Genomic DNA, 72,089 nt, shown 5'->3' with positions numbered 1-72,089 from the left:
GATGCAATCAGGCACACCCATGAAAGGCCTCCTGCTGAGCTCCTGCCACCTTCCAGAGCTGTGGGGAGGCATGTTTGGCCTGGGCTGGGCCTTCATCCTTCTCCTCATGGTCGCCCATGCAGTGGCCGAGAGGCGAGGGCTTGCCAATCCAGGTTGTTAAGACGTGCTAAGTTCCTGTGGTCTTGAAGTACCACTTGCTCCCAAGAAAATGTCTATTGGAGTGCAATCTTACTTTTTCTACTGGTCCCACTTCTGAACCTTTAACAGCAACCTGACATTCAGAAATTAAAATGGTGAAGCCCTTGATGGCACTGAAAGGACATGTTTTTGCAAGCAATTTCCCAAATGCAATGCATTCTAATGTTATTCCCACCAATATATTCATTTATAGGCACACTTTATCTCAGTATATGCATTTGTGTGCACATTTCTTCACTGAAATACTACACTGCAAAATGTGGTAACATGTGTTTCAGATTGTGTGGTGTTTTGGAAAGTACAAATTATTATTATATTCTTATTTATTAGATTTATATACCACCCTTCATCATAAGATCCCAGTGCCATTCACAGAATAAAATACAAGACAATAACAAGTAAATGATTAAAACGAAACAGCAAAAAAATAACCTTCCCTTCCCACAGACACATTTAAAAGGCTGTAGAATATTAATCAGCCAAAGGTAGGATCTCCTTTAAATGACAACTGAATCAAATTTCTTTCCCATCCTTATTTGTAAGGGATTCAGGACTTGCTTTTCTATTATTTAAATATAACCCTGCATTTCTATTATTTTTTATTTTTTACCCTTTAAGTGATAAAATGTTTAATTTTAAATTAAAAAATGAGCTGGTCTGTGAAATGCCAAATACAGCAAAAGAAATGTTTTCACTGTCTTTTCCACTAATTATTTCTTCTTCTTCTTCTTCTTCTTCTTCTTCTTCTTCTTCTTCTTCTTCGGCGATCACTCATAGCCAAGTAAGATTGTCTTCCATAAACACGGTCTTAACAGTGAGTTTGTAAGTGACTGTGGAGTCCAATTCTGGATCCACATGTCCTTCCACAGTAGGGACATAGGTTTCCGGGCGGGAGTTGATCACGGTGAGGGTTTGCCAAGCGTGCCTTCCTCTTAACACGTTTCTCCCTTTTGTCTAGAGTTCGAGCGTCTTCAAAGTCCACAACACCTTTGGTAAAGACTGTTCTCCAATTGAGCACTCACAGGCCAGTGTTTCCCAATTGCCGGTGTTTATTCTACTTTTTAAAGATTTGGCTTGAGACAGTCTTTAAACCTCTTCTGTTGACCACCAGCATTACGCTTCCCATTTTAAAGTTCAGAATAGAGTAGTTGCTTTGAAAGATGATAATCAGGCATCTGAACAACATGACCAGTTCAATGAAGCTGATGTTGAAGAATCATTCCTTTGGCACTGGTAATCTTTGCTTCTTCCAGTACACTGGCATTAGTTTGCCTCTCTTCATACCCCCGCTGAAAGGTAAGGTATGCCAGATATGCCCTGTAGACTCTTGTGTTTTTCTTTAATGAAAAAAAATCCTAATATTGTTTAAACCAATGCAGGTTTTCCATGGAGAAGTGCTGGGCAGAGTGTGGGTAAATGGACCCTTCGATGTTTACATTGGTACAGGTTTAATTCAAGCACGCTATAATACAGCACAGCCAATGTGTCAGTAGCTAAATGGAAAGGCAGTGGGAAGGAGAGTACACAGGGGAGGTTTCCTAAAACAATCTAGGCTGTAAAAATAGCAGTCGTAAAAATCAGCCTTCAGCTAATGCAAATGTGCTTTCCCAGTGTGGCATGCAGATATATATGCAAAATCAAAGGCCTTTCAGGAGCCTCAGCCCTATAAAACGTCTTACCCTAATATATATAATCTCCTGCTATTAAACCTCTCAGCAGACTCTCACGGTGGCTTATGGGTTGTAAAAGATCTGTTCGCAAGAACGGCTCCATCACTAAGCATTCAAATCCTCCAAGCCTGTGCAAATAAACTGCAGGCATTTGAAGTGTATGAACTGATTCAGCAAGACTTGCCTGGCAAACTCACCCACAAAGCGGGTGTTACCATAGAGAAGACCCTGCTCCACAAAGCCATCCACCTAACCTTTGAATTTCTGGGTTCCACACAAGCTGCCCACCAGGCAGCGGCGTAGCGTGAGTTGTCAGCACCCGGGGCAACGCAAGTAATTTGCGCCCCCTAACCCGGAGCAAGGCAAGTAATTTGCGCCCCCCCAACCCCTAACCTGTGAGTTGCCGCTGGCGCTGCCGCCCAAGCGACGCCGCTTGCCCAGAGGAGGAGGGGGGCAGAGAGGCGAGGAAAATGCAACAGCCCAGCAGTTGCAGCAGCACCGGCGGAGGCGAGGCTGTGAGGAGGGGCTGCCTGGCGCGTCCTCCACGGCGAGCGCTGAGAGCCGTTGCCTGCCGGGCGCCTTCAGCCTGGACGCGCGCACAGCTCGTCGGTTCCGCGAGACATGCGGCTCCGCTACAGCCTGCGCCCGAGGCTCTTCGGCGACTCCGGAGGCAGCGAGCACGCCCCCCCCAGATGTTGCGCCCGGTGCGGCCGGCCCCCCTGGCACCCCCACGCTACGCCACTGCCACCAGGTCTGGCAGTGGGTGGCGTTTGTCTTCCGGTGGGCGGCTTCCCCATCCTCCTGAAGCCACGCTGTTTCACTGGCCATTGCTCTGCTCCCCTGGCCACTGCAGGGCCTGCTGGGTTCCCGCCAAACCCAGATTCAAATTTTGGCCTATCCACGGTGGACTGGGAGGCGGGGCAACCAGAGTGGACTGAGTGAGGGCAGGCTTTGCTCCGCTCCGCTCTGTGCCATAAGCTTAAAAGGGGGTCAGAGCCAACGCTGGTAGGTCAGTCGGCCACAGAGCATCACCCTTACTGCTTACAACACACTCCCAAACTCCAGATAACCCCGCTTAGCAGCTTCATATATATACTAAACAACATGGGAGATAAAACTGAACCCTGAAGGTCCCCACACTGAAGGCCTTAAGGTGCCAAATAATGCTCCGCAAGCATCACCCACTGAAGTTGGCCATCCAAGTAGTGCCAGAACCACTGCACAGCAGTGCCACCCATCCCCATTGCCTCTCCAGGAGGACGTTGTCATTGATTGTATCAAAAGCTGCTGAGAGATCCAGGAGAATGAACAGGAACACATAGCCTGTTTCTGTCCTGATAGAGGTCATCAAATGAGGCAACCAGGGCAGTTTCTGTGCCGAAACCTGAAAAAAAAGACTTTTCCTGAATAATAATAATAATAATAATAATAATAATAATAATAATAATAATAATAATTTATTTATACCCCGCCCATCTGGCTGGGTTTCCCCAGCCACTCTGCTCGGCTTCCAGTAGAATATTAAAATACAGCCTATTCTCAAGTAAATAGGTTTAGGTTTGCTTCCCTAATATTTCAATTTATTATTATTATTAAGAACCATTTTAAGGTACTGCAACAGAGTTTTCTGTGGCTTGTGCTATCAGCGCTGTTCATTATTTCAGTCCGGTTATCTGATTGGCTGTTTTAAGCACTTGTGTTGTTGCCCTTGTTATTAAACTTCATTTTCATGGGTGTTTTGAAATAGATGGGGCAATTATCTTGCAATTGTGTTAAGATAGCTATCCTTTACCATGAATGGCACATGCAACAGAAATGTGTGTCACTTCTAGGCAGGTGCAAGAAGCCCTCACGGTCCTGGCTTTTGCAGAATATTAGGTCAACTGCTTAATACAATGTACAATAAAATAAGGATTCCTATATGCATATTCACCTCCAATTAAGCATGCACACCACTGTTTGTACAGAACACTCATTTCTATATTGGCACCATTCACTTCAGCCTTTTCAATCATTTATCAGTTGATGCAGGAAATAAGCTACCTGAATGTTCCCTGTAACTGGAAGAGACTAAGTGATAAATCTTCAAAGCATGTTAAGATTCTATTCCCTACCTACATTCTGAAGTGGCAGAGTCCCAGGAAGATTGTACCATGAGCTTTTGCTGAACATTTGAATTGGCTCACAAGGGCGTGAGATGAAGAATGTGGATAGCAGGAGAAATAGCTTGCTTGTAAATTTGGCGTGGTGCTCGGGCCAGAGAAAACATAAGAAGGAGAGTGGAAGGAAGTAGAAAATTGAAATAGGAGACATTTTCACAGATATTTTCACAAGTTCACTCAATTCAGGAGGCTCTGGATTTTGCCAGGATAACTGATTGTTTTTGAAGGCTTAGAGACAAAATAAAGAGAAAGGCTACAGAGGAGCTGCCATTACTTATACAAGGAAATTATTAAAAGTGTGAAGGGTCAATTGGAGAAATAGTTGAAAATTGACTAATTTAATGTGGGAATGGCATGAGGTTGTTGGGCACACCTCGTTAGTTCTGTTCCATTAAGCTGTCAAAAATACCTTTGGAGGGAGAAATTTGTACAGCAGAAAAGACGGGAGTGGATCACATCATGTCCCAGATATGGTGTAGCTGTTCTCTGAGCTTTAATTCACAAGGATCTGAGTTATGGACCATTAGCATGGTTTTAAACATGCAGAAATAAATTCTTGCAGAAGTGACAAGTGACAAATGAACTAGATTCGCCTTGGAATTATTGGGTTTCTTCCAGTAGGTGGTTCATTTATGTCACCAGTCACCAAAGCCTATCCCTATAAAATGCAAGCATTGGGTTCTAGTTCCAACAACATAGTTGTCATTGCTATTTCTTAGCAGTGTCTTCTGAGATTCAAGAAGGACCCAGCTGCATATTATTCTTCATTGGTTCTTAGCATTCAAGCAGGTTCCAAGGCGGAAGTGGCATTGGCGGAGGAAGAGGGGGCTGGGGGAAAGTGCACTGCCCCCGGCAGTGCAATTCCAGTGGGCTTCCATAGTGGCTGCCCCTCCCACCCCCGGGAAGTGTGCCAGCCCCGCCCCCTCCTGCTCTCTGCCCTGGAGCATGAAGCTCTGCCACTGGGAAGTGGGCCTCAGCTACAGACAGGCAAATCTCTCTCTTGTGGTTTCTCATTTTTCCAATCTTCAGTTGAGTTCCCCTCATTTCCACATCTGTTTGGGAATATTTCTGATTTTATGTCACCTAATATATACATATCACCTAATATACACATTTTTGCGTGCAGTATTGGCCAAGTTACACATTTTCACAAAGTAACCTAAAGCAGTGCCCTGCTTGCTTTGAATACTGTGTGCACCACAACCACCACTCCCTTTCCTTGCCCCCAAGGAAGATCACCTGCCATTGGTCAGTGGAATGGAGAACTATGAGCAAACTACTATTTGCATACAGTGGTACCTCAGGTTACAGACGCTTCAGGTTACAGACGCTTCAGGTTACAGACTCTGCTAACCCTTGGGTTAAGAACTTTGCTTCAGGATGAGAATAGAAATCGCGTGGCAGCAGCGGGAGGCGCCATTAGCTAAAGTGGTTAAGAACAGTTTCAGGTTAAGAAAGAACCTCCAGAATGAATTAAGTTCTTAACCCGAGGTTAAGGGGTACTGGGGATTCTGAAATGTGTAGTCCCAATCCCATCCCTGATAGGAAAAAAAGGTGTTCTGCCTGGACTTGCAGAATGGTTGTTTCTGCCTTCCTCTGTGCTTGTGGCGAAGGAGGAGGCAAGTAGCAAAGACAGGTCTTTTTGTGAGTGTTCACTTTCCCCACTAACCTGCCTGCCTCACTTTTTCCTAAAGCACCTGGTCCTTGCAGTTAGCATAACTACTAGACCTTTCTCGCTCTGTTGGCTTTGCCTGACCTGTTCTCGGAAAAGAGTCGATGCTTAGGAAGTTCTGATTTTCAATGACAAAATGAACCCTGCATGCTGATTGACAGCATATGTCTGGAAACAAAGTTGCATTTATTGCCAAGAGAAAGAGACTGGGAAAGAGAGAGGTTTCTTCTTCTTCTAACAATGGAAAATATGCGTGAGATATACATTTTGTGGGGCCATACAAAATATTCTTTGTCAATGAGAGTTAATCGTATATGCTCCTGGCCCATGCCAAGCCACTTTCCCTTTTCAAATGTCTAATTACTGCCAGTCCCTTTCCATTACAAATATTCCTACCTAGCCTCCATTTAAGAAACCCACTTCCATTATGTCAAAGTATCAAAGAGAGAATTCTAAGCAGGCTAGAGGAAAGAAAAGCAATATCCTTTTGTTTTTCTATTTTGTTTTCTTTTAATTGAGATTTATAATATTAACAGTAGAATATCTTTAATCTTTTACTCCTCCACGACTTTTGAAATCTGGGTTATTGTTTAATCGGGCTCTGTAGGAACACAAAAGGCATGGCTGAGAATCTGACCTATGGGGTTATTTCCATTATTTCAGACCTAGCTTACTAGTTACTTGGCTGCTGCATCTTCCTCCTACACTCACCCAACTTTCCTCTGGGCTTGGTTTCTTAAATGAACAGTTTGACCCAGGGAAGTATTAAAGCAATCATTTTGTTATGCCCTGGGGCTTTTCAGTCATAATGAGTGCGGCTGAAACAGGCACCACAGAGGAGGCTGAAACGTAAGTGATCTTAACGTACAAGCCTGTACATCTATAATGCAGGAAAATCAAGGAAGAACTGACTGCTAAAATGTGAGAGAAGGAAGGATCGCTGATCCCTTTGGGGTAAGAAAAATGCTGTGAAAAGGGATTGAAAATCTACTCATGTGGAAAGCCTTGTTTCGTAGCCAGAGGTGACTGAGATAAATGATCACTGAGGGTTAATGCTGTCCATTGAATAAACTTTCTGGGAGGAAACTTTATTTATTACATTATTATTCCACCTTCCTACCACAATGAGTTCTCCGGGAGAGAAAAACCCCACCCAAAGTAGGCCATAATCTACCCATCCAGTCTAGTAACAGTGAATTAAGCTTCAGTTTATTGACTCTCATCCAGCCTATTATCAAGGTCAGACATTGGTCTAGCAAACTCTTATCTACAGGCACAAAAAAGATTGGTGTGCAGGTACCCTACCCCTTATCATGGAACTCCTAGACCTGACCCTTTGCAAGTTTCTATCTGTCTGCAGCTGTTGACCAAGCATTACTCTTCCATCTTAACAGCAAGGATGAAGGAAAAGGTGGAGGAACCATGCTAGCCCTTGTTTGGGAGTGAAAGCCTGAAGCTAAGACTGTGGGATGACTTCCCATTTAGTAGAATTGCGATGGCCAATGACATTGGACCTGTCAGCACATTTGCGAACTGGAGACACGGTTGTGATGCCACATACATGCTGCAATGCTCTACTGGTATGCATGTGGTATCATGCATGCTCTCCTACCTGTAACTGCCCCACAACCCCCCACTGCTTTTAAAATGCTTTGTGTTAGCTAATGGAACAGTGGGGAGGCAGGGAGATGAAACCTTATGGGCGCTGAGGGTGTGTTCGTAGATACCCTAATGACACCCATTGCAGTAGAGGGTGGTTTCTTTTTTTGCCTCTATGTTTAGAAGATAAGTAATACTAAAAAGCTAGCAACACAATATAAAGAAGCTTCTAAGCTTCCCAGAACAGAATTTGATGAGCTGGCGGATCTTGGAAACTGTGACTCAGAAACACCTGAAGGAAGATTCCATCCTCTTTCTTCCAGGGATTACAGATTGGGAACAATCAGGGCTGCGCAGTTTGCATTTAAACAAACACAAACCATCCAAATTCAGGTTTAAGGGAAGCCAAACTCTGCAATGTGAATAAAAAATTCAGATTAACCTCCTCTTTGTATACTTCTTTAGCATCACTTCTTTTGTTTCCCTTGCCTGCCACAAGTTTGCACAACTGTAACAAGAGTTTAGGCCCCTTCCTCTTGGGGATCCTTTGTATGAGTCTTATTATATTATTTGAAAGTTTTACTGTTCTTGAGGGAACAGTAGGGACGAGGGAGAAATTAATTAAGATTGAATTTGGGTGCAAACACATCCAATTCACACTTCACGTACCAGTGCGCAAATTGAAACACAGCTCCCCTTTGAAATTTGCATTTCTCTGAATATTGTGATGGCATTTCGCCAGCAAAAATGTGTGCAAAAGAGGGGGAAAGCATATATTAGGAGGAAGTGTGCACAAAAACGCAATAACAATGTCATACATTCTTTCTTTTGAAAAGAAGTTTGCAAATGGATTAAGAAATGGAGTGAACTATATTTAAGACTGGCAAAGTGAGAAACTGAGAGAAAGCAAAACTGACAGATTTATCCAGGGAACAGGGGAGGGGGTCTTTAAATGCTGCTCTCAGGTCCAAGTGAGATGTTCACAGGATACATAGTCTACAGTTACACACCTAGGTTCCCCCTCTGCCGACTTAATTACAGGCAGTAGGGTGTGACCCCCCAGCATGATCAGAAACTTCCCTTGAAGTAGGAACCTTATTTTAAAAGTCCCTGTTATCTCTTAGCCACATGCATGGGGGAGAGTTTCATTTCAATTGTGCTGGGGAGGGAAGAGATAAGCTTCTCCTCTCTCTGTAGTATTTATTTATTTTTCAGTAGTAATTTATAAGAGTATTTAGAAACCAGCTCATGAAAAATATCATGGAAGGGTACAATAAAATAATCAACACAGATTTATAAAAGCCTAAAATACAGAAGACCTGGCCAATATTGAATCAAATTAGTGCACAGCTACAGGCCACATATCTAGCAAGTTGCAGCTGACAATGTGGTACCACTGATATGTATGTTATTGCTCATGAAGTATACAATTAAAAGAGTTTATTTTTTCTCTCTACCACCCCTCCATCCTTCATGCCCAGCTCTGTGGTGATCTAAGGCAGAGAGTCCAGGATGCTTGAGAATTCATGGCGGGAGATGGAGGGAGGAGGGGGGAATGACTTCATCAGCTGGGAACATTTATGCCCGTAAATATCAATTAAAAGGCACAACATTCACATTGTATCCTCTTTTCCCAAATCCAGAACCTCCAGAGCATGTGGGCATAATGTTATGTGGTACGGATGAATGTATTCGCAATTTGATTGTACAGCTTTATATAGTAAGTGCTATAATAATATAGCATTACTATATATTACATAGTGTATGGTCTCAAATGCAGCAGCCCAGAGATCCACCCAGGGTGGAGAATGTGAAACAGATACATTTTCAAGGGAAAGAATGCATGTTGGTGACCTGACGTTTATCAGTGACCCAAACTCTCAAAACCAAATCCTTCCTATCATGTCATCGAATTAGATGGATGGCTTTGTATTTATGGACTGTGAGTGATTTCTACTGAGACATAAAGGAGATTGTGGGACAGCTTTATTTTGTCTTAGGGTTAGAAGTTAATTACATACCATACACACACACACACACACACACACACACACACACACACATTTCTTGTATGTCTTTCTTTCTTTCTCTCTCTCTCTCTCTCTCTCTCTCTCTGAACTTTAGAGCCCTGGTGACAGTAGAAAAGCAAGTCATATTTGTTCAGAAAAGGGGAATGGTGGGGAATAAGTTGGGTTCGTTACTGACTCTTAATTTTCTCTTCTTTCTTTTGACTAACAGCAGGCAAAACATAAACATGTTACAGGCCAGACTAAAAATATAAGATTAATTGAGAGTGTAGCCAAGCCACTGAATGGCAGGAAGACACTAAGAGATATTTGCAGCAGTTGCTTAAAAGCATGGAATCCCCTTGTCTGTGGCAGTTATCGAAGTCCAAGGCTGAGTATTTTTTGGCTGATACCTTGTTTGGTCTTTTTTCTAATGAGGAAGAGTGTTTGGAAATGCAATTGAAATAATTGGCCTGAACATCCCATCCTCTCTGTCTCCTGCTAAAAGGTTAAAAAGGTCCACTACTGGTCTCTGCAAAATCCTGAAGCAAGCTGTTTTTTGTTGGAACCAGCCCTAAATACAACAGTGTGACTTGAGGAAGTTTGATTTGAGAAAGATCCATGTCCCCCCCCAGACCCTAATGTCAGAGTGCATTGAATTTGGTTTGCACAAAGGAAAACTTGTTATGTCAGAACTATTATGTGAAAAAATATGCTTCATTTGTTTGATCATTTCATGAAATATGGAAATGTTCCCTGGGTGATTCTGCAAAACAGTATAGCAGATGTTGAAGTTAGGATTACTAAGTGTCCTGTGCTCTTGTACATTCGGAAACAGCTGCCATACCTGCTCATATTAGACGGATGTGAGAAAAGCTTTCCTAGCATAAAAACACTCCTTATTGATATATGACCTGATCCTATGCAGTGCCACTCTGTGAAATAAGCACATAGGCTGAAGCATGGAGGATTTCATGGCAGACATTACAGTGTTGCAAGGCAATGGCGGATGTTACTTTGTCCTCTTTTGGTTCTGGACATGAGCCACAGTGCAGCGGGGGGGGGGCATCGCAGCACCACGGACAGCTCCTAATGAACAACTGGATCTGACATCATCTGGGACCAGGCTGAAGCCTTTTATGCATCGACATCTGAAACCCATTCTCAGGCTCTGCCCCCTTCCTTGAAAAGTGGCAGTCCTTCAAGGGGCAGGCTTCTAGCCCGGAGCCCAGCACCCCACTGTCCTTCTAGGTGTTTGTGCCAGGCACATTGCCTACCTTGTGTGTGATGCCCTTGGAGGCAAGTATTCTGGCATCTCACCAACGTGGTTTCAGGGGCTACACTCTCTCATTCAGGTTCAGGAGTTGTATCCTAGCCAATGCGATGTTCAGTATCAGGGACAAAACAAATGGTAGCTGCAAGCCATCCTAGAAACGGGGACCAAGATGTTACATTTATGGCACAATATGAACCTTATCTACTCAGAAGTATGCCCTAGCCAGTAGTCGATTCAGTGGGGCTTTCTTCCTGGTAAGTACAGCCTGGATGGCAGCCTTAGTTCCAAATGATTTCTGTACTTAAGAACACTTGAATCCTGACTCTCCATGACACGTCCATCAATGAAAAGGAGTCTACTTTTAAGTTTCAAAATAATGGTGGGAATAAATGGGGCTTATGTCCTCTTATTTTACTTTTGCATTATCCCCTTTGCTATGCCCTGCTCACAGAGTTTGCTTCAAGTCTTCAGACTGTTTGTATAAGCACCTTGTTAAAACATGATAAAGTTGGCTCCCAGTCAGCCATTTCTGAACAATTTGTTTTCAATCGGTTATGATGACAGGGAAATCAAAATATTTCCTGACCAGGAGGGTGGTTAGTTTATCATACCACCAAAACATTACATTTCAAAGTAAGATCAACTGCATTCCTAATTAATCTGAATGCCCTTTCCTCAAACAGTCTGCAGTGTTGTTTGCTCTCTGGTTTAAGGAAGCTGGCGACTGGGTCATTATTGGATTACCCTCTTACGTTCACTTTTAATTAACATTTGGAGGAAATCTGATAACAGTGGAAGAGAAAGCTGCCATTATATGAGCCACTGAACTGCTTAGTTTCTTATCTATAATAGCTGTGTTTGGGTTGTTTGGGTTCTCTCTCTCTCTCTCTCTCTCTATATATATATATATATATATATATATATTCCAGATTTCCCCCACTATGGTAAAATAGAGGAAAAGGGAATTTGTCCTTTGATTAAATGTAGGCCGTTTCATTGCCGACAAAAACATTGTTTTGTGATTTATTTTTTTAAAAGTATCTAATTTATATTCATTCACAGTATTTTACAGCCCATTCAAAAGCAAAGAAAAATAATGAAATAAGAAAGCTTGTGCTAAGTGAACCACTTTACCTCTAAGGTAACTTAGCCTGGTGGAAGCCAACTTGCTAGGGAAGTACTTGAAGGACTGAGGGTAACACTATTCAATTTTTGAAGGCCAGACTTTTTTCATTGTTGTTAAAAATAAAATAGACTATCATGGTGTGAGCCCTTTGTGCAACATAAGGAAAGGTTCAACAGATATGAAACTTGGTCAGAGCTGCAATTGAAGGTTTCATGTGCCCATGGACGTATAATGCTATGCTATGCTATGGCACATAGAGCTCTGGGACAGAATCACATAGTTGCCTGCAGACTTGTACCACTTGATTGCAGCCTTTGGCCACAAACCAGATTGGAGCATATGTGCAGAGTCCTTTTTTGTATGTCCTCCTCAACAGCTAGCCCCATTTCCACTAAGGTAGTTGCCTGGGTCAAATCTGGCCATTTGAGAGGTACTCCTTTCCATTAGCAGCCCCTTTAAAAATTGTATTGGGAGTGACATCTGTGGACCTGCAGAACCCTCCTCAAATGACTTTCTGACAGAACTAATTGTCAGTCAGGAAACTACCTTGAGTGTCACCTCCCCCTCCATAGTAAAGGTAAAGGTAAAGGTAAACATAAACATAAACGTAAACGTAAAGGTACCCCTGACCATTAGGTCCAGTTGTGACCGACTCTGGGGTTGCGGTGCTCATCTCGCTTTATTGGCCGTGGGAGCCAGTGTACAGCTTCTGGGTCATGTGGCCAGCATGACTAAGCTGCTTCTGGCAAACCAGTGCAGCACACGGAAACGCCGTTTACCTTCCCGCCAGAGTGGTACCTATTTATCTACTTGCACTTTGACGTGTTTTCGAACTGCTAGGTTGGCAGGAGCAGGGACCGAGCAACGGGAGCTCACCCCATTGCGGGGATTCGAACCACGACCTTCAGATCGGCAAGTCCTACGCTCTGTGGTTTAACCCACAGCACCACCCGCGCCCCCCCATAGCATGCTATAAAAACAACTCTTGCACCAGGCATTTCAACTTCGTTTTATATTCTGGAGAGAACTTCTGATAGATAAGCAGTCTCAATTTACTCTATGCCTTGAGATTGTATCCAAAATCCCCAAGGATTGTGCCTGCCAAGAAAGATGCTGGGTTCCTGATGAAAGATGTGCCTAGGGAGCTATCTGAAGCTCCCACAGTGTAGAAAGAAATAGGAAGGGGCCTCCATGTTCACTCTGCTTTTCTCCTTCAAGAATTAAACTTGGATAACAACATCCTGAAGCTGAGACTCCAATACTTTGGCCGCCTCATGAGAAGAGAAGACTCCCTGGAAAAGACCCTGATGTTGGGAAAGATGGAGGGCACAAGGAGAAGGGGATGACAGAGGACGAGATGGTTGGACAGTGTTCTCGAAGCTACCAGCATGAGTTTGACCAAACTGCGGGAGCCAGTGGAAGACAGGAGTGCCTGGCGTGCTCTGGTCCATGGGGTCACGAAGAGTCGGACACGACTAAACGACTAAACAGCAGCAACAACAAGATCCTGTGACTGGATCTCCAAACACGACATCATCCCACTGCCAAAAATGGGGAGATGAGTGAGACCCTGCCAGCCAATTTGTTACCAGGCCATGTAATAAATCAGTGTTTTAGTGTGGCAGCGCCTGCATTTTGGAACTCCCTGACTCTTGACACCAGGCAGGAGGAGTCTCCGCTGTACTTTCTTCAGGGCCTGCTTAAAACATTTTTGTTTTGGCAAGTCTATTCAGGCACCTAGATATTGGTGTGTTTTAATCTCTTTTTAGTCTACTGTTGATTTTAATTACCATATTTACACGAATGTGAGGCACACATATGTTGGGTAAATTGCTTTGTGAAAATTAGGGTGCACATTAGATTTGATGGCGCATTTACATTCACCAGCAAATACTTATTTGGTTTCAAGGTTTTGAAAATTGAGGTGCTCATTAGATTGGATGGGACATAAGATTCACGTAAATACGGTAACTTTTGTTTATAATTACTTGCTTTTAACTGTTTTTATTGATAATTTTACTATTTCTTGTAAACTACTTAGAGGTTTTCTTGTAGTCAAGTGGTATATAAATATTGTTAAATAAGTGAATTAAGAAGAGAATGGCTGAAATCAAAACAGGTGGGGCTTTTTTTATATATAAAAAGCTGACTTGTCCTGGTAGACTTTGAAGACCCAGTATCACTGTAGAGAGGGAGCCCTGCTCCCATGGACAGAGGGAGTGCAAGGGGCAACATCCAAGGCATATTCTTCTGCCACCCAGCTCTCTTGGCATATTGGCTGCTCATTTGTATATGAGTTGCATCTTTTTTTATCTGAGCAGGATAACGTTTGTCATGTCCTCATTTGCCAGGTGCCATCCCAAGGCAAAGTGAACCGCAAAAAATTCAACACGGGATGAATAAAGCCTTTTGTTTCCTCAAAGGATTTTCAAAAAGTGACCTTTACTCTCAGATGTGGACAGCTCTTGTCATTTCAATTCCAGCAATTACGTTAATGTGCCAAGGGAAGCTGAGTCTCAACGTGAAACAAACATTCTCCAGTACACATGAATAGCCTGTTAAGTCACACTTCCGTTCCGCCACCGGTGACTCAAACAGAACACACAATATTGCATATTTGTTATTGTCTAAGTGAAACGAGATTGTGGGCATCCTCTTCAGTGAAATCCATCAAACATTTATTGTTGCAATAAAACAGAGAGCAGGGGGGGGGGAGAGAGAGAGAGAGAGAGAGAGAGAGAGAGAGGAAGAAGGGATTAATGGTCCATATGCACCAACAAATTCTTCCTCTCCTGAATTCTTAATCTATGTTATACTGCACATGTTTATGTCGTATTAATGTCACTGTGTCTTGTCAACTTCATAACGCACACGGCTGCCACATTTATGCTGGTTCTCTGTTCACCATGCATGGTTTTGCATGAATTGTCCACACACATGAGAAATAGCCACCATTTTGTATATTACTGTAAAAAATCTCAGTATGGGTTCAGCAGTGAGGTGCAGTACTTTAGTTTCTCCCCAAGGCAAATGAATCAGATAACCTGTTTGTTACGAAGGAGTAAAAGGCTATTGGCTGTCCAAATGACTATTAAACAGTCTGAGAGATGTTCATTAGATCTTTTACAATATCATGCAGGAAGTAGATACACCTTCTGGACAGCAGAGTGCTGCTTCTGTGCCCCCAGAAAGGGATGCCCTGCTTGGCAGTGCCATCACCCTATGAAGTCTGAGGAACAGCAGCACACTTTCTCTAATCAGATTAATTTCCTCGCTTTGTAGTGCCTTTTGTTTTGTTAAAGCAAAGTAACATTGCTTTTTAAAAACACATATGAAGTTTTCAACTACAGTCATGCCTATGGATCTCAAACGCCTTGGCTCCCAAACAAATCAGCTCCTGAATGATCAAAACCTGGAAGTGAGTGTTGCAGTTTCTGATTTTCAGAAGCCAAATGTCTGGTGTGGCTTCCGCGGCTTCTGATTGGCTGAAGGATGCTCCAGCAGCCAATTGGAAGCTGCTCCTTGGTTTTTGAACAGTTCTGGGAGTCAAACGGACTCCCAGAATGCATTCTGTTTGAGAAGCAAGGTACCACTGTATTTTAAAAATCTTCCCTTGCTATGTTTTAACAACAACAACAACAACAACAACAACAACAACAACAACAACAAAACATCCTGATCTCTGCAGACAGCATTTGAGACAGCTTCACTTCTTGGAAAGTCCATTGGGCTAGAGAAACACAGAGATACAGGAAAGGTAGACCTGTGTTGGTACAGAATCAATAGATCAACAGAGTGACACAAAGCTTTTGTGGACCTATGATCTAACTTGAGGAGCGGGGGAGATTCTTGCATTTGGAATTGGCAGAAGGGAAAGCACACTGAAGTGTCCCAATTTGCCTTAGTATTTGGCTCCCACAAAAAGCCAATGCACACCCCATGTAATTATTAGTATAAATGAATGAATCCACATGCTTTTAGGTGTCCATTTGAAAAAAGAAAAAAACAATTATGTGTATGCCTTAAAAAGTAATAATATGCGAAGCGATTTTCAGTGCACCAGTGCAGACTTTAAAGATTGCATCTGTTCAAAGGACCCAGAAATGTGCATCCAACAAATCATTAAAATGCAATGAGTATTAAATCTCTTTGGAGAGAAAATGACAGAGCTTTCCCATTTGGAGATCTTCCTGGGAGGCAATATAATTTCCCCATTCCTTTTGAAATGGGAGAAAGGTTCCTTTCTGGGCCCTGGTATGATCTTCCTTCATCTCCAAATGCCTGGTGTGATTGGAAAAAAGTGTAAAGCATGCATAACTTTCAAATGATGCATATGAATGAAGTGCTAAAGCAGGCTTCTGCTTTACTCTGGCTACTCATTCCCTAACAGGTGCCAAAAAGAGCTGGGGAGCTCATATTTGAGTAAGCTGGAAAAAAAAATCTCATCCAAGACAAGTAGACCTCACTTTGTATTTATTATTTCCCTACACTAGTCCACCTCTTTAGTCAACATGTAATAGCCAAGTCTAACAGTCTGCATTTTGACATATTTACAGAGAAGATTGGCAGCCAAATCAACCTTGCTATCTCCCCATCCCAAGATGGAATGACAAAAAGCTCACCGAACAGAGGCATTTAGTTTTATCTGGGAATGGAGAAGGCCAGGATCTTACACGTTTTGCAAATATAGTCAGCTCCGGTTTATAAGTAATTCCCGACAAGCAAGCAACACATAATTTGCCTGAATTATGTCCTTGTATACGGTGGGTGACTAAACTAAATTCTCATATAAATCTATGCTGTCTTTTCTAAAACCTTTTCAGTAAATGCAATGTCCTTGCTAGGAGTGGCCAAATTCATCAAAGCTGAGCCCAAAATCCATGTAGTTTTTATTAGCAGGCTTCCGAGCAGTTTTATGTCCCATGTATTTCAATGGGAAAGACTTCAGCACATCCTTAACTCTCCTGTTGAAATTAATGGGGCTTAGAAGTGTGCAGCTCGTGGCCTATGTGATCACAGGCCAAAGAAGGACAGCGCCTGCCATTCGTCTCCCTCCCTCTGCTGGCACCGTTCCCACCTTCAACCACACTCGCTGTTGCCACTTCTTGCTCTCTGCCTCCAGCCAGGCCTCTGATACACTACAGGGATTACATCTGGTCACTGAAAGCCAACAGGAAATTTATTAGCACTGCCAGGAAGTCTGCTGGCTGGCCCGAAAATGATTTGTTTTCAGAAATTCTACAAAATGTTCCTTTTGTAACTTTTTTTTTTTTGCTGTTGAATATTCTTCAGATATTGTTTCTGTGCCCAGATAGTCGCTGACATATTGCTTTACTGTCCCTAGGTAGAAATAAGCTTCAGAGAGAGAGTGCTTATCTAGACTGGGTTCCTTTCAGCCAGAAGGGTCACTGGAGAGCTGCAGCAGTTTTTCATGCTTGGATTTACTGTATTCAAAAATATGGAAGGTAAGCATGGCAGAGGCACATAGCACTCCTGTCCACAACAAATCCTGCCAAAATCAGACCCCCCCAAATCAGAAGTCCTTTCCCAAGCTCTAAGCTGGCCCTCTGCTCTTTCTTAATTCACACATTAAGTAGGAGAAACACATTACAAAATTCAGAGAGGTCTGAATTTTAAAGGATTGGGGCACTTTTTCAGGAAGGGTGAATTTGGCAAATCTGCATAAAAATACAAGGTAAATTAATTTCCATGCCTTCCTTATGCCTTCAGCAAAAAAAGAAGAAGAAAAAGGGGTCTGGCCTCCCACAGGTGTTTCATTTCCTAGCCATTGCCTGTAATGTGCATGGAAAACTACCTTGTCTGATATACTCTCTTGGCTAAACTTCCAAACTTTTAAAAGTCTGGTGGCCTGAAAGTTCTTTCTTATTTACAGCTACAGGGCAGAATGAAGTGTAAACATTTTAAAACAATAACTTAAAGAAGCATTATTTAAATTGAGCATATTTCCTTAGCTTCAGCATCGTCTAGTTATTTAAGAACTGCTTAAGGTTTAATTTCTTCTGCAGCATGCTTTCTTTTTCCATCTCACTGTTCATCATGGGTCAAAGTCTAAGTGCACATTTCAGCTGGACTGCACAGTTTAGGGGAAGCCTCACCTTCATGCCATCTCTGGCAATTTCCAGGTGCTCTGGTGGGCTCTGATGTGGCTCTGTTTGAACCTGAAGGCTTGTGGCTTTGGGCACCTTGATGACAACATCTCTAAGCATTAGACTGCCAAATGCTCAGAGCGAAGGACGGAAATTGGAACATTCTGGGTTTTTTTATTACATGCTTCCTCTCAGCAACCAGTATTCTCAGTTTTGGATGACAGGATTTTGGTTGACCCAATCAAGTTGATATTATATTCCTATGTAAAGACTTGGGCCCTAATCTGTGTTACCTTAGAAGTTTCTAGTAAGCTTGGGAAATCAGGAAGAAACGTCAGTCTCATAAAGGATAGGACTGCACATGAGCTTCTTGTACTGCCAGTTTGATTCTTTCATGCATTAGTGTGCATTCAGAAGTGGTGGGAGCCATTCTCATTGGCTCCAGCCATACTCTAATGACTACGACATACTTTCCTCTGTTGTGGAACCAGCCTGAAAATGGGGGATGATTCTCTACCATGAGTAGAAGCTGAATGTTGCATGCAACTGCAGGAGAAAGTTGGACAAGCCCAATGTCATCATTTCCTGCCATAAGCAAAGAGAACAAAATGGCGCACACAGCCAGAGTAGTAGTGCACACTAGCCATTAGAGCTCCATTGTTTGGGAAGATGGAAGTCTTTGTGCTGACACTGCTAAAAATCAAATGCCAGAATAGTTTTGGTCTGCAATTGGGTTTACCCTTTAATATCTGCATCAGCTGATATTTAATATACCGAATATACAAAATTATACAAATATATTATATAATAATAATAATAATAATAATAATAATAATAATAATAATAATACAATCCCATTCATTTTTACTTAGAATGAAAGCTTAAGGTATTAAATTGGGCTTACTCCCAATAAATGTGTTCAGGACTGCAGCCTGAATGGTGCAGCAAGATCTTTTAAAGCATTTTCCGTAGCAGGGAATTAGCATTTGGTTTCTGCTTCAGGCATGTGTGTGTGTTTGACTGTGTACAATGTAAGATCCATTTCCGGAAGCAAAAAGCTGAAACTATTATTATTATTATTATTATTATTATTATTATTATTATTATTATTACTATTACTATTAAATTTTGCATACCACCCTATACCTGCAGGTCTCAGGACGATTCACAGGACAAAAGCACAATATAAGAACACAAAATACATAATAAAAACAAAAACAAAAACAACCCAGTAAACCCCACCAAACACATTTTGAAAGGGCATTGAATCAAAAACACATCTTTTTTATTATTTATTTTTAGGTTAATCCTCCTGTCTCACTATCTTCTCTTTCTTCTGTTGCACTTGCATTGGGTGCAATGTTAGTCACATTCAGAGTTTACCCACTGAAATTAATGACTATAACTAACTAAGGTCCATTAATTTCAATGGGTCTACTTCTGAGTAGAAGCTAATTGGAGTCAACCCGTTGTGAGTCTAAGAGGTACTGAAATGGAAGGACTGAGCTCCATAATTAGAGCTGTGTGACAATTACTTTGAACATTTTAGGAAGTCCCACCAACCCTATGCAAACTGGCAGGAAGTGACATGTACACCCCTCCTGGCCCAACTGGCTGGCAGTGCTTCCAGTCATGTCAAAAACCACTTTGGCTGTACCCTAAATCTGTAGTCAATGGGAACAGATCTACCAACTTTCGATTACAATGGTGCTGGAAATGAACAGGTAGCTCTACCCAGTATTAAAAAAAACCGGTTTGCTTATATTACTGCATAATCTCCCCTAATCTCCACTTGAAGAAAGGAAAAAGAACACATCAGCAAACAGTATAATACAATTCTAAATGATTAATTTCTGATTCTGAGCTGTAACAGGAAGGAAGTTGAAGAGGACTGTGGCTGTGTGTGAGTGGGTGGGCAAATATTATCTAGCACCTGCTCATGGAATGACCTTGCAGTCAAACAGCATTAATCCTTGCTGTCCTGATTATAATATAGTTTGAAAAAATAACAGTAGTGTTGGAGGGTCATCTTTGATAGTAGAATGAATAATGGTCGGCTTCAGCTGTACACCTGCAGCTGGTCGTTTCCTTTCAAATGTCAGAGTTCCTCTTCTTTCATGGGTGTCATAATGTGAAAGGTTCCAACAGCAGTGCTTTAACACATTGCAGTGCTTTGTAATGGACATTAGACTGACATTGTTTCCCCCCTCCAAATATTATAAATAATCAAATGCCAGAATCATTCATTTTTATAGATGCAATGTCATTTTTTTAATGATTGGCATGACGTAGGTTTTCTGGAATTATCCTTTGGGGCAGATCATGCAAAGTCATTAAAATTGGCTGTGTGTACAACTCCTTGGCCTTACTCGGTACTCTGCTAAAAGATCACACTAATTAATGGCTCCCCCTAAGCCATTGGGTTACTGTATTCTGGCAGACATGTGCATGAAACCGCACAGACCAACAGAAGCCTAGGCAGGCAAAGTGATTAATTAAACACTTCATTGCAGGGATCACCAACCTATTTAGGCCGGTGGATGTTTTTGGATTTTTGAGGAAGTGCTGCTGGTCACTTCTATTCCTCATAGAGAGACAGAAAGAGTGCACTCACAGATTTAACTTTTCTAAAGGACCTTTATCAAAAGTGGTTATAGTAGAATTAATCAAAGTCTTGAGAAGCACATAGAGCTGGAAGAGGAAATAGTAATCCAAGTTACAGATAAATTCTTGTGGTTGTTATTACTATTACTACTACCCCAATCACTGCTACCACTACTGTTATATTTATTTAATAAATTAATATAAATATGTTATGTTGGTCACATCTTCTAAAACACATCATCATCATGCCTTTCCCACAGATAAAACAGAACAAGCTAAAAACATAGAAAAGGTGTAATTAAACACTAATAGAATTAAAATAGTATAAAAAATCCATTAAACACAGGCAAAGCAAGCCCTTCAACCACCTTTGGCAGACTTATTGAAGCTCAGGCCTATTAACACACAGATAGTGTAATGTTAATTGGAGTGTGATGGACGGACCTTGGGTCTACCTCCTGAAGACCCAGAAGCAATCAGACCCAGGTGGTCTGTCATCCATTCTAGAGGCAGTTAAAAGTTAGAGCCCGACAGTTAAACTGTCAGATGGAGCTTAGAAAGTGCCTAGGCAGGGCAAACCAGATGACTACCCTGAGGGGAAAGTAAGGACCCTGGAAGGGACTGGGAGTGCTTTACTGACTTAGTAGAACAAAATAGCCATTCTAGGAGGCAACAGTTTATTCAGAAGCAGGTTAAAGTGAGAGATTTAAGTAAAGTTTTTAATTATCTCTGTGAAAAGTTTTGACTGAAACACAATGTTGTTCCTTATCAGAGTCATCATTAAGCTGGAACCCTCAATGAGTGTGTTTAGATACCTCTCAAGTGTTACTGATAAGGAAATGTCTAAATCTTAAAATGCTCAAATCCAGTCATGTTAACTAGCTCCCTCCTTTCTTGAGGGAGGTTGCCACAAGGAGTTCAAATAGGTAAAGCACACAATATGATGTAACAGAGCTTACAAATTTAACTTTGGTTACTACAGAATTCCTCAGTCACACAATACATAAATTGTATGATTAGCTATCATGTGGTGCAAAGGTGGGTAGCCTCAGGCCCAGTTTGGGTGTCAAATGTGGCCCCCGGCACCTCTCTTTGGCCCTTGTGACTCTTCCCAGGCCATTCCCCTCCCTAGGCCATTCTTCTCCCCAGGCTGCATCCCTCACCAGCACTGCACACCCTCCTTGAGTGCTTTTCTGTGGCAGGACTGTGTCCTTGAACTGTGACCATTTTGTTTATTTATTTCATAACATCTATATGCCACTTGATTGTCAAAGAACCTCAAAGCCTCTTGCTTGCTTCGGAAAATGTTCTTAGAGGGTACGTGGGTGCGTGTAGAAACCTTTAACTTTGTGTGACCAGAATATAGCCTGCTGCACAGAACTAAGAATCACGTTCATTGCTATGCCAACTTTTGCCTTTGGCTCTGCCCACCACAGCCATGTGACCCTTGAAAGGTTTTCCCCCCACATGGGAGCGTGGTCCTTGGGAACTTGTGAGAGTCAGAGGGTGTGAGTCATTTGCATTGTGGCATATGGAGAGGTGAGTTTTAAGGCGGGGTCTTGGTAACTCCTCCTTCCCTGCATGTCAATTAACAGTGGGGGGGGGGCTTCGATTGGTGGAGGAGGCACTAACAGGAACTGCATGCTCCTCTTCTGTCTGGAACGAGTTGCTGCAAATTCAGATGGGGCACAAGCTTCTGCCCTTTCTCTTTTGCTTTTTAAAATTATTATTTTAGAAAGCTATCTCTGTGGTATTACAGCTTAATGTGCTTGACCACACATTTCTTCCTTATCTCTGTCTTTCTCTGACTCATCTCACATATATAGATGGTTTTGTGTTGAATAGCAAAATATTTCAAGGAAGGGGGCGAAAATGTTTAAAATAACTTTCTGTCTACACACACACGCAAAGTATGCTCCTTTTTTAGCCAGCCTTTATATGATTTGCCATTGACTAGATCTTCCCAATTTCCATTTCCATTTCTCCATCAAACATTCATGATGAAAAATTGCTTCCTACTGAGTATCCATTAGTTACTGACGCTGAGGCTAATAAGCAAACTGTGAGTGCACTAGATAGCAAATTGAAATGAGTCACAAAATACACTTAGCATGCCTTTCCTGTTGGTTCTTGGTGCGTCATTGGTAGAATGCTTGTTCCTTAACAACACGCATATAAAGATCAGCAACATGGCCTTTTTAAAAAAAGCACACACACAACGCACAATGGTCAACAGAACCTCCATTAACAAGGCTAACTGATTTGTTTTTTCTCAAATGAATAATCTCAGTACAGGATGAACCATACCAGACATTACTTTTTACCTAAGATGTTTTCAAGGTCTGCCTGCAAATATACAGTAGTTGTGTGAATGCAATGGGTAACATAAAGTTATGGTCACCTGGGAATAAGAATTCATTGTAGTTCTCTGCTGAATGCAGTCCAGATCTACAGTGCTAGCTTTGGTTTTTATGCAATAGCCTTTAGGTTATAATCCTGGGCACACTACTGAGAAGCAAGACTGAATGCATAGTGGATCAATCAAAATGGAGAATGAGGTGAAAAACCAACTTAATATTTAAGACTAGGAATGGGGAAGAAATTTGACTTGGTTCACATTTAAAGAAGAAGAAGAAGAGTTTGGATTTGATATCCCGCCTTTCACTCCCCTTCAGGAGTCTCAAAGCGGCTAACATTCTCCTTTCCCTTCCACCCCCACAACAAACACTCTGTGAGGTGAGTAAGGCTGAGAGACTTCAGAGAAGTGTGACTGGCCCAAGGTCACCCAGCAGCTGCAGGTGGAGGAGCGGAGACGCGAACCCGGTTTCCCAGATTACGAGACTACCGCTCTTAACCACTACACCACGCTTCCCTCATAAAGGGGAAGCTATGCACCTAATTCATAATTTCCATTACAATGCAAGGACTGAAACACAATTATTGGTTGAACTTGAGAGTTCTATGAAGTTTGCAATGCAATTCAGCAAAGTAAAGTACAAAAATGCAGAATAAAACACACACAAAATCTGAAAGTAACTTAGAACAATGTGTTGTACTGTGGAGAAATTGGCTTGCTCAAAATAAAAATAAAAATGGGTATATTGGGCAGAATTGCATGCAAAAGTGTACATTAGAAGAAAATCCATGCAAAAATGCTGGTTAAGTTTCATGATACTTAAAAAATAAAATAAAATGCAAACTCATGTGGAAATGTGAAGAACTGAACTTCTCCACTGGAAAAATGAGAAATGGAGAGGTAGAAAAATTGTCCTATTTGCCAATCCCTGCTTTGGGTAAATGTGTTGCAGACTTGGCTGTAATTTATTACTTGGAAACTTAGTGATGGTTGGAGTCATTTAACCCTAACCATCCCCATCCTAAATACATTTGTCCAGATGTTTGTGGTATTCCCACTGTCACTGAACAGATGATTGTCAAGAAGGAAAAGGGGATTCTGCCGGGAACCTCTGACCCCTCTGGACAACATGCTTTAGGCCAGCGGTGTCAGGTAGAGGGGAAGGAGGGGGCTTCAGCTCCCCCAATATTTTTGGGCAGGAGGCAGCACCCCCCATATTGAGGGGGCCGCCCACCCCCTGCTGGGCACCCTCTGCATGCCCCAGCCCCAACCTCCGCCCAGGAGCCAGGCAGTGGCTGGGATGAGCGCAGGAGATATTTGCTTTGCTCGTTCCAGCCACAGCCCAGCAGCCCGGCAGCCCGGTGGGGGCTGGGACGAGCCTCCGCGCATCCCACCCTTGCCCACCACATGCTGGGTGGCATCATATGATGCATCACGTGACACATCACATGATCACGCCCCCTCAAGGGGCAAGTTTAGGCTACCTCATATTACACCCTGCACATTTCTGCAAAGCAACTTCTTACGTCTATAGTCATGGCAATCCACTTCAGGAAAGCCTTTTGCCCCATTCAAATTACTATTCACTTGACTGTGGTGCTCAGATGCAGTCTCAAGAATGTTTTGTATAACTATGCCCCTTTTTAACTTGAATTCAAGTCCTATAGATTTTCTCTGGATGCAAGCATACCCATCTTCCCATTATATCAACATAACACCCCATATATGGCTGTAATATGGACTGCATTGACTTCTTCTTCAGGCTTCAATGTGTTTAGACTGCAATCTTAATAAACTTCTTTTTCTCTTATCTATGTATCATTAAGAAGCAATGACACCTTTATTGCTTTTTGCAACTCAGAAGCATTATGATTTATCATAGTTCAGTGCTGGGCTTTGTGATGTTTGCTCTTTAGTTTCTTACACCATGCTAATTGCAGGGGGAACTGGAGCAAAGCACATTTGCCTTCTTTTATAGCGGCAGTGGCTAGGTAGAGCCTATTAATATTCAACAAGGAACAGATGGGTGAAGCAAAATATACTGATTAGTATCTCATGGAAAAGAAAATCCGTGTGCATGCAAACAATGCCTCTGTGTGCCATCTGTATGATCTAAATTTGTGGGAAGTCATGAGTGCTAAGAAAATGAAGCATTTTTCCTTGAATAGAACCTGGATTGAGATTTGAATATGCATCAAGGAGAAAATGTATAATTTCCAACATCTATTGTAATCAACCAAAAAAGCATGCTGCAATGTCTTTGAATGTACTTTTTACCCCTGTGACCTGAACTGCCTACCCTGTAAAAGAATTGGTTTTCTTTTTCCAACTGGAATTGTAGATTGTAGGAGATGTAGAAAATCTCCACTCCCACCCCATAGCACCTTAAGAGTATTTATTTTATTTAAAAGCAACTATAAGCATTTTAATGAGGGTGAAAGAGGAGAGCGCAAAATATGGTCTGAAGCTCAACATCAAAAAAACGAAGATCATGGCCACTGGGCCCATCACCTCCTGGCAAATAAAAGGAGAAGAAATGGAGGTAGTGAGAGATTTTACTTTCTTGGGCTCCATGAACACTGCAGATGGTGACAGCAGTCACGAAATTAAAAGACGCCTGCCTAGCAATTACAAACCTAGACAGCATCTTAAAAAGCAGAGACATCACCTTGCCAACAAAGGTCTGTATAGTTAAAGCTATGGTTTTCCCAGTAGTGATGTATGGAAGTGAGAGCTGGACCATAAAGAAGACTGATCGCCGAAGAATTGATGCTTTTGAATTATGGTGCTGGAGGAGACTCTTGAGAGTCCCATGGACTGCAAGAAGAACAAACCTATCCATTCTTAAGGAAGTCAGCCCTGAGTGCTCACTGGAAGGACAGATCATGAAGCTGAGGCACCAATACTTTGGCCACCTCATGAGAAGAGAAGACTCCTTAGAAAAGACCCTGATGTTGGGAAAGATTGAGGGCACAAGCAGAAGGGGACGACAGAGGACAAGATGGTTGGACAGTGTTCTCGCAGCTACCAGCATGAGTTTGACCAAACTGCGGGAGGCAGTGGAAGACAGGAGTGCCTGGCATGCTCTGGTCCATGGGGTCACGAAGAGTCGGACATGACTAAATGACTAAACAACAAGAACAACATAACCATTTCAATATCTCTAAGCTGTAGTAGTGGCGCAGTGGTGGAACTCTGAGAATCTCTTTGCTCAGAATCGTTCTACTAACCTTTCTACATCAGTGGTAGCAGCTTAGAGCCATGTGGAATTGGTTGCATGCCTGTGTGAATGGTATATTTAACGCTTCTGTCCCACAGGATCTAACAAGTGCCCCTTACCACCACTATATTTTAATCAGTGGACCACTTAAATGAAGCTTTGATTGATTAATAGGTGGGTACAAATTTCAATCCATGAGTTAAGGGAACACTTTGAGGCTACTTTAGTTTTCATGTGTCATTGGGTACATTTGGGCATCACAGTATACCATAAACCATGGCTTACTGTGAATGAGCAGGGTGTGGCATATGATGTCCAATAGCCAGCATGGTGTAGTGGTTAAGAGCGGTGGACTCATAATCTGGTGAACTGGGTTCGCTTCCCCGCTCCTCCACATGCAGCTGCTGGGTGGCTTTGGGCTAGTCACACTTCTCTGAAGTATCTCAGCCTCACTCACCTCACAGAGTGTCTGTTGTGGGGGAGGAAGGGAAAGGAGATTGTTAGCCGCTTTGAGACTCCTTGGGTGTGTGTGTGTGAAAAGTGGGATATCAAGTCCAAACTCCTCCTCCTCCTCTTCTTCTCTTCTTCTTCTTCTAGCTCCCATTGGCTCCCACAACCCTTGGCTTGCCATGATGTCCAAAGCAGCACTTGTGGTTTGTTTCACTCGACCCACAATCAAGAAGCCAAGAACAAACCTTGTTTGGAGAGAACCAAATCCATTAGCACCTTGTGCTATGGTATGTTGTGGTATGTTGCTCCCACTCATGCTAGTGAAGAAGCACTGTTGAGTAATCAGGCTGCATGCACTTGAACACTGCTGATACACAGTAAACCAAGGACTATATGATCTGAAAACAGAGATAATGTATGTGCTTTTGTAACCCATGAATTATTATTATTTAAATAACAGCTTGTCATGCCATCCAAACTTGACAAATGGTGGTTAATATTAACTCTGGTTCATTTGAAGCAAGCCAACTTCAAACTTTGGCTTATGAAGTTGGCATGCTTCAATGAACTATAGTTAAGATGAACCACAATTAAGGGTTCATATTTAATGCTTACCTGTGATTAATCAAAATCAGAATGAGAAGCTTCCACACTCTTCCTTGTGGCCATCCCTGAAGGAGGAGAGGGGAGAACAAGGCTCACCTTGGCTCATTTTCTTCATGCTAAACTATCATTTAACAAGGTGTTGAAATGCACGTATAGTAACTAACTTAAGAACAATGGATGAGCTTCAAATGGGAGTATTAGCCTCATTCTCCATTGTTGAAACTTAACATTTCATGCACTATAGCAAAATGGCTTTCATTGGGGTTATTATTTTTTAAAAGTTTATGGCAAGTAACAATACTCCTGAACTCCTTGCCTCTGCTTATGGTAATATTGGGCAGCCAGTTTTATGTATTTTAAATAGGATATACATGTCCTGTATATGTTTAAGTACTGGTGCTTGTTGTTGTTGTTACATAGGATCATATTATTATTATTTTGGGTCATACGTGGATACAGAAATGCTAAGAAATGTGAAAACGAAAGAAAAATGCTCCACAAACAGTTTTTGCTCTCATGAACGTTAATGTACGTTGTTCTAAATGAAGAATCTGGTTTGTTCTAATTTTAGTTAACATTTCGTTAACATCTGAAGCATTTTTAACATTTGTTCACCTCTCCCAGAGGGCCACATGATATGCTTACAGCTCTTTGCCAGGAAATTTCATGAGAGACTAGGTCTGCAGCGGAGCCCATTTCTAGCCCACATTTATATACTTCTGTTTCCAACTCATGTGTCCGGCCAGGTCATTGGACAGGAAGATGATGTTGGCTGGAGGTTTCTGGGAGGCATCCTGCTACTATTTTCATAATAACCCACAACCCTTGCAGCACTGCCAGTGGAGTTCCCAGCTGTAAGCAGCTGCAGAATTGGAACAATGTAGGTAACTATGCTGAAAACTAATATATATTTAGCAATTGCACTGGTGATGTTGAAGCTGTGGCCCTTCGGATATTGCCGATACACAGCTCTCATTATTCCTGACCGTTGGCTAGGGTGTAATGGGAGTTGAAGTCAAACAATATCTAGAGGGCCACAGAGTCCCCATCCATGGGTTACACTGAATTGAGTGACAAAACACTTTGGTTTAGCTGTTCGTGAGCTGCTGAAATGCCTTTAGCAGTTCTGAAGGGCAGCAACCAAGAAATCTCTCTGCAGCAGTCTGAATTTGACAAAGGTAAGCATAAGATGGTGCTCTTGATTGACTTTTTAGAAATTGTAATGGGACATAGGAGTGAAATCTGTCTCTCAACAGGGGCCATTTGGGGTTATAGCCAGCACCTTTATTTAAACCTTGGTGATATAGCAGGTATATTTTTGATGTAGATGAATTATGCATCTGGTGATCTGCCACAATATCCATTCACAAGTGGATATTCACAAGATTACAAATGCATAATGAACAGTACCCACAAAATATGCTGATCTCTAGTGATAACGGAAGGCCATTTTTCTCTGTCTCTCACAAGTTTTGCAAACCACCATTTGTTTCAAAGTGCCAAGTCACTAAACAAGGTAAGGTTTGGGACCACAGGGTAAAGGGTGACTAACAATTTGTAACAACAACAACAACAACAACAACAACAACAACAACAACAACAACACCCTGGGTAAGCTCTAGAGTCTAAGGCATCAGGATAGGGGTCAGATGGAAGAACTGGGTGTTGCCAGTATACAGTACAGGCAAATGGCAAGTATCCATGCTATCTAGCCCAGTGGCCTCAATGAATGAATATGGGATGGAATGAAGACCTTGATGACCTCAGCAGAGGGATTAATGAGCAACTGACTCATCAATATTTTGAGGGGTGTTGCTTGCAGCTAGAAATAGGAGAACAGTTACCTGGACACCTGCCAGATCTTGTAATAATGTCATCAGTGCATGTGGCACCTTCATCGTGTAGTTTCTGTCATATGCTGAAGATGTGTCTCTTCGCTGTGTTGACAACTAAGACACATGTTTTCAGGACCTACCCATTTCCTGTGACTGTAAATTGTTTTTTTTAAATAGATTTTACATTGTTGTAACTTGTCCTGGGACCTGATGGTGAAGGACAGGTAATAAATTGAATAATAATAATAATAATAATAATAATAATAATAATAATACAGTGTGATAATACAGTGTGTAGACCCAATAATATGTGTGTTGACCCAATTTTGGGATTGGTAATAGTGAAACTATTCACATCAATGAACTGTAGCAGGGATGCAGAACAATATTAGCAGAGTCTGAAGCAGTGGGAAAGTTTGCACAAGAATTTCCAGTGCTCTGGGGAATATTTTAACAAGTCACATGAATTGACTAGACTAGAGGGAAAATCAAGGTTGGAAGAGAACACAGCATTTTAGGATAATGAACTTGTGCTACCAAGACCTCTTGTCCTTACATATGATTTGGGAAAGTGTGATGTCTTGAAGATGACTCACGGAATATGGATTTTGAATAATCTTTAAGTAGTTTCTCACAGACGTAAAATACATTTTCATCAGGAAAAGGGACACAGAGGCAGATGTAATCATCATGATTAGGAGCTGCTGCTTCTTCTTCTTCTTCTTCTTCTTCTTCTTCTTCTTCTTCTTCTTCTCACCACCAAGTTCTACTAGAGCTCATTAAACTGTGATGAGCAGACCAACAAGGATGTCGCTGCAGCAGAAGAATAATGCTCTGCTTGTTAAAGGGGGGGGGACATGGCAGTTAATAAACCCACATTAAAAAGCAAGTTTTGTTCCAATGGCTCTCAACATTCAGTCAAGTATATTTTGTTAAAAAAATCAACTGCTGATTCCTGTTGGAAAAAATATATACAAATGCTGCTTTGAAGAGAGGATTATGCAGGATTCAACTTGTTTTGTTAATTAATTTTCCCTACGTAACAGCAGAAAATCACTGGTAGGGAACTTTTAGTAAACTAAGAGCACAGACCATTAAGATTGGATTAAATTTAGATTTTAAACCCACATGATTCTCGGTCTGCCTCCCTCCTCTTCTGCATCATGTTGACTCACAATTTTTTTTAAAAAAATCCCTTCCAGGAGTGAATAGCCAAGAACAAAAGCAACATCCCCCCCTTTTCTTGGTTCCTTGTTCTTTACAATGAAACGTATAAATTGACAAGATGGACATGATGTACATATAAAATGGCAGTAGGTCATTTAGTGCCATTGCACATATTTCAAACTATGACCTTGTAATTAATAAAACCGGCTTGCACCTGATTTTGAGCTGCTGTTATTTGGATTAATTAAGAAAATGAAAACAAACCTTTGGACCAGAAAATGGCATCCTACTGAAAGATTAGGAGCATTCACTGAAGATTAATATGGGATGGAAAGCGAAGTTCCTACAGAGAACAAAAATGAGGATATTTTCAATCAAAATTCTCCCATAAACCAGATAGTCTTTGTGAATGTACTAACAATGCCATCTTATTACTTGTCTCACTAGCAAATCAGTGGTTCATGAGCTACAGCAACACCAGTGATTCTTTCCCATTATGGTGGTGTGCCTGGGTGGTGTCAGGCCGCTGTAATAATAATAAAATTTTATTTATATCCCGCCCTCCCCAGCCAAAGCCAGGCTTAGAGCGGCTAACAACAGTAAAAGTAACACAGTTTACATAAGAAACTTGCATGGCTGCTTGCCAAGAACATACAAAGACAAGGAAAAGTTTCTTACCATCCGCTTTTTATTCAATATTTACAGAGAGAGGCTTGGCCATTCCTCTGATTTAGAAGTTTTTTGTTTGTTTGTTTCATTTGCTTAACAAACAAAACAAAACAAAACAAAACAAAACAAAACAAAACAAAACAATACCCCAACTAGTTTTCAATGAACGGCTTACAATAAAAAACACATAGCAATAATTCATTTACAAGACAACAATATAAACAATTTCAGTGCAGCAGACAAGAAAATGATAAAAAAACTCTATATGTAAAAATTATATGAAATAAAATGTTTATATGTAAAATATGTAATAAAATGAAATAAATAAATGAAACGCACAATAAAATTGCATGAACTTTTTCCCCATGGAGAGAGCAGGATTATACCCTTCTGACAACAATGGACCTGCTAGCAATGCCTTGTGGTAGCCATGGATTCAGCCTCAATGTGAAAGGCGGGCTATGTGTGATGTAAACAGAGTACAAATGGCAGCATGTATGGGTGTGCAAGAGTCCACAGTCATCAACACCACATATGGAGAGGACATATTGTGGCTAGTGTGTGAACGGGCCTTAAAATCCAACAATGACAGATCATATGGCAGGCAATCTATGCCACTGTACTGTCCAGACAAGAATATTTTGTGTCTGTTATTTGGGCTGGAAATTGCTAGAAACTCACAAAGTTGCATAATTCCTCGGAAATGGTTTTTTTTTTCATATTTAAATTCTCAAATATGTATGTGCGGCAGCCTCCTTGCAAAGCTAGACAGGAAGTCTGGGGAAGCCCAACATACTGCTCCACACCTATTAGCTGCTCATCTGAGGTATCAGTCCCCTAATAAAAAGACCAGTGTCTGCTCAACTTTTCAAAATTGTATTTATCCAGACAAATATTGATTCTGTGTTTTGACAGGCCTACCTGGAAGGGCGGAAATGAAGTAATCTGCAAATCCGAGTTGACCTGAGAATGTTTGATTGCTCGATTAACAGACGTCTCAAAGGCATTCAAGCAAAGTTAAAGTTATCACCAGTATTCCTGCATGCACTCGACGACATTTTTCCAAAGCAGAACTTTATAAGATGCCAAATGTAAAGCTATGACTCAAATCCTAAAATACGAATAGCTGCTCTCATACACATCAAAGAAAACATATAACCCAGGAAACCTTTGGCTTCCCAAACATTTTCTGTAATTTCAGACACAAATATGACATTTATAGTTTGGCCAAACAAGTATTTCCTAATTAGTAAAGTCAATTACCATTACATATTCCCCACCCCGCCACCCCTCCTGCAAAACCTGGCATTACTGCAAAAAGAAAGGCCGTGTGCAACAGTTATTCCATATCCTGAAACTTCCTGGCACCATGCACATTTCTTTATATGGGGCTGTTGACTGTTTGCTACATGGCAATGGTATTAGTCACCATCACAAGGTTCCATTTTCAGAAGTGGTCTAGAGTTAAAGAATTCATTCCGCTTCCTAAAGAAAACCCCTCACTGACCTAAATCTGTGTGTTGCTATCACCCTGCAACATTAGCCCAAGTTTACTGACAACTGTGGCATTTTCCTTTGAGATGTCATACTGTATATACCTACCTACAGCCAAGTAGAGCTCGGGTGAAAAAGTTATAAGAGAGCATGTGTGTTTATTCAGCTGGTGGGAAACTGAAAGCAGGACTCAATGATTAATCATATAAAGATTGGAATGATGGGTGGCTGGATAAAAAGGTAGTTTGAAACAAATGGTTTGAAATCACACAGAAGAATAATTGGTTTCTCTGCCTGCTATTACCAGTGCCTGTAGGTGGAGAAAAACAATCTGGCAAAGGCTGTTCGTTGATAGAAATCTAAAATTTCTATTATAAGTCAAGCATAAAGCAAGCAAAGAATTTATTGCGTATGGCTTGGGTCCAGATTCGCCATGTGTGGAACTCTGTTGATGGGACTAGGGCTGGTGTTGAGGCTCAGTATCGTTGCCCAACCCGCAGTCGGGAACCCGCTGAGAAGAACTCCTTTGACTTGCCCCTCCTCTTCCCCACTGCATTATGCTTGTTCACCTGGCTCTTGCTCTGGGCTGTAGTGGAAAGATAAAACTGCCACTGCCTGTGCTCCCATTGACTCTATCTGAGAAGTAAGCAGGTGGTAGCAACACTGAGGCCAATGAACAGCAGCAGCTGCCAACAATGGCAGCAAGGAAGTAGCCTCACTGCCAACTCTTGGCAGACGATGGGGAAAGTGATTTTCACCAATTTCTCTTTTCCTCCATACTTCCCCAAATCTGAAGCTCTGGAGGTGGAATGGAGGACTGCGGAGGGAAGAGGAGATTGGTGAATATCCCCTTTCTTCTTCCTTCTCCAATGCAGCTGCATAGCGTGGGTTGCCAGTGCCCGGGGATGCATGGAGGGAGGGAAACAGAAAGAGTATGCATGCACATTCAACTGCCTAACAGCATCTGCTGCAGATCAGAGCTGCAGAGATAAGAAAAGAAGAGTTGTTTCATTGTGTGCAGAGCTTGCTTCCTGGTTCGCATGGAACTGCTTCAATAGGAGTGTCTGCTGCATCTCAGTGCCTTCTTCCATTTGATGAGCAGCAAATCTGTCTCCAGCCTTTTACATGGATGGATGGATGGTTGAATGGATAGCTAGACAGATTTATGGCTATGTATCACACCTTGTCCAAAGCCATTTTTTCCAGTTCCCACAGCTTAACATGTAAGCCCATGGCCATTTCCTCACATTTAAGTGCTATTACTTCCAATTATCCATTTTTCTAATGTACGTTTTCTTTTTAATAAAAAAAAATATTGCTTTCTTTATATTTTTCCGAAAGTAAAGTAAAGCATAGACAAATCCAGGCACAAGCAGTTATAAAGGACACTATTTTAAAATGTACATGGAGGCGGGGGGCTACATTTGTTTAGCTGATGCTAAATGTCTGTGGTGGCATCATGGTTGCTTGTACTAAACACTTCCTTGCTAGAGTCTCAAGGTTAGGCTGTAAAAAGAGTCTTCAGGGTCTTCTCATTTTCCTACCCAAAGGAAAGCATGGCGTGGATTCAATTTATTCACCAAACAGTCTTTCGGAAATTGTTGTTGTTTAGTCGTTTAGTCGTATCTGACTCTTCGTGACCCCATGGACCAGAGCACGCCAGGCACTCCTGTCTTCCACTGCCTCCCGCAGTTTGGTCAAACTCATGCTGGTAGCTTCGAGAACACTGTCCAACCATCTCATCCTCTTTCGTCCCCTTTTCCTTGTGCCCTCCATCTTTCCCAGCATCGGGGTCTTTTCCAAGGAGTCTTCTCTTCTCATGAGGTGTCCAAAGTCTTGGAGCCTCAGCTTCACGATCTGTCCTTCCAGTGAGCACTCAGGGCTGATTTCCTTAATAATGGAGAGGTTGGATCTTCTTGCAGTCCATGGGACTCTCAAGAGTCTCCTCCAGCACCATAATTCAAAAGCATCAATTCAGCCTTCTTTTTCGGAAATTAGGAACCATCAATCCTTTGTTCATGGATGGCTTGGTTTCAGGGGTGCCATCTCCTTCTCAGGATTGTGGGTGCCTGCCACCACAATGCAGATGTGTGACATCACAGGCACACACCTCTTCCTCCTCCTATCCACAGCCAGCATGTCTGAGCCGCCCCCTCAGGAAAAAGGTGCCTTGTTTGCTGGCTGTGAAGGGCGGAGCTGAACTGCTTCTCTCTCGGAGGCAGCATCACTGCCGCCAGCCAGCTTTTCTCATTGACTTTGTGGGTGCCCTGCCCCCACAATTATATTATTGTGGGTGCCCAAGCACCTGCAGCCTCCTGGAGTTGGCTCCTATGCTTGGTTTCACCCCAGAATGTTCCTTCCCTTTCTCTCTGTTGTACCATATTTAAAAGCAAGCAAGCAAAATGGAACTAAATCCTTCTTCTATTGGTTTTTTGCAAGCAGAAGGACACTCCACTTCAGACTGCTTAACAGGCTGTATTAGCACTGGACCAAATCACATCACTTGCTAATGATGTCAGCAGGATCTTTCTCTGCTGGATGATAGCCGAGTTTTTTTCATTATTTTTTTTGCAGGCTCTTGTGAGCTCATTTTTCCAGGATTTGAATTTCCAGACAAATACTCTGTCCAGCTCCATTCCTAATGTCATCATCTTATACTTTTGAGAAATAAAGTTCGGGCCAAGGACACATTCTTCATTATCTTCAAGGGAATCCATTTTGCCTGTCTGCACATAAATCTGAGCAGCTCCATTAACTTGTGCCTGGGCTTACATGATGACTCTTGTTCATGTTTCTCGTTCTGGATGGGAAGCTGCAGCAATCGGTCCCTCACTGGTGTTCTTCTAGCTGAATATATATATATATATACACACACACACATATATATATATATATATATATGCCAAATGTGCTATCATAAGTAGGGACAGACAACCTGTCAATTTTGGTTTTCCTCAGTTACTCATTTTCCTAGTCACAAATTCAGTCCTCCACATTGCTGAAGTAATTCGCAACTTTAATTTTTGAAGATCCTTGCGAAAATTCACCAGTATGAATTTCTCCTAATATATACATTTTTGTATTCAGTTTTCATTAATATATATATTTTTGCAAGCACATTTAGCTCATATAATACATGTTATTTCCACTAATGTATGCATTTGTAGATGTGCTTTCCCTCAAATATTTGCATTTCTTTTTTACACCTTGTTTGGTTTGGCAACTTTAGCACAAAAAAGAGAAGTGTTAATTTCAAATGATAATTGTGTTCCAGTCCCTGTACTGATTCAAAACATGTAAATTAAGTAGTTTCAAATTAATACGCAAATAAAATTACATTTCTCCCTCATCCCTAAGACAGGAAGGGAAATAGTTTCCAAATGCTCAGAGGCAGCCATTGCTAAGTCCTTGCCAAGAAAAGGATGTGGAAGACCATATTTCTTAAAAATATCTATCTGCTGTTTTTATAGTCCTGCTGGAAGCTTCTCATGAAGACAGCTAGCATGACTGAGATATCCAGTACACACAAAGGACTGTGTTTAGACAGAGGAAAAATAACAATGATAGGGCTGCTCCCCTGGAAATTATTTCAAATGGCATGATCTGCAAACCTCCACTCTTATATTTAAGCTACTTCAGTTTACTACAAGATTGAGAAAGCTGTTGCCCTCCAGATATTGCAGGACTACAGCGCTCATCATCCCTGGCCATTGGTCATGCAAGCTGGGGCTGATAGGAGTTGTAGTCCAGCAACATCTAGAGGACCACTAGTTCCCCACCCCTGGTTTGCAGTTAACTATTGTAAAGTACAAGTAGGCCAGCTCAGCACTTCCAGTGTGGTGTAGTGGTTAAGAGTGGTAGTCTCGTAATCTGGTGAACCGGGTTCGCTTCCCCGCTCCTCCACATGCAGCTGCTGCTGGGTGACCTTGGGCTAGTCACACTTCTCTGAAGTCTCTCAGCCCCACTCACCTCACAGAGTGTGTGTTGTGGGGGAGGAAGGGAAAGGAGAATGTAAGCAGCTTTGAGACTCCTTCGGGTAGTGATAAAGCGGGATATCAAATCCAAACAACTCTTCTTCTTCTTCTTCTTCTTCTTCTTCTTCTTCTTCTTCTTCTTCTTCTTCTTCTTCTTCTGTCATTCTGGACATCTGTCAGATGTGGTCATCTGCTAGTCTGCAACAGGCAATAAGAATGATAGTGATTAAATGGCCCAGGTGATGAGAAACCCAGAAAACTGCTACCAGCCAAGTAATTGGTAATAGTGTGCGGGATCAACATATAGTCTGCCTTGATATGGCACAGGTTGCTGTGTTCTTAATTACCATGAGGTCCAGCGAATCCAAATGGGATGCAGAATTCAGACTTTATGGATCAAAAGACTATTCTGTCCCACAGTTACAGCTGTTCGAGGAATTTGATTTATGAGAGAGTAGCTCTTCTACTTCTCCAAATCTTGTGATACACTTCTCAGTTCAAACATACAAAAATGCCTCAGAATATGTATTTTTAGGACAATATTAAATATATATTGAAAGATAGCCACAGCAGACCCTGGGGCCTTCCAATGGTTTGACTTTACCCCTGATAGCACACTCCTTCATTGTCTTTTGAGGCAGACCGGTGCCAACATGCCTACCCTGAAATACATTCTATATGTTTGTGTTGATTGTCTTTTTATGGCAGGTTATTGTAGAAAAGGAATGGGATGTATTTATGAATGAACAGAAACCAAATTGACATGGACCAGAAAAAGACCAATCTCTCCATCCCTAAACAATGACTGTGTGTGTGTGTGTGTGTGTGTGTGTGTTTCATTGTGACTGTTTAATGGCATTCAGCTGGCTTAGTTCTTTAATTAAAATGTCACTCTATTCATAGATGCCTTTTCCCAAGGACAGCATGTCATAACAGACTGACAAGCAAAGCACAAGGCGAGGGAAAGCCGCTGAAACACACATGGAATCTGACAGTAAACAATTATGTCCAATAATGTTTTTCTAAGAACTAACTATTCTGTCACTGTAAAAATATTACAAACAAAATCTAAGCTGACTGGCTGTGGGTCAGGTATAGGTCTTGAATGCCTCCTTCAGGCTATGGAAAAATGATGAAAACAATGTCCAGATGTGAAGTGGAGCAGTAGTTTCCCCATACTCAACTTGTTGCCCATGTGCTGCTTAACATTATATGAATAGGGATCTCAATATGACAAGGCGGCATGTGTATGTGTGGCGGGGGTGGGGCTCTCTTGAATGGTCATTTGCCTTGCATAGGTACATGCTGTTGCTATTTGGTGTGAATTATGTGAGGGCAGAGGTTGGTTCTCCTACAATTGTGATGTGGGTCACATTTGTCTCAGAAGAGGCTGAAAAGTATGCACTTAGTATGCATATTGTGCTTTTGATCTTCAAAGGGTTTGCAGAAAAGCGGAACCCTGCAACACATATCTTCTTAAAATAGATTAGATGTGATTAGTCGATAGTTTATGAACAGCTATGAAAATTGGTTTGGCCCAGAGTTCCTTGTACAAAGAAGTAGGTTACATACATGTAGTTGCACATGAGAATCTTTGAAGTCTGTTTGGTTTGTAGTCTTGATTCGGCATATAGGGCATCAATCAAAAGGGCCATGCACAGAAAGATGATCTGTATGTTAAAGTTTATTTCAGGGACAAAATGTATCCTGGCTAAATGTGGGAAGTGTGGGACTTTGGAAGGTATTCAGACAGTTAAAATGTCATTTTTTTAACCGTGCAGTTCTACAGATGTTTGCTTAGAGTAAGTCCCATTGAATTAAGTGGCACTTACACCCAGGAAAGTATATTTAGAATTTCATCTTAACATAGCAATCGGAACTACCTTAGAGTTTAATGGAGTGGGAGTTGGATTTGAAGAAGGTATTCCTCCATGATGCAGACCTCCCTCTTCTGCCTGCTGAACGTGGTAGAATCTGCCAACAGGAACCCTGAAATGGGTTCTGGGCAGCGCTGGCCTAAGACATTTTGGCCCCAGAGGTGGACCTCTAAATTGCCCCCCCCCCCATGCAAGGGAAGAAGGGGTGAAGGAATATCTACATTAGAACAAGTGAGGGGAGGAGAGAAAGATCAACATCAGGATCTGCTGTCCTGGTGGATGCTGCCATCTAAGGCAATTGCCTCACTTTGCCTCATGAGTGAGCCATCCCTGGTTCTCGGACAGGGAAGGGGGGGGGAGCTGAGCCTGGCATTAATGCCATCACACAACACCATCAGGCTCCATTTGGGCTCAGTTGCTGCTCAGTTGCCATGAAGTTCACTGGGTGACTGTTATGGACTGAAGTTCCCACCCTGGGCCAGCAGGGGGATACTGTAGATAGTTTTCACTCAGGTCCATATATGCAAATAAGGGATTGAAAGTGACGTTCAGTGATTGGATAGTTACAGAAAATGGTTACTGTTGCGTTCTAGTGGAGCTCTATATAAGCAGGCTGGCTGAACCCTTCAGGTCAGTTCTGTTCTGGCCTGTGAATAAACAAGAGCTGTTTGAAGAATCACTGTGTCGTCTGATATGTTCACCCACAACTTAACAGTGACCATGGGCTAGTCCCTGCTAGTCCTGGCCAGCATGCTTGATTGCAGATATGGCAGTGGCTCCAGTCTTCTGCAGCTTAGTTACTTCATTACTTTAGACTTTTAGCGTTCTAACCTCCAAACCTCAGGGAGGCTAATAGCATTTTTTAAATATAAAATAAAATCAGCACAAACAGAAATACCAGATAATTCCCAATTACCAGCTACTTTCAAAATGCACATTGCTTTTAGTGAGACAAGAGTCTCCCCCCTCCCATAAGTAAAACAACACGTGCAATTATTCGAGAAGCTCAAAACCAGCCAGAAAACGACAGCAACAAACTGCTGGGCTATTGTCAAAGGGTCATAATAGGATTGGAGCAGAACACAGAATAAAGCTAAAAATATATCATAGTATATTGTGGAAATGTCAGAAGCAAGCACAACTGTTCTTGTGGGACTTCCATTAGCGTATGTCCTATAACAGAATAATCTGTGGTGTGATTTGTAGTCTTCTTGAAGCAGTCTGGGAACATCTCTCTGTTGTCTCATGATCTAACCCTCATGCAAGGAAAAGGAGCTACAGTAGGAGGTGGCATGTCTGTGGAGCCACTTCGTTGCCAAACAGATGCCAACTCTGATCTCCTGACAGGAGGCAAGGTAGGGAGTGGAAGAGGAGGACGTTGCAAGGCCTCTCTTCCCCCCTCACCTAGCCTAAGAGGTTATCTGTGGCAACACCAGCCTTTCCATTAGGCAGAGTGAGGCAACTTCCTCAGGTGGCTGATGATGGTCATCAGCCTCCTGGGTACCCCATTGGTTAAATGCTTATATTTTTCTAAGTAATATTGTGTGCATTTTTATCAGCAAGATGCAGCTCTCTGCCGCATCCGAATTAAATAGCTCTATTGTGATGATAATACTGGAGATGAAAGTGAACATCAAGAAAGAACGAGTCACCCCACCATGAAGGAAAGCCATTGTTTTTGTTCTGCTGAGCACAAAGGGAGTGAGTGCACTTGAATATCAATGGTAAATACTTGAAAGTTAAGTGTTCTTCCCAGGACATTCCTTTCCATTTTATTTTTGGTCCAAGTTTATGAAGATGTCTTGAAGGGATAAATCAAACCCAATGCAAACAGATCTGAAATCAGACATGAAGTGGAGCTCCCCTCTCCTTTTCAGGACTGAAGTCACTCAAGTACATCTTAAATGTCTTGTGCTTTGCTAAAAATAACTCAAAAGGAGTTCAGCAATTTAACTTGGAACTCTGGGTTGAGAATAATATACGACTCTCCCACTGTATAGAATGTGTTTACGAAGCCTATGATGAGCTCTCTTATTGAACCTCTGGTTATTCAATATGTAGTATTATAAACCACATTTCTACCCCACTATTCTTTCTATAATAAATTTTTATTGAAGCTTTATCATAATTCAAGAAACTAATCTAAATAAAAACAAAAAGAGAAAGAGAAAAAAACCAAAGGAAACCAAAATCTATTACACTCTTCTGAGTGGCACCTCTGCTGAACACGCCCCCCCCCCCAAGTAGAAAAGGTGTTTTATGCTCCACCAACTTACACCATTAAGAGTCTCATGCTCTACCTACTTACACCAAGTCAGATCATTGGCCCATCGAGCTCAGCACTGTCTACATTGATTGGCCGTGGCGGCTGGGATAGCTCAGTTGGGCGAATATACGACTCTTACTCTCAAGGTTGTGGGTTTGAACCCCACGTTGGGCAACAGATTTCTGAATTGCAGGGGGTGGCACCAGATGATTCTCATGGTCCCTTCCAGTTCTACAACTCTATGATCAATAAATAAAATGAATAATTTTTGGATATTTTTTGTTCGTCACAGAAATAAAAAACCTTGTTGTGTACGCCTGCCCCTGCCATATCTTCTCCTATTTATCCTGCTTCTGCAGCCCAAGAGGTCTCGTTATTTTGTACCCTCATCATTTCCCACCTCCTCACCCATGATGACACTGTCCCCCTGAGTCCTTGTACTGACTCTCCCTTCCTCATGTTGTCCTCAGCCTGAAGTCACTGGCGCACAGGAACCATGTTCAGTTTTGTTCTCATTCGTGTTTTATTTGCCGCCCACTTTCCTCCCCAAAGAGGCCCCTCTTTCTTGGCCTTTGACAGTTAAGGTCTTTTGTCTTGTGTGACCCACCTCTTTTGTTGAACCAATACTGTTCTGTTTTGGTTGGAAAAGTTTGAATGGTAACTGTTTTGCTTCTTTCTTACAACTGTATGATGATATTATTGTAACCCGCTGTGAGACCATATGGTGAAGGATTACTAAGAAATCTTTGAAATAAATAAATCCAAAGTTAATAAATTTGGTATTTATTAATTAACATAATTTATAATAGCTGCATATGTTCTATGGGCGGCTCACAGAACAAATACAGTTAAAACACAATATGAAACAATAAAAGCTATCAAAAGCTAAACGCCCAATGAAACAATAATATTGAGATCCAAAGCTACACTTCTGTGTGTTAGTGATTCCACTGCAGCCCGCATTTTTGCTAAGCTTGTACCTTTATGTTTATAGACATATTACCAGAAAGACATAAAGGAGTGTTGGAATCATGCTGTCAGCCCTTGGTGTAGGAAACACTGTATAAAATTACACAAAGTGTCATTCCCGCAAAATCTTTTAGGCTATTGCTTTGTTAGAATCTTGTATTTGTTCCTGCTCTTGGTCTACACTTTGTTTTCCTTTTGGCTTATTTTCCTTCCATTCTGTGCAAAGGTCCTCGAAGATCCTTGGGTTGATAGTGTGATAAGTTCAGACATCTTACTCTTTAAAATGTGTAGGATGATCCTGAAGTGCTGACACCAGCATGTTTTAGAAGCTGAAACAAAAGACAGTGTGTTTTGGACTGAGTCATAATTATATTAGCAGAGGTCTGACAGCAGACACAGGTTATATATTCCATTAGTACATTCAGTCATGTACTTTGCTATCTACAAACAAAAGGCACCAGTCGTTCTATTATAATGAGCCCTAAACTTCTCCCTGTTTGTTACCAGTGATTTTTTAAAACAAAACCTGTGAAGAACCAAAAGTTTCTGTTTTTACTAAAACTGAATGTGCGCTTAATTGGCGATGGTATTTTGAAATAACAGTATTTCCCTATCCTGTGGTCACCTATGTAACAAATGATAATGTTTTTCTTTTTCTTCATGAGACAAACACAAGCACCTATTTTGCTCTTGACATTAAAGCTGCTATATCTTTTCACTTCTAATTGGGGATGTGTTGCTTGGGGGGGGGGAATCCAAAAAAACAAAGCCAAATGCTGGAAGCTTCTTTACTCTGAGCTGAAACTGAAGTGGAACTTGGTTTTTCTTCAAACACTCCAACCCACCTTGTCCTTCCTATTACTCCTTGCTCCCTTTTATGCCTTGACTCACAACCCTACCTATGCAAATTACCCATATATCCCTTTATCTAAGAAGAACCAACTCCTGCAAATATATTTAAGCATATAACTGCAATTGACAACCAATCCAGAATCATCAACGTTGTAATTTAACTATTGTCCCCTGCTCTATTGAAACTGTTGAGCAGCAGATGTTCTGGTTGGCGACTATGTGCAAGAGACCAGACATCAGTAGATGCATCATAATCAGCAGGGCCCAGGTGTGTAGCCTGTCTTATGTGGCCATTTGTGGCCGAATCATAATGGGTAGGAACCAGATGCTAGGCACTTCATAGCCAGCCATCTGATAATTCATAGTGTACTTTCCTATCCTTTACTTTGAGAGGTAAAGTGAACCTTGGTTCTTTTTTCAGCAGGATGCTCAGTTTTCCAACCCACAGAAGTGAACTGTGTTGTATTTCTGGTGCCTTGGCTACATTATGGTGACCCATATGCTTCCTATATTGTCTGTTGTCCTGTTTGTCTTCTGTCAGAGTGCATTTGGCTTATGCATCTGTTGCCCAGCAACAGTGAACTTGCATTGTAAGTATTCAGCTGGTGACTTGTGTTGTGGCATTTTGTTTAGCTAAATAGATTTGTAAGAAATCTGTGGTGATGGGTTCCTTTTCCATGTCTAATCTTCTAGGCCAGCTGTTTGCAGACTTTGGGATGTATCTGATGTTAATCGTATTCAGACTGGAACCACTGAAATTAATGACTGGTTTAGTATATTGGATATCCTTTTCTGACAGGAAAGTCTCAAATTCTACAGAAGAAAACCTGAGTGCCATTATCTAAGATCAATTCCCTTGGGGTCTTCTTCTCTACTAAAAACTGAAGTAAGAAACTTGAAAGCAGTAACAGAAATAACATGTGGAGTAAAAGGAACTTCAGGCCATTTACTAGAATAATCTGTAATGGTAACAGCATAATAGCAGGTGCCTTTCAAATGGACCATCGATGTCAATTGTCAGCTTCCCCGAGGCTGAATCAGGAAGTGTGATAGACTATAACAGTGGCATGTATGTGGTTGCTATCTTGTCATTAAATTGGCAAGTAACACAATATTTCTACCTGCTTCCAGGACGCCCATAAAAATAACACAGTCATTGCCTGGTTTATACAATCCATTGAAGTGTATCAGTTGTATCAATTTTACTTGTAATTCTGGCGGAACGATGATGAGTATCACAGACCACAAGACCATCATGTAGGAACAATTTGTCTCATATCTGAAAGAAAGGCAATAGGGCTGGATCTACATTATGCATGTGACATGGTCATTTTACTATAAGCAGTGTTGGAACTACTGTTAGGAAATGGCTGTCAGACCATATGTAATGGTCCACATCATAGCCATGGTTGCTATCCGAGGATGACAAATGTGGCCAGGATATCACAATAAAAAGTGAGAATCAAAATGACACCCCCCCAAAAAAAATAAGATTTTAAGAGACATCTAAGGCATGTCACAGTCAACACTTCTCAGTTTGCATGCGGAGGGATGTTCCAGAGAGTTGATGCCACTGTTACTAGGTGTCTATTTGGCAGCCTAAGCATGACAAAGAGGACCTTCTCCAATGACTGTAAAGAGCAGCTGAGTCTGTTTTCATGTAACAGAGGCAACAATGATAATTGTACAGATAAGTGCACATATTATCTCTGTCTCTGATCTCTTCTGACGCTGCATACTGTGTCCCCATTGTGAAAATGTGTGTAGAGAAACAGAAATGGTAAGGACACATCTTTGTAATGCTTGGATGTTCTGCCATGAGTAAATTGACTCTAAATAAGTCATCTTTGGAAGTGCTAGGAAGTTAGAGATGTTACAAGTGCCTGTTCCAAAATGCTTAATGGAAGAGTGCATCTATTGTGTGGAAAGTTTTAAGATGAGACATATCTCTTCAGAGGCACACATTTACAGGACTAGAGTTTGAAATGTGACTATATTTCATGCCTTGCTGGAATTGGTGTGGCCCCTAGAGGTCATCAAGGCCAGTTTGTATGTTACTTACGCCCTTTAACATACAGCAAGTTGTGTATTAGCAAAAGCAGCACAATGTGTGAACTGAGCATTAGTGATTTAAACTATTGTATTCCTATGCCACTTTTCATTCAAATGAATCTCAAAGCAGCTTACAAACAATAAATAACAATAACGTAATGAAACATAATAGAACATCATAAATACAGCATGAATCATATAAAATAATTAACGTATCAATAAAACAATTACAATCTATAAAACACTATTAACAAAATAGCAACTAAAAAAGATCACAACTACAACAGAAATCATATTATATGATTAACAAATCAATTTGGCATTTCTGATTGCACATGTTGTCTTGTCTTTTGACTAGGAGAACCAAAATTCTATCCAGCCTCCATCTTATAACTTGGCTAAGGGTTATAGCTAGGCTGCACAAGTTTCATCTCACTTACACTGGCAAAAGCCAAATGTGTGTTTTATCTGCTGTACAATTAGGACAACATGCCTTTTTGCTTTCAAACTCGGCCTTTCTTTTCTTTAAACACTGCCTTCTGATGTGAACTCTCAAATCAGCTTTGGTGATTTATGACTCGTTGTTCCCTTTAATAAAACTCCCTGCATTGTAAAAGTCCAGGAAAGTTAAATCTTCCATGGTTGCTATAAATTATGAAAAACTTCAAAGAAATCCTAGAGAAAGAAAAGGCATGATATTGTGGTTATAAGGCAACAGGGATGGGTTTCAGAAGACCAAAGCTTTATTTTTGGCTCTGTCGCGTACCACACAATCTTTGGCAAGTTGTTTAAACTCTTTACCCTTATTTCACAGATCAATAAAACTGGGAGGGGAAAGAGGTTTCACCTCACATAGTGTTGAAAGGCTAAGACTGCAAAGTTAAATGCCAGAAGCAATTTTTACAAGCTTTGCTCTGGAGTAGTCACACAGACATCTATTGCATTTTTCTGTTAACTAATTGACTTTCGAGTTACTCTGGCAGGCTTCAGCCGAGATTTATTCAAATTCATGGGAGTTCTACCTTGATGAGATGTGGACTTGCAACTGAAAATTAATTAGTGATTACATCATTTCCCCATTCTTAGGCAAACTGGTTTATACGCCAGATGATTGTGACTCATAGCAATGACTTGCATTGTCCTTTTTTCTTTCTAACATATTCAGACATTTCTCACATAAAGGATCAATAGCTATTTTGCTCACTGAATTCCTAAAATGTTTGATCCACACCATGTCCATATCATAAGATATTCTTGCTTGAAAAGGAAATGTGAACTTGGTCCAAATGGCTCCAGTTCAACACAGGGCACAACATATGTGAAGTTACACATATACGTGAAGTTAACACAAACAATTGGGATCTCACCACTAGTTGTTGAGTGGAGAAAGGGAATGGAAAGCAGAGTTAAGTCCAGCTCCCCTCACCCCCTAAAAGTACAGATATCCTTTTCTGAATTAAGGTCTGTGTCACCTAATGTCAACTAATCTGGGGGGAAATAATCTTTACAAATAAACCAAGGCAACTGGAAATCTTGTTGTTGTTGTTTAGTCGTTTAGTCGTGTCCAACTCTTCGTGACTCCCTGGACCAGAGCATGCCAGGCACTCCTGTCTTCCACTGCCTCCCGCAGTTTGGTCAGACTCATGCTTGTAGCTTCAAGAACACTGTCCAACCATCTCGTCCTCTGTTGTCCCCTTCTCCTTGTGCCCTCAATCTTTCCCAGCATCAGGGTCTTTTCCAGGGAGTCTTCTCTTCTCATGAGGTGGCCAAAGTACTGGAGTCTCAGCTTCAGGATCTGTCCTTCCAGTGAGAACTCAGGGCTGATTTCCTTCAGAATGGATACGTTTGATCTTCTTGCAGTCCATGGGACTCTCAAGAGTCTCCTCCAGCACCATAATTGAAAAGCATCAATTCTTCGGCGATCAGCCTTCTTTGTGCTAACTCCCACCCAAAAGTGGTTACTTAAATGACCTGCAACTCAAGTAGCTGTTAAGGTTCATGTAGAACAGGGATGGCTAACTTATTGCCTTCCAGATATTGTTGGACTCCAACTCCCATCAAGCAGGGCCAGCATGGCCAACGGCCAGAGATGACAGGAGCTGTAGTCCACAACAACAGCCAAAGACCCATAGGCTAGCCATGCTGCATACAGAAGCAGGTTAAACTTAAAGCTATTTAGACCTCAAGACATTTGGAAGTTAACCACCCAGTCAAAAATGAAACATTTTGAACTTCCATCTGATAAATAGTGCCTGGCCAAACTACCAATTCTGCATAACTATTCTAGAATCAGGAACCACCTTTCCTTTAATTCTGATCACCCTAATCAAGACTGGTAGGTCATTTTGGGTCTCCCTTTAAGGCAGTTTTTAAATTGTTCTCAATTTTGTATTTTACATTGTTGTGACACTCACTGAGATATTATAGTGAAGGACGGGTAACAGTAGTAGGAGCAGGAGTAATGCGCAAGGCACACAATGCACTTCTAAAAAGATGATACACTCTTTTTTCCTGAAGCTTATCAATGAAAAACAACAACACCTTTTGTTATCTCAGTGTTGTCATTTAAAAAATGAAAACACGTTAATCACAGCAACTTTACATAGCACTTTCAGCCCAGACTCATTTACTTCCTGCTTGTGGGAAATGATGCTTTGAAAGTATGGAATGAAATCATAACACATAACTTTGCGTCAAAGTTATCAGGGCTATTTATCAAAGGAAGACTGCTCTCTTTTTTCCACAAAACCCTTTATTTAGGGATTTCTGTGATTATTATTTTTTAAATGGTTGTCTTCTTTAAAAAGCAAGCCAATGGGTTTTCCCTTGGTACTATTACCTGCAACAGTTTTGTTCTGAATAATATTTTTCTGAATTACAGACTCTGCTGTGCAAAGGAACACACACACACACACACACACACACACACACACACACAATATCACATGTTTTCAGTATACCTGTGAGGCCAGGATGGATTCTTTAATTCTGGGGTGTCCCCACTCAAATTGGGACTGTTGAGATGCATGCCACAGTCTTAAGTTCTGTATTGATATTTGAATTTCTTCCCCTCCCAGAGTTTGCCTGGCCTCATGTCTGTTCATGTCAGCAGTACATAGATAGACAATGTTGTTTTCAAGGCCTCTTGTGAACTGCCTTAAGTGCTACTGCCTCCTTTTAAGGTAGAAAGAACTGGCAACTGGGAGTTGTGTGTGGAAGGGGAGATAATTTTAATGAAAGAATAAAGCTTAATTTAATACTAAATCATTGGGAAATGATCTTAACCAAGTCAGTATTTGTTTATTTTGGCTAATGTCAGAGATGCAGAATCCATCTTACACGTATAAAATTTAAGAGCCTTTAAAGGCATCAATCACTTCACCTCACGTTTCATGGTGAACTTAGCTAATCCACAGTTTCCAAAACAATGTGCAAACTGAAACACAGTCATCCTTGGAAATCTGCCCTTCTCTGAATTTTCCAGTGCGGTTCTCCCACCGCATAATATGTACAAAAATGAAAATTCTGTTGCTTTCTAATGCTTATTTTATTTTAATATAGCTGTATTATTTTTACCATTTTATTTATTTTATTTTCAACAAGTTCCACAATCTCTCATTTATTGGTTCATTTAGAAAAATATGCATATACCCCTATTCAGAAATAGTATCTGAGCGGTTTACAACAATTATACATGAAACCAAACAGTGAAGCCATATTAAAATGTTAAAATCAGAAATCAGCTAACAGCTATTGAAAGACGTATTGTTTTAATTGTCTGCATAAGCCTGATGGAATAGAAAAGTTTTCAATAGGGGTTTAAAAATCAAAAGTTACGCACATCAATTAAAAACACTATAAAAATGCATTTAAAGTATTTCTGTTATATCAAAAATATAATTAATGAATAATTGTAAATTGTGCTGATAAAGTTTTTTTTATTATCATGATTTTATTTCTCCTGTTACATTGTCTTTCATTACAACCAATATGCTTCTGATAATTAGAATTCTCAGAGTTTGATGATCCTGTCATTGGCCAAGGATAGTTTTGCAGCTTTCCATTTTTTTTAAGCATACATCATTTTTGCTACCACAATCATATCATAAAGGAGGTTAATTCTATATGTTATTAAATGAGACATAATAATAATAATAACAACAACAACAACAACAACAACAATAATAATAATAATAATAATAATAATAATAATAATAATAATTTATTATTTGTACTCTGCCCATTTGGCTGGGTTTCCCCAGCCACTCTAGGCGGCTTCCAACAAAGATTAAAAATACATTAAAATGTCACACATTAAAAACTTCCCTGAACAGAGCTGCCTTCAGAAGTCTTTTAAATGTCAGATAGTTGTTTATCTCATTGACATCTGGTGGGAGGACGTTCCACAGGGCCGGCGCCACTACCGAGAAGGCCCTCTGCCTGGTTCCCTGTAGTTCTGTTTCTCGCAGTGAGGGAACCGCCAGAAGGCCCTTGGTGCTGGACCTCAGTGTCCGGGTAGAACGTTGGGGTGGAGATGCTCCTTCAGGTATACTGAGCTGAGGCCGTTGGGGGGGGCAGTAATGTATTTGTCTATCTATAATAGCAAGCCTTTTCTGGTGCCTCAGGACAGCTAAAAGCACTTAAACGCTATTAGAAATTATAATTCATTTTTTTAAAAAAAACAACAACAGAGAAAGTGCAGCAGATTAAAACAAAAGCACTGGGGGGAAATTTGTCAGAGAAAACAAATGCCTGTATAAATGAGTGGGGAGTGAAATGGATTCAGTATTCATTTAAAAGCAAATCTGCCTATTTCATACTTATCAAAACCAAGATGCAAACCCAAACATAGCCATCCTTCAAAATTCACACTCCTCTGAATTTTGCAATGCAGTTCCCCAGCCACGTAGTGTGTTGAAAAAATGCATATACTAGGATAAAGGATAGCCTAAGTATACATGTACATATTAGGAGAAATTTACATTACAATGCTGATAAATTTTCATGAAGACTTCTTTTAAAAAATCACAGGCAGATATGGAAATAGGCCGAACTGAACTGAAGACTGTAAAAATGAGAAACTGAGAGAAACAAAAAATGACAGATTTGCCTATCCTTAAGCTAACCAGAAAGGTGGCCTACTTGTTTGTATGGCCATGTGGCAAAACTTCAGAGCCTTCTCAGCTAATTTTATATATTGAGAGAGATTGTATCCCGGGAATAGGTCAACATTAAATTCAGTCCATGAGTTCAATATCTGCAGGTTTTACAGATCATTTTTAAATCAAAAGCTTATTTAGATTCTTCAAATGTTTTGGTTTAATAGCTGGAGTAATAATGAGACTTATAAGCTTTTGCACTCTCAGCCCCCCTGTTAACCAAAGCAATTTAATCTGCTTGGACTTTAGTAGTCAGTAATGTACTTCATTCTAAGGTTGATGGTAGCGCAGTCCAGTTTTAAGTATTAAGGATCAAGAAAGGCTTGTTCTGGATTAAAGAGTCACCTGCTATAGATTAGCTATATGACAAAGCATTTCCAAACAGAAGTTATATTAAACTGTTTTTAGCCTCTGCTCGCAGCTGCTGTGATCGTAGCTGGAAAATGTGAATATTCATCAGGAAAACACATCTGCATCACCAACCATGCAGTCACATGGATAAGTGATCCAAGTCACAAAGGTTGACCCTTCTGAAGGCTGAGATAAAGCAAAAGTCAAACAGAAGAGCTGGCAGAGAGCTCTTCTTTTCCATGACTGAAATGACTCTGCATGATGCACACCTTCTGTGCATTGTTCACCTATAGCAGCAGTCTGTGTTGAAAAACCCCAGTAAGATTGGCCCAGTTCATACAGCCCCCCCCCCCCGAGTGGTCCCATGGCCATCACTGTGAAGAGAAAGTAATTTATGAGCTGACTGGGCCTTACAGCATCCAACTGATGATTCACATAAGCTTTTAAAAATGTTCTCATGGAAATCATTGCTGGGAGACAGGGAGAAAGTGGATTGTTCTTCCACAGGGATTTTAACATATAATCACTGGGCTATCAACTCAGGTTTATTCTCCTGGTCTCCCCAGTTCATGTCCCAGGGGCCCTTTAGCTTTGGACACTACTAGAGATAGTGGAAGACCTTTGAAGTTCTTCAGAGTTTAATTTGGCTTTTAAAAAGGAGACATTCATAAACCTTAAGTTCTGCATTGTTCAGACTAAAAAGAGTGTTGGGCCCCATTGCGTTATGGTAGCTACAGTTCTTTCTAGAGTGCCTGTAATACAATATAGGTTCTAAGATGTCCTTAAAAACTATAGTACTCAGGATGTCTTACTAACCTGTGCATATCCAATCAGAGAAACACTTTTCTAAAACGTTTATACAGACTCTCCAAGTATCCCTATTTTTCAGGGACGTCCCTGATTTAGAGAAGCTTTCCTGGTTTCTGATTTGATCCTGGAATGTCCCTCTTTTCCTTAGGATCTCCCTATTTTCATTGGAAAAATGTTGGAGGGTATGGAGTTATCCGACCCCTGAGCTGTCTGTAGGCAATCCCGTATAGCGAAGGGTTTTTTTTAATGTCTAAAGTTTCATTATGTTTTTATATATGTTGGAAGCTGCCCAGTAAGATGTATAGGGTATGAATTGTAAAATTATCATTATGGAATGGGATGTCCCTATTTTCATTGGAGAAATGTCGGACGGTGTGCTTTACAATACAACTGAGCATCATGAGTTGAAGGGATTCATGTTCTGATGCTGGAAAACATAGACTTTGGGGACTACACTATTATCTCTCTATATATACACATTTACCTGTCAAGCTCTTCTCCATCAAGAAGGTTTTTGAAAAATTATTTGAAAACCATGCACATCTTATGTTTTATTTCCCTTCTTCAGCCTTAATTAATCTGGAGGTGAGACATTCAACCTATCTAAGAAGGAATTTAGCTGATGGCAAGTTACCCACAGCCAAAGGCCTTGTGTCTTCTCCATTTTTATGGATGCAACATTCTCTTTCCATGTGCTCTGGATTTAAGCATGGACCTATCAGGTTTCTTTTTTGCCAACTGTTCATCTTTTCTTCAAAAGTACGTTCCCCCTTCTTTGTACTTTCTGTGGATTTCCCCACAAATATCTCAGAATTCAACAGAAAGCCAGGAAGTCTAAGCCACAATTCTCATTTGATTCTTGTAAATTGAAAAATAGAATCAGCTGTTTTTAACAGTACATCTTGATTGGGAGTTAAAATCAAATGGTGAATACTTCTCCTTATCAACAGATCCTTCTCTCTGATTTCATCAATGAAGACGATCAAGAACAGCTGATGGATGGGCCACCTAGATGGCCATGTGTATTACTTCAGTTTTAAAGCATATTTTAATAATGCTTTCCCTTTCCCAGAAGCACACCATTCCGTGCTTTACAGCTGCTTCTGCATTCCTGACATATAGAACAAATACCACAGAGAGAAATAAATAAAATAAATAAACAAACAAACAAACAAAACAAAACAAAACAAAGGTTTACTAGGGCTCATTTTAAAAATGAAATATTCTGAGCATGTACATTTTCACATTTTAATTTCACTTAAATCAAAACACCATCGTGACTACACAAATAAAACGGACTTCGCTTCTGCTACTATACAGATCTACTCATTGTAGAAAAGGACAGTATTTTTTAAAATAACTATAATAAAATAAGCATCAGCAATTATGTACATGACCAGTCACCTGCTCCCTGACTCTTATATATAGTAGTACAGTATGTTTGTCCAAGGTGCATCTGCCACTGTTTGGGTGATCACCTGGGAGCCCCGTGGGTCCATGGACTTGGGCATCAAGGGCTAGCCTGTGCACATTTTACCAGAGTATGTGCATTTTTGCACACAATCCTTGACTGGATTTAGGACTCAGCTACATTAGTAAAGGGACGCGGGTGGCGCTGTGGGCTAAAGCCTCAACGCCTAGGGCTTGCCGATCGAAAGGTCGGCGGTTCGAATCCCCGCGGCGGGGTGCGCTCCCGCTGTTCGGTCCCAGCGCCTGCCCACCTAGCAGTTCGAAAGCACCCCCGGGTGCAAGTAGATAAATAGGTACCGCTTACCAGCGGGAAGGTAAACGGCGTTCCGTGTGCGGCTCTGGCTCGCCAGAGCAGCGATGTCACGCTGGCCACGTGACCCGGAAGTGTCCCCGGACAGCGCTGGCCCCCGGCCAATAAATGTGAGATGGGCGCACAAACCCCACAGTCTGTCAAGACTGGCCCGTTCGGGCAGGGGTACCTTTACCTTTACCTTTACATTAGTAAAGAAAAAGCATTTTATATGGGTTATAACACTGTGACACCAGATAGTGCTGTGGAGTCCCGTCTTTTGTCAACGTGATTTCACACTATGAGGTTTATAACTCGTTTTCCTGAACACATTTTTGATGTGTCTAGATCCAGCCCCAGTTTGAATGCACTGCAAAATTTAGAGAAGTACAAGGATGGCTCCATTTCAGTTCGTGTTTGTTTCAGAAAATGCATGGTACATAAGTCCACATTTAAAGGCAAACTGAATCATATTTCTCCCCAATCTGAAGGGCTACATTGGCTACCCTTGCTCAGGCTTAGAACTCACATTTGATGGGAAATGTACAGTGCAACACAGCTTTTTCTGTGCCCCAGCAATACATCTTCAAAAACACATGCTTCATTATACCTCCTGCACACATCCAGCGATTCTATTCATCTGTTGAATACAGGTGTGCAGCCAACTGGCAGAGCAGACTTGAAGAAAGAAGTGAAGCTTTACCCATATCTAGCTTGCCAGACCACATTCCCATGGGCCAAAGCCATGTTGGCAGCAGAGGGCTAGCCTGTTGTTGGCCTCTGTCTGTCTCAAGAGACAATAGAATGAGCCTCCATGGGTGAAGTAAAACCGCTGTGGTGACATCACTGAAGTGACCTCCCCAGGGTGCAAACCTGGGCATTGTGTATGGCGGTCCTGAGCTGCCCAGACAGCAAGACCACCCTCTTGGCTATACTGATGTGGTTCAAAGGAAAGCAGATGTCAGGAGTCCAGATTCCCAGCTTGATAACGCAGTAAGTGTGGGTAATTAAAAAGGAGGACTTATTGCAAAAACAAACAGGTAGCTCTGGACGGCTATGACAAAGCCGTCGGCATCATTACTCAAGACGACCCTTCTGAAGACTCCTTCTGGCCGCGACAGAAGATGCTGAACTTATGACTCTTACATCTCTTGTTCAGCTTCCTATCTTGAAGCCCTCCCATTCGCCGACTTTTCAGACTTAGTGGATCAGCTCCAATTTCCTCCTGTGCTGAGAGGCTGAGTCTATTCGTGCCTATTTGTGCTTCCTGTGAGCTTTGGTTGTGTTCCTGCCTGCTCTCAGCTACTGCCTTATCAGTCGGTTCGTCAAGGTCAGGAAGAGCCGAAGTCTGCAGCTGCCTGTCTAACATCTAAGCCTCTCTGTTCCTGGTTGCTTTCTGCAGTTGGCTGCAAGTCTTTGCTCGGAGCTGGCTCATTCCTGACACCAGTTTGTCTGCAGGAGTTGCTGGAAGGAGGCATTCAAGGCACCATCCAACTGTCTTAGGGACACCACTCCACATTTATTTAGGATTTACTCCTTAGCCCTTTCTTCTTCCAAAGATGCTCCACAAGGCGGCAGAGCTTTAGGATCAGTTTTCCTTCTCTTAGATGAGCTGCCTTCTCAGGTTGATGAGCCCCATCTGCCCCTCACTTCCCTCTACAGCACATGCAGAAACAGCCTTCTTGACCAAGGGACCCACTATGGTTCTGAACCCAACTCTAATTTGTCAACCTTCCTTGCAGCAACCTGTTCCCCATTGTAAGGGGGGAGACTGCACTGCACATTCTTGTTGGGAGTTACTGCAGACAGCTGTGCACTAGTGCAACGTGGCTTGTGGAAGCAGGGTGTGTTGATTTAACATACTTTGGAACCTTTTAAAAAACATCTCAATGTAAACATGCCCAGAGCACGTCAAAAATCAACAACTCTTGAACCAAAGCCAGGGTTTCTGGGGTGTATTAGAAAGAAATATCCTCTGTAATTACTTCAAGGCATAGAAAATCCATCATAGCCCAGTTATATTATCACAGTGACTAGTTAGCCGCAATTAAGAGCTTCTTACTTATTTCTAATTAAGAGTTTTCTTCACTTTTAGCTGGGCTTCGTGATGCCATTGTTCCTTTTAATGCAGATATGTTTCTCCCCAACCCCCTTCTCCTTGGAATAACTTAACAGCTTGTAATATATTTCCCGAGCTGAGTTCCCTCAACTAGCAAAAGTTTCTTCTTTCCCCTACAAGATGGTTGTCAGCAATAATCAGAACTAGAATAAAAATTGAATCCTGAATTAATTTGAATTGTAGTGCCAAATGTCAACAGTTGGTAAAATCAAAATATCTGAAAAATATGGAAGTTGGAAAAACAGATACTGACACTGCTTCCCAGGGCAGACAAAAACTTGGATCTATAAAGGAGCAACTGAGGTCTGGATGCATAAATCATTTGGCTTCAGTGGGAGAAATGGGCCAATTAACAATTTAAGGCAATTAAAGCATTTGGTTTTTTTTTAAAAAAGCTTACTGTTTATAATTATGGAAAATATTCTGCTTTCTGTGGAGCATTAATTTTTGTTCAAGTTATGTTCCTTTTATTTCAGTGACCATTTCTGTATATAAGGACTTTTCCAATATAAGCAACACCCTAGAAAGATTAATTGCTACCTTTGAATAAATATTGTGTGTGAAATATAGTAGTAGCAGTAGTAAAAGTAGTAATTTATTATTTATATGCTGCCCACCTGGCTAGGTTGTTCCAGCCACTCTGGGCCACTTCCAACAAATTAAAACATTAAACAAAATAAAGCCATCAAACATTAAAACTTCCTGTACCGGGCTGCCTTCAAACGTCTACTAAACGTCAGATAGTTGTTTATCTCTTTGACATCTGATGGGAGGGTATTCCACAGAGCAGGCACAACTACCAAGAAGGCCCTCTGCCTGGTTCCCTGTAATCTCACTTCTCACAATGAGGAAACTGCTAGAAGGCCCTTGGAGCTGGATCTCTGTGTCTGGGCTGACAATGGGGGTGGAGATGCTCCTTCAGGTATATAGGGCAAGAAGCAGATCACTGTTCATTGCTCAGATTTTTCTGCAACCAGGCCTGGGATCATTTTAAAACAGGGATGGAAAAATGCATCAATTTTATTTTATTTTTCTGCATTTCTCATTTTTCCAGTCGTAAGTTCAACTCTTGACATTTCTTCAAAGTTTCTGAATTCTTCTTTTAAAAGTCCTTGTGAAAATTGATCAGCATTTCCCTCTATAATACATATTTATGCAAAGCAATTTATGCAAAGCAGGCAAAGAAGAAAAGTCTTCCCCCTAAAAAAAGCTAAAGAAAGGTCCACAAGTTCCCATACCTCTTTTTCTAGAAAAAAAGAGCCCTGGATCTTTTTACTAAAATATGCATATTGTAATGATTTCATTTATATATGCCAAAATAGCTTCTAAGCTGTTTGCAACCATAAAATCAATCCATTTAAAAAAATGTAAACCATAAAATCACTTGTTCAGTTTGGAAAAATTCTTGCCTAAACTTGTATGTCAGCAGAATGCCAATGCATTCTGCCAACACAGAGGGGGCATTTTATATTTCAGCAAGGCCCACCTCCATGTCACCACAAGCTGATATTTATCAGGCTTTGGCAAAGCTAACCATTAACTGACCATTGTGTCTTTACTGGGCAGTGAAGAGGAAGACATTGTTTCAGGTAACCTGGTCCTGAGTTACTTAGGGCTTTGTGTGTAAGTAGCAGAACCTTAAAAGTGGCTTGGTGGCTAATAAGCAGTCAGTACAGATCCCTTGAGGGGATGCGGGTGGCACTGTGGTGTAAACCACTGGGCCTTGGGCTTGCCGATCGGAAGGTCAGTGGTTCAAATCCCCACAACAGGGTGAGCGCCCGTTGCTCGGTCCCTGCTCCTGCCCACCTAGCAGTTCGAAAGCACACAGTGCAAGTAGATAAATAGGTACCACTCCGGCGGGAAGGTAAACGGCATTTCCATGTGCTACTCTGGTTTCACCAGAAGCAGCTTAGTCATGCTGGCCACATGACCCGGAAAAACTGTCTGCAGACAAACGTCAGCTCCCTCGGCCAGTAAAGCGAGATGAGCGCCACAACCCCAGAGTCGTTCGCGACTGGACTTAACTGTCAGGGGTCTCTTTACCTTTACAGATTCCTTGGCAGTGCTGTGATGTGTGTCTTTTAAGAAGCTGCTCTCTACCCATGCCATGGTGTTCAGTCAGCAAGAGGCATTATAAGTACACAACATACTTATGAGGACGGAACAACACGATGAAGGAGAGAAAGGTTTGCTACCTGGAATTTCACTAACGATCTTAATGCCTTCTCCAGAGCTATTTTGGCTGCATGCTGGAAAGCAATGCTTATGGATCACAGGGGATCTGGTTACTATTTCGGCTACGCAACAGAAAAGAGGAAATGTGTGTCAAAAGTTCAGCCACAAGGTGGAGGACTTTAATGTTGTTGTGGGTTTCTTCTTCTCGTTGCTTGCCTTCTCATTGCTAGGACTACTTGCTTTTACATTAACGTAAAAGTGAAGTTGTAAAATAACCAGGCAAAGACCTGAAATTAAAAATTATACTCTACCACTACACTGAGAAACATCTGAAGAAGAATAGTGTCCAGATTAGTGTCTCTGTGTGTACATGTTGCACATCCTAAATATATGAATACATATTTCAATAATTTTTGGCAAAGTTTCATTATTGAGAATAAGTAGATATAATATGTATATCCAAATGACATGGATAGATAGAATTTATTTTGAGGGGGACTGTATTATTAAGCATTATTTTGCTTGTAATTATAGAACAATTAATATTAACCTTCCCTGGATGTCTGCTTTAAGCTAGTCTATTTTTAAATGTTATTTTAGGAAACCATGTACCATCTAAACCTATTAGAGTTCTGTGGTTTGGAGTATCAGGAGAAACTATTCTGTGAACAAGATCCCTCTCCATTTTCTGCCTTGAGGATATAAATGATGAAATAAATGAAAGCTTTTAATCTTATGTAGGATGGATTGCTTCACTTTCACCCCCATGGATTAAAGTCACCAAACCAAAAGCAGAGCTCTGTTCACAGTGCATATTATAGCTGTAACATAAATCAGACCAAAGGGCAGAGTAATAAAAAGGATAAGCAACAGTGAAAACTAAAACCATAAAACATACTGCTATTGAACTAAAGACTTATTTTGTAATCTAAGAATCTAGTGTTCTGCAGTTGTCTTACTTGCCTGTGCAGAACTGTCCTATTGGCACTCATACATCCGAGATCTTTGCTTTCAGCTTGCCTGTGGGCAATGCTATCTGTGTTGGAAACTCAAGACAGTTGAGCAAGTTTTGCTGTGCCTTTATGAAACCTTCTTAAAATGCTGGCTGCAAATGCTTCCCTGTACAGACTTACTTGGAAGTAAGCCCCATTGAACTCTTTGAGTTCTCAGTAGACATGTATATGGTTGCATTATACATGGATGTAGAAATATCTGAATTTACCTTTGGGCTTTGGATGGTTTGGATTGGATTGAGTGGTGGCATCCCTCTGCTCGTTTCTGTTGCGTCAGCTGGCCTCCTGCTGGCCACTGCTGGCAGAATGAAGTCAGCATGAGTGCAGGCCATCGCTACATCCTGAACAAAAGCCCCATCAGTGAAGGCCAGTGGGCACTCCTGAAATGGGGCATTCCTGGGGTTGGGTTAGGGCGGAGCCAACCTGGGATCTGCTGAATCCTGGATTCAGTTAAGAGTTGGCTCAGGGATCAGACCCAACTTCCTGCCCCCCATCTTCCATCATGAGTGGCTGGGCTATATATGGTGTTGTGGTTCTGCTGTTACACAGAGCCTCGGTGGCATTAGACTGCAATTACCAGAAGTCCTTGGTAAGATGGCCTAGTCAACAGACTTCATGGGAACCATCACATAGTGACTCTTTGCTACAAAACGAGGAGCTATTCTGTTCATAGAATAATAAAACTGGAGAGCTGCAAGGGATCATTAGGATGAGACTGAGATCCAGCGCCAACGGCCTTCTGGTGGTTCCCTCATTGTGAGAAGTGAGGTTACAGGGAACCAGACAGAGGTCCTTCTCAGTAGTAGCACCCACCCTGTGGAACGCCCTCCCATCAAATGTCAAGGAAATAAGCAGCTATCCTATTTTTAAAAGACATCTGAAGGCATACATACGCTTCGGGTTACATACGCTTCAGGTTACATACTCTTCAGATTACAGACTCCGCTAACCCAGAAATAGTACCTTGGGTTAAGAACTTTGCTTCAGGATGAGAACAGAAATCGTGCACGGCAGCAGTGGAAGACCCCATTAGCTAAAGTGGTGCTTCAGGTTAAGAACAGTTTCAGGTTAAAAACGGACCTCCGGAATGAATTAAGTTCTTAACCCAAGGTACCACTGTATTATTATTATTACCGTCAGAAAGTCATTCTTGATGTTTAGTTGGAATCTGCTTTCTTGTCATGGGAATCCATTGGCTCTGGTCCTAGTCTATAGAGCAGGAGAAAACAAGCTTGCTCTATTCTCCATGTGACAGTCCTTTAGACATTTGAAGATGGCTATCATAATGTAAAATTAGGGCTTCTGCTTCAACACAAAACAAGAGGCGCTGACTATATATGCACAGAGGAAAGAAACAAGAAACAGTAAATGAAAACAAAAGAACAAGGAGAACTATTTCAAAACTATGGATTGCACTATGGAAGCTGCTTTTTGGAACTGCTTTGTTGCTGCTATGAGCTGAGCTTGAGAAGTATTTCAGTTTCAGAGTAAGGTATGTGGACAGTTTTATAGCTGGTTCAAAGGATATATTGACAATTAAGTAGAAAAACTGGAGCGCATTTCATGAGCATTGGTTGTAGAGATCTTCTTTTCATACCCCATAACTATAGCAATGTTATCAACACAGAGCAAACATAGCACCTTTTTTTTGCAGTTCTGGAAACAAATAGATTTGTGCTGTTGGCACACACATTTGAAATATTAACCCATTTAATTCTTCATAAGAAAGTGCTCGGTAAGTAGATCCAACAAGCTGGCTGTGGACAGATGTTCTTGAGAAATAATCACATGTGGCTTGAAATGGGGAATGGGATGGAGAGCACTGCTCCTTCTGCTGCCTTGAATAGATTCTTGAAACACAACCATGCCATACCAAATCTTATTCACAGAGGGTCGCAGGAAAAGTCCTCCTAACTCGGCCTTGACCAGGCTGGTGCCCACTAGATGTTCTGGGCTGAACTTCCCATCAACTTTATATCCAAGCTATCTCCAAGATCCTATTCCTACATAAGAACTTGTGTAGGTTCTGAGATAGCCACTTCCGACCTCGGGAGGAGGTGGTGTTGCGGGCTTCACGCCCCCAACGTGCGCGCGGAGGCTGGCTTCCAGCCCTGCACGATCAGGGGAATCCTGGGGCCACGTCATCCCCTGAGCCAGCCAATTGGCCCCAATTGGCTGGCTCAGGGTGTGTGTCTTGCCTCATTTAAGGTAAGTGCGGCCCCAGGATCTCCCTCTTTGGCATCCTGCTTGTCGCTGCCTTTAGCTATTTTTCTTTGTTGGTGCCTGCCATCTTGTGTCATGGAGCCGCTTCTTGCTCTTTGGGAACGCTGCCGCAGGCCGCCTGATCGTCTTGGCCGCCTTTGGAGGGCTTCCCGCTTTTGGAGATCGAGGAAGAAAAGAGCTGAAATTACTGCCGAGCGTGTTTGCCTTTTTGGAGCTGAAAGCACTTGGGGGGGGGTCCTCTTCCTTATGGGCTGGTGCCGAGTTAGTTTTATTGCCTTGTGTTGCTGCTGTTTCTGCGGAGGCGTGGTAACTGGGTCAAAAGCGACCATACTGCGCCGAAGTCAGTGTTCTTTCCCTCCAGTGTCTCTGTCTTGGAGCTGAAGGCATACCGCTCTTTACCTGTAACCAATAAAGTTGTGGCCAATTTTAGCCCATTAACCTAATATAATGGTGTGTCATGTGTCTTTATTTCTACTGGTGGGAGGTGGGAACTCGCCATGCAACTTCAGGGGAGGCCCTTCTCTTGGTCCCACCACCCTCACAAACACACTTTGTAGGGACATGGCAGAGGGCCTTCTTTGTGGCTGCTCCCAGGTTTGGGAACTCCCTCCTTTGAGAAGGACTGGCTCACTCCTTGTTGTCCTTCTGCTGTCTGGTGAATATTTTAATGTTCGAACAGGCTTTTGGGAACTGACTGCTTTTTTTGTAATGAGGGGGCTGGTGCTGTTCTGTTTTTGCTGTGATTGTCTCTGTGTTTTTAATAGATCACAAAAACGCCCCCCCCCCAAGGTTTTAATTCTATTAAATACAAATAGTTTTTTTTTGAAAAAATTACACCTCCAGTGCTTTTAGCTGTTCTTATTTTATCTTTAAGCTGCCTTGACTCCCTGTCAAGGAAAAAGGTGATGTATATATAAGTATATCATCATTGTCATCATCATCATCATCATCTGACCCAACCAACGCTTTTTGGGCTGATGGGAGCTGTAGTCCAAACCTCCTTCTGCTCCACAGAAATAGAGGAATCTAAGGCGCAGGGTTACCCCCAACTGCAATAACATGCGTTTATCAAATCAATGCTGTTTGTTGCTACACAATTCTGGAATTTGCTTTTCCATTTAAGCAGAAAGAAACGAAGGCCTGCAGTTGCATTTTGGAGACGGTGCCATTCCCCAATAAATCACGATATGGCATTGTTTAATGTAAAAATTATTTTAAAGAGATTAATTGCTTATGTAACTCGAGCTATCTTTGACTCCAGTTTAGCACAAGCCCCTTGGGCAACATCTGTGAAAATGAAAACTGAAGCTGTTTTCCATAGTGTGAACCCCACCCACCAGATGCCTGAGGTAACAGGCAGCGCTGGGTGGGGCCCACTTACGTTCTTTTCCAGTGCAAAGAGAATCCATATGCATGCTGCCAGAATGGTACTTATTTTAGATTAAGAAGAGAACAATAAAACAAGACGAAATGAACAGGCTTAAACAGGAGACAGAGCCGAGGTTGTGCTTTGCAGCCGTAATTCCAGCGAACGCAAAAATGTCTGCCCCCACCCGCCATCGAAAGCTATGGCCACAATATACTGAAAGTGGGAAAATAGAATTCAAACTAGCAGAGATACCACCCATATTGATGGACATTTTAAGTACCATGATTATATCAAGGCTTTCTTCCTGACCATACATTTGAGAAGACATGCATTTAGAGTTAAACCAGCCTTCTCCAGTCAGAGGCCTTCCAGATATTTTGGACTACAACTTGCATGAGCTATCTGGGGCTGATGGGAGTTGTAGTCCAAAACATCTGAAAGGCTTTAATACTACTACTACTACTACTACTACTACTACTACTACTACTAATTTATTTATACCCCGCCCATCTGGCTGAGTTTCCCCAGCCACTCTGGGCGGCTTCCAATCAAGTGTTAGAAACAATACAGCATTAATATTAAAAACAGGGCTGGGGAGACTTTAGACTGGGGCAGTCTTTAGACTGGGGCAGGCTGGTTTAACAGCATTTAGTTAATAGTTTTCGGAACAATTTGTCTTTGCCTCCTTCTGAGGCTGCGAAGTGCATCAACAGCAGCTGTTCCTGATCATGGCTGAACTATTTTAGGGACTGCAGAGCTACTAACTGTGGCCGGTTTTTTGTACCTTTACCTCATTGTATAGGTTTTATTCATATTTGCTTCTGGACTCGTTCAATATGTGTGTGACCACGCATATGCACATCGCACAAAAACTGGAAGTGAATTTTAAAATGGCAAAAATGGCAAACCCACGCTGGAAAAGAAATTGGAAGTGTTGGACTGTGTATGGGATGGCACCAGTGTATGTGTTGTGGCACACAAGTTTGGCAGGTATGAGTCCAGCATACATGTCTTTAGGACACAGGAGCATCAGGCAGTGAGCAGCTCTGGAGCAGCCAGGTGTAGGACAAGGCCACTTAAGAAACATGAGACACTGAACCTGTAGCTAGAAGATATGAACCACCAGCACATCCCCATGAATGGCAGCGACTTGTGCAAGAAGAGTCTCAGGCTGTATGCCTTACTCCAAACTAGGGATGGGTGAATCTGCCAGCTTTGGTTCTTCCAGTTTCTCATTTTTTCAATCGTACATTCAGCTACCCAAGTTTGTGCAGCAATTTGCAGTTTTTTCTTTTTAAAAGAATCTTCATGAAAATTATTCAGTATTTTAGTGTGAATTTTTCCTTTGCTTATTTAGAAAAGTTTTCTCCTGCTTTATCTCGCCGAGAGCCTCCTAAAGCAGCTTTCAAAAGATGGGAGAGACCATCATCATATATTACAACATTTTAATTTTATTTCCCCCACCCTCCCCACCAAAAGAAAAAGCATATTTAGCTGTACAAGAGCCATTGCTCATTGTTTTAAGTCTTAGCCTTTTATTGAAAGAAGTTCTCAAGACGTCTTATATCGCACTACAAAAACAATATAGTAAAAGAATATTGCCATCTGTTCTATAGATTCCTTCGTGTATAATTACCCACAAAAATGTGTTGGCGTACTAGATTCCTTGTACTATAGGCTATAAAATGGCGCTTGGATCACAGTTTCTATATATAATTACATTTTATGTGAAAAGGGAGAAGAAGCTGAACCTTTGCTTATTTTTGTCAGACACATTAGGCTTCCACCTTTTTCTTCATCAGAACTTCCCAACTTCCTTTCCCCCTTACTACTTGACAACATGCTACTGTCTGGCTTGTCAAGTCCCCCGCAGTGCTCCCTCCTCTGGTCCACACAGTGCTGTTCATCAGTAGGGCAGTTTACGCAGGAGAAAGCTATCCCTGGCTGCTGATTATGACAGCTGAAGGTGGCCTTCAGGAATGGTGGTCCTGTGCCTCTGAAAGCCAGCTGCTGGAAAACTCAAATGGGGCCAAACCCTTGGTCTCTTGCTCTGCTTGTGGGGTCCACAGAGGTATCTGATTGCCACTGAGGGAAAACAGAGGCTCAACCAATAGGCTTTTGTGTTGAACCAGTGAGGCTATAGTTGTGCTCATTCCAGAGGAAAATTCTTAGCAGACTTAGCTCACCAAGACAGTAGCTAAGTTTCTCTATTTGATTTTTTGTCGCCGAAGTAGGCTACAGGACCCTACCCTTGCTGGAGACCCACAGAGGTGAAATATAGTGCTTGCCTCCTCTTCTTCCTTTTGGCAAATGACTGTATCGTTGAAATGGTGACGAGATTGTACTGGTCTATTTATTCTGAGGGATGCGGATAGCGCTGTGGGTTAAACCACAGAGCCTAGGACTTGCCGATCAGAAGGTTGGCGGTTCGAATGCCCGTGACGGGGTGAGCTCCCGTTGCTCAGTCTCTGCTCCTGCCAACTTAGCAGTTCGAAAGCACATCAAAATGCAAGTAGATAAATAGGTACCGCTCTGGCAGGAAGGTAAATGGCGTTTCTGTGCACTGCTCTGGTTCGCCAGAAGCAGCTTAGTCATGCTGGCCACATGACCTGGAAGCTGTACGCCGGCTCCCTTGGCCAATAAAGCGAGATGAGTTCCACAACCCCAGAGTCGGCCACAACTGGACCTAATGGTCAGGGGTCCCTTTACCTTTATTTATTCTGAATGTTTGTAAGTGATGCCAATAAAGGTTTGATGATGACATTCTTTCCCATCACACTGAGACTAGACTATCACATTTCTATGTGGCTGGCCCCACCTAAAAGGATCAAAGGATGGCACAGATTCACATGCTAGGCAAAAACAGTGGTGGCCCCAGAGAGGGCATCCTCTGTGGCAGCCCCATAGATGTGGAATTCCCTCCCCACAACGATGTGTCAATGGCGTGAATTTACCCAGCCAAAGAGTTTGAAGCTTGCTTAATAGTTTGCCATTATCTCATGTATGCAGATCCTCCTGCTTTTAAGTAATAATAATAAAAAACTGACTCCAACTCTAAAAATGCACTCCGGATGGAAGAACATGGCTATAAAACAATTAATAATCAATAACAATATTTAAATCAGACTCATATGCACATCTCTGTGTAGCAGGCTTAATGGCACATCTGGTCCATGGCACTGTAACCTTCTTAAGGAATATTTTGCCAGATGTTTGTGGTTTGTAATTAGAAATTTTGTGAGAAGATAGATGATGCTTCTATCAGCTTCCCTTGGAAACAGATTACTGCCAGCACTAACCCTTCTAAAATATATGTTTCTACTCCAGGGAACATTGCCATAATAAAGGGATGATTAAATGGCTTGCTCATTGTTGATATGAGCTTGAGTCGCTAGGCCATACGGCATCAATGTTCGTAAGTCAAATATTTTAGATTCTCAACCCTAAATTTCAGATTTTTTTGATGGCCAGTTTCCTCACTGGGGAACAAGCCCATCATGGATTCTCCCCTTGTGAACAGCTACAAAGAAAAATAAGTGTATCCCTCTCAAAAAAATATGACAATTGCTAAATGTGAAATATATTTTAGAGATAACAGAACATCCATTGCAATCTAGAATAGATTCCTCTGTAGGATTCAGCTAAGTTGTGGGATAGCTCAGTCGGTAGAGCATAAGACTTTGAATCTCAGGGTTGTAGATTTGAGCCCCACATTAGGCAAAGGATTCCTGCAGTGCAGGAGGTTGGACTAGATGACCCTCATAGTCCCTTCCAACTCTACAATTCTATGATTCTATGGGTAGAACAAGGTCTGCTCACCCATGGACCCCCCTCTCTTTGCCCCCTGTGCCCTCCAAATCTTCTCCGGAGGGCTGGGGAAACTCCTAGAGCAAGTTTAGGGCTGCACATGGGGAGCAGGGAAGTGCAATTGCATGAGTTGACCTCATTTCCCCACATGCATACTTCACTTAGCACTATGCTGAATCCTGCTCCTTGCTTTCTTCTTCTTGTGGCCTCCTCTGTTGCACCGACTAGAGGAGACCTTGTATATACAATGCTGCATATACACCGGTGCAAGGGACTTGTGAGCATGCACACCCTCTTGCTCACCTGTCCACTCCAGCACCCTGAACCTTCTCAAAATTAGCTCTGGAGGGTCCAAAGCATAATTCTGGTGTGCCTGAACAGGGAGGAGAGGAAACAATTGTGCCAGAGAAATCGCACTGGCATAGCCTTGGACATAATCCTACTTATGGATCCTGCAGAACCAATATGAGGAATATCTACATAATCTCCTGTCCAGCTAACAGCCATTGCTCTTTCCATGTACCGCCCCCTTCTTAACTGTAAGAGTTTCTTATACTGATCCCATTAAATCTGATAGTTCTGAATTCAGAATTCAACACCAGCAAATTAGTGTTTGAACTCCGTCTGTAAAGCAAAGACGATCAGGCCAGCATAGATTTTTTTTTAAAAAAGAATTATATAAATGCCTTGTCAGTTGAAAGCCCAGGATGCTGTATTTTCACATCTTTGGTATTTGTGAGTCTGAACACTTTCTCACCAAAGAAAGCGATTCACTTCCCTAAGTATGATGGGGAGTATTCAACTAAGTTTTACTCGGAGTAGACTCATTGAAATGAATGGGCCTAACATAGTCATGTTCATTCATTTCAGCAGGTCTCCTTTGAGTAAAATTTAGTTGAATACCACCCTGTGTTTTCATTGGTTGCATTAACAATGCAAAATTATCAAGTGTTTGCTTCCCCTTGAAGTGACAATACTGTTTTACATTCATCCAGAGGCCATGTGTTTGTTCTGTTAGGAGTACCTTTTTTCGTTATCACCAGGAAACCTGTGATCAAAGATGGGCTACGCCTTCCCATAGAAACCGAGGGAACAATTTGTTTTTGAAACGATAAAGTATCATTTATTTATTTAGGTTGCTGATAGATGCTCTCCTTCCTCTCAACCCTGGTGCCGAATTCAAGCTCGAGGTTTCCTTACTGCTTCCCTTCTATGGGATTTTGTTTGTTTGTTCCTGTCTGCAAGCCATGTGGAGGGCTTGCTGTTTCATTGCTTTCAGCAGCTGAGCAACTCTGAAATGAAACTCACTCACGGCAACTCTGATTTCCCTCAGCTGGATTTTCACAGGGTTCCAGTTTCAGCACGGAAACTTGCCATTTGGGGAGAGAGGTAAAGCTTCCAGCAAGTAAAGACTGAACCGCTTTTCATACTGAAAGGACTGTGCTGCGCATTATATAGCATTTAAAGGAAATGAGGAGGTAAAAGGAGATGATGCCCAGTGCTATTAACATCTGTCTCCCTGTCTTGATAAAGTGGTGGGTGGGAGGCAGAGGAGGGAGAAAATTTAGGCCTCTTTTCAGATTGCAGTGGCACTAACCACCAAAGTAAAGAAAGCAAACCTAATCTTTCCTCATTTTCCCAATCTTAAGTATATTTTTTCCACATTTCTGCATAAGTTTATTTTTTAAAAATAAAAAACCTCACAAAACTCACCTGTATTATAACATGCATTTATCCTCATATACACATTTTTGTAAGCAGTTTCCCCTAAAATACACATTTTTGCAAAACTATTTTCTTGGATATAAAGCATTTTGTATGTTATTTTCACTAATATATGTCTTTTTTCCATGCACCTTCTACCTTAACATGCACATTTTGGTCTGTATCATTTGGTTGGAAAACAGCAATGCAAAATTCAGAAAAGTGTGAATTTTGAAGGATCGCCATATTTCAGTTTACATATTGTGAAGCAGACCAAATTACTCCCTCCCTTCCCCCCGATAGCACTTCAGTTGGCTATCTATCATGGAGCATTTAAATGCTTTGGATGTCATTTAAATGTCATCATAAATAGTCGTGTGTGTGTGTGTGTGTGTTATCACAGGTGGTGCCCAGTACAGCCAACTGGGTTTAGGTCTACCTGGTGCTAGAATAGGAAACATTCCAGGAACTCTCTGAACACTGCCTTAAGTTATATTACTGAAGAAATATGGATATCCAATAAGAATGGTTACATTCAGCATAGCACTAAGTAAATCCTTGTGCAACTTCAGATTGTGCAATGGGGCTTTCCCCCTCTTCTCCCCCTGTGTGCTCCCTTATATTTGTTTTGTGGGTTCCCCTAAACCCCCCAGAGCCAATCTAGGGATGACACAGGAAATGCAGAAGGGAAGAAAGTCATTCTGCTTATGCAAGGACTTCATTTAATACCGCCCCAAATAATATGCATTCTATAGCTATTAAATTCCTTTTGTTTTTCTAATCTTATATTCTGAATTTTTAAACAGAATTTAGTTCCATTCATTTCCATCTTTTTGTGTGCCCCTTCCAAGATGTGACAAATATACGTGTAAATCATGGGTTAATTCAAATGTGTCTTTGCTTTATTATTTTCCCTTTGTATAGCAAAGCTTGGAGCAGTAAAAAAAAAAAAAAAGGCATATGGAGGTATGCCTGTTTTCATTTTTTTAATTGTCACATTCAATTAATGTGCCCTTTGGGGATGCAAACAATGTCCAAATCTGCGTATCATCATGCTGCTGTCAGCAACATGCACACCATTCTGCTCTTCCTTGTGTTAGGCAATAAGCAATTCAGGCATTGCAAAAGAGGCGCTGGGACTGAGTCACTGACTTCAGGATTATGCTCAGTGACCATGGTCTAGCAAGGGGAACTTGCATACTGCATACTGAAAAAGTTTTCTACACATGGCACTCCCTTTGGCCAGCCTTACCATCAAACAGTTATCACGTGCGGCACACACTCCATGCTGGAGGTAGCTAACACCACTGTACTGCATCAGTCTTTATTTCTATTAAAATATTAAGTAGTGGACCAGCATTTTGACTTTGCCTAAGGTGATCACTAAAGTGGCAGGGTGATCTCCTTCCTGCTACCACTGTGGGTGCAAAAGGCTGCTATGGGTGTAAAATGTCCTCCTGATGAATGGGGCTATGCAGATCATATTGTTGCATAGCTTGGGTAAAGGTAAAGGGACCCCTGACCATTAGGTCCAGTCGTGGCCGACTCTGGGGTTGCGGCGCTCAACTCACTTTATTGGCCAAGGGAGCCGGTGTACAGCTTCCTGGTCATGTGGCCAGCATGACTAAGCCGCTCCTGGCGAACCAGAGCAGCGCAAGGAAACGCCGTTTACCTTCCCGCCGGAGCGGTACCTATTTATCTACTTGCACTTTGATGTGCTTTCGAACTGCTAGGTTGACAGGAGCTGGGACCGAGCAACGGGAGCTCACCCCATCATGGGGATTCAAACTGCTGACCTTCTGATCGGCAAGTCCTAGGCTCAGTGGTTTAACCCACAGCACCACCCACGTCCCCAGAAATGTTGCATAGCTTACACATCATCAAACAGGTCCACTTGGGTTCTTATTCTCTTATATGGGAAGTTCAGTCAAGGTGTGCCTTTCTTAGGACGATCAACAAGGATTGATCTTGTGTTGTTGAATTAGGAATGCATGATAGCGTTCCCCAATAAATGTAAGTAGTCCTTCCCACAGTCTTCTGACTTCCCCTTGAATTCCTCATATGGAGAAATATCTATATGCATTTTGAATCCTATGGTGTACTTCATGACCATGCGATTGGGCCAACCATTCAACGTAGCTCAACACAATGCAGATGGCATATAATGCAGTTGTTCCAAAATCCCATTCACCAGTGCTATTGCAGATAGGAATGAAAGACAGGCACCTGTGCCCTGGACATATGTTCTCTCCAATCTTACTTATGATAAGGAAGGAGAGTGATAAGAAAGGCCGCTGAAATAAAGTCAGCTTGGGGAAAAACGAGATAAAGGTAGGATTGCTTGAGACTGGGGGAAGAAACCTAGTGATCAATAAGCAAAAAAGTAAAATAATAATAATCAACAACAACATATTACTTAGTTATACCCCACCCATCTGGCTGCAAAACAACAAACATTAAAAACTTCCTCACAGGATTGTCTTCAGAAGTCTTTGGAAAATTGTGTGCTTGTTTATCATTTTCACATCTGATGGGAGGGCAATGTCCAAGCTGAATGATGGGGATGGAGATGCTCCTTCAGGTATACTGGGCCAAGGCCATTAAGGGCTTTAAAAGTAACATCAACAGTTTGAATTGTGCTCAGAAATGTACTGGGAGCTGATGTGGATCTTTTAGGACAGGTGTAATATGGTTCTGGGGGATGCTTCCAGTCACCAGTCTAGCGGATGCATTCTGGATTAGTTGTAGTTTCCGAGTCACCTTCAAAGGTGCAAAAATGGAATTCGAGTTAACCAAGGGCTAGAATTTCTGCCCAATCTTAAGGACAGATTGCCAACGGTTTACAAATTCATATGAGAGCCATATCTTCAGCTTGGGAGCTTTCCTATGTTGGTGCATCCCACCCAAATGCCTGCAAGGTTTCACACTTGGACTGGAGCTGAATCTACTCCTAGGCTTCTTATTTGCCTCTCACAAGCTAGGGAGCCCTGCAGGAGCCAAAGGGTCCTTTTTGCAACATTTGAAACAACATGCAGGAATTTACTTGACATGAAAATCCACCAGTTCAAGCTAGCATTGTCCAATATGTTTACCCCCCCTCCCTGTTTTAAAGTTCTTGCTGACTTCTTCTTTGAAAAGCATGTTTCTTGATTTATAGTTCCTCTAAGCACACCCTGGTAATTTTTGGCATTGAGGATAACATTGATCTAATCTTGGCAGAAGCCAAGTCATTCATTCTTTTCCTGCTGCCTATCAATATCTCCTGCCATGGAGAATGAAGCTAGCCAAACAACTCCTTGTCTCTGGACCAGATTAATTTTTTTGCTTGTTTGTTTGTTTCTGGCTTCTTTTCTTGAAACATGCACATGCACATGTGCATGAACACACACACACACACACACACACACACACACACACACTTTGTCTATGTTCCAAAAAAGCTCTCAAGATTACATTCCTAGCCATGAAGTTGGGAACCAATAGTTATGAAACGATCAAAGCCCCTGTCTCCTCTCCTCTTGCGTTTAGAAGGTAGCAGAGTGGCGTGTCCATACTTCTCCAGGGTGCCAAACTCACAAAAAGATCCAAAGAACTTCATGGCTTCATTTATTCACTTTGTAAGTGCACATTTAATTTCCTGAGTCATACCGAAATTAATGAAGTAATATATAAAACCTGACTGTGTATTCTTTAGCAGTATGTCCTTATTCATCAGTTTAGGTCTCTTGTTACTAATGCATTTACATTTGACACAAAACAGAACTGGCCGGGTGTGGAAAGACAAGGCACATTAAAACAAAGCAAAACAGCTGCAAAGACAACTTTCCACATCTGACTTCCCAAATGTGTCTCTGAAAGGTGTCCGTGATATGGACTGGACTCTTAAGTCTTCAGGGCCTCTTTATTCAATGCTTGCAGATTGCTGGGTCACCCCATGAGAAGGAGATTAAAAATAACAATCCAAAAGTAACAGTAGCACAGCGGATTTAATAGGAGCGGAACAATGAAAAGGTCCCAGAGAAGTCAGCAAGCTCTCACTGCATCACAGTGTTTTTTGTTTGGTCAGGCTGGACCTTAAATTACAAAGCAAAAGCCAGTGCTGGGAGGGGAAGATAAGGACATTTGTAATAGCCTTAAAATGGAACGGGGCAGATGTTGTACACAGTAGCAATACTGTATAGTAGGAGGGGAACTGGGTCCAGCTGGTGGGCTGGATCCTTACTTCCCCAAGCCCAGTGGTCCAACTTTGACAGGTGGGTGGAGCCATCCAGCTGTAGGTCAACTGACATCACAATGACAACACAAAGTTTTCCTTTGCCTGTGTGGCTTGAAATCAAGCTACACTGACAAAGTTACCATAAAGTCGCTGAATTAGATTCCCAAAAAACAATAAGCCAGTTGGTGCATTTGATTCAATCTCTACGAAAAAACTTTGGGAGTAGGTGGGAATGGTCTCAACCTTCAATTGACAAATGAAATGGGATCCTTTTGTCATTACAATTTATTATTTAAACAGTAAAGGCAAGCTGTGCAATGGCCAGCAAAGCATATTATCTAACTCTATGCCTGCATTTCCCAACCGGGAGCTTTCCAGATGTTTTGGAGAACATTTGCATCAGCCTCAGCTTATGGGAGTTGTGATCCAAAACATATGGAGGACATCTGGTTGTGGAAGGCTAACCTATGTCAATAACTCAATATAAGGTGCACCCTTGCACAGATATTTAAAGCCCTTATCTAAATGACATCGCCCCCTGTTGACTGGCATCCCCCTATACTGGCACATTCCAGTTTTTCTTTGCACAAGTGATGGAGGGCTGCTTTCAATACCTAAGGTAGTGCTGACGTGTGCCCTTAATTTCTTCTTGCTGTCAAACAGAATTATTAAAGCCCAATTATAACAAAACAAAGATATTCTTTCCCAAAAGTGTTTTGGGTGGGAATCCCATTGAGCAAATGATGAAACTGAAGTACCTAGGTGCCTTATTTTGGTCAACCTGTTCTGATCAGTTCCTAAGCCTAACTGTACCATGAATTTTTTGGGTCATCTCAGGCAAACCATTCTTTCTCAGCCTCATTCTTTTCATCTGCAATATGGGCAAAATATTGATTTACTTTAAAGGGTTGTAATAAGGATTATTACTAGATAATGTATGTGAAGTGCTTTAAACACTTGAAAGATATACACAATTATTATTATTATTATTATTACTACTACTACTACTACTACTACTACTATTAACAACATTAATATGTTGTCCCTAGATTTACCAGTCTAATTACATAAGCATGCTAAACTCTGTTAGAATACAGACTCAATATGTGGGGCATAGACACTTCCGGCTTTTGATTTACAGAGACCAGCGATTCCCTATTTTCCACTAAGTTTCCAT

The 72,089-nt window shown here is 41.6% G+C and overlaps 1 long non-coding RNA gene across 2 annotated transcripts; it reads left to right on the top strand.

Moving 5' to 3' along the window:
- The first annotated feature begins 21,868 nt into the window (after nucleotides 1–21,868).
- Nucleotides 21,869–59,079, top strand: LOC309529170. Of its 2 annotated transcripts, none has more exons than XR_014218107.1 (3): nucleotides 21,869–21,959; nucleotides 56,457–56,591; nucleotides 58,939–59,079. It is a non-coding gene; the product is annotated as an uncharacterized lncRNA (long non-coding RNA). The 2 variants fall into 2 exon arrangements; XR_014218108.1 differs by lacking the exon at nucleotides 58,939–59,079 and adding an exon at nucleotides 57,181–57,279.
- The last annotated feature ends 13,010 nt before the right edge of the window (nucleotides 59,080–72,089 follow it).

This window comes from Podarcis vaucheri (assembly GCF_965113315.1).
Source record: "Podarcis vaucheri genome assembly, chromosome: 3".
NCBI classification, from domain to species: Eukaryota; Metazoa; Chordata; class Lepidosauria; order Squamata; family Lacertidae; genus Podarcis; species Podarcis vaucheri.
The sequence above is the reverse complement of the archived record's forward strand: the minus strand, read 5'-3'. Positions and strand labels throughout refer to the sequence as shown.